Source organism: Camellia sinensis, chromosome 2, assembly GCF_055761805.1.
Source record: "Camellia sinensis isolate YWXY chromosome 2, ASM5576180v1, whole genome shotgun sequence".
In the NCBI taxonomy this organism is placed as follows: Eukaryota; Viridiplantae; Streptophyta; class Magnoliopsida; order Ericales; family Theaceae; genus Camellia; species Camellia sinensis.
In genome coordinates, this window is record NC_138962.1 from 174,957,356 (window position 1) to 175,029,444 (window position 72,089).

Here is a 72,089-nt window from a genome sequence, read left to right on the forward strand (position 1 = left end):
TCCATTTCCCAAGTGGCATACACGCCACCGTGGTTCTGCCAGTCAACTTTTACTAGCGGGATCTCTTTGTTCCTCAGTTTCTTGATTCGTCTGTTTACAATCTGTATAGGCCGTTCCTCGTAAGTGTAGTCGTCACTCAACACTACGTGGGTAGGCTCTATTACATGGAAGGGATCCCGGAGATAATCTCTTAACATAGAAATGTGGAAAACATTATGCATGTGCTCCATTTCATGAGGGAGCGCAACTTGATACGCCACCAGATTGATTTTCTCAATAATCTCATACGGTCCGACGTATCTTGGCGCTAACTTGCCTTTGACTCCAAAACGAGTCTGGCCCTTCATTGGTGTCACTTTCACGAAAACGTGATCACCCACTTCATACTCTCTGTCCCGTCTTCTGACATCTGCATAACTTTTCTGTCTACTCTGTGCAGTTTTCAGTCTTTGCTGTATCTGTTTCACTTTCTCAGTGGTTTCATAAACAATCTTGGGCCCAAGCAAAGGCCCATCTCCAACTTCTGCCCAGCAAATCGGAGATCTACATTTTCTGCCATACAATGCCTCGAAAGGCGCCATACCAATACTCGAATGGTAACTGTTGTTGTAGGCAAATTCAACTAATGGCAGATGACTTTCCCAATCTCCCTGAAAATCAAGGACACACATTCTCAGTAAATCCTCCAGAGTTTGGATGGTCCTTTCTGACTGGCCATCTGTCTGAGGATGATAGGCACTACTCAGTCTCAGTTCAGTACCCAATGCAGTCTGTAGGCTTTGCCAAAACCTCGATGTAAACTTTGAATCCCTGTCAGAAACAATAGACACAGGCACTCCATGCAGTCTTACAATCTCATCAATATAGATAACAGCCAATTTGTCCGCATTATAGATTGTTTTGACAGGTAAGAAGTGAGCAGATTTGGTTAGTCTATCAACAATAACCCAAATTGAATCCATACCTTTTCTGGAGCGAGGCAATCCCACAATGAAATCCATGGTGATATGCTCCCATTTCCACTCTGGTATGGGTAGGGGTTGCAATAATCCAACAGGTCGTTGATGTTCAGCCTTGACTTGTTGGCAATGAAGACATTTGGACACAAAGTCGGCAATTTCTTTCTTCATTTCCGGCCACTAGAAATTCTGTTTCAGATCTTGGTACATTTTCGTATTCCCCGGGTGGATGGAAAATCTTGAGTTGTGGCCCTCTTGCAGAACTCTTCTTTTCAGTTCAGTATCATTTGGTACACACAGTCTTTCTTAAAATTTCAGTACATTATGCTCAAACTTGAATCTCGGTCTCGGTTTAGATTCCCTCTCTTCGATGATCTTCCTCAAGAAGTCATCCAGTTGCTGTTTCTCTTTAATTTCTTCAATCAGTGCCGGTTGAGCAGAAATAGCAGCTAAGGTTCCACCTTGTTCTCGTAAGACAATTTCAATTTCTGATTTTTCAAGGTCACAAAGCAACTCTTTCTGTCCGGTAAGCAAACAGGCTAAGTTTCCAATTGACTTTCGGCTCAATGCATCGGCAACAGTATTGGCTTTTCCCGGATGGTACAATATCTGTAGGTCATAATCTTTAATCAATTCTAGCCATCTCCGCTGTCTCATGTTCAGTTCTTTCTGTGTAAAGAAATATTTTAAACTCTTGTGGTCGGTATATACTTCACATGTCACCCCGTACAGATAGTGACGCCAGATTTTCAGTGCAAATACTACTGCAGCAAGTTCCAGGTCATGGGTCGGGTAGTTCTTTTCATGTGGTCTCAACTGTCGGGAAGCATAAGCAATAACTTTCCCATTCTGCATTAACACACTCCCCAAACCCTTATGAGAAGCATCACTAAATACAGTATAACCATCCGTACCTGAAGGTAAAGTCAAAACCGGTGCAGTCACAAGTCGAGTTTTCAACTCTTGGAATGCTGATTCCCTTTGGTCAGTCCAGTCAAATGATGTCCCCTTCTGAGTTAACTGAGTCAGTGGTAGGGCAATTTTGGAGAAATCTTTGACAAATCTTCTGTAATATCCAGCCAATCCCAAAAAGCTTCGGACTTCAGTCACATTTGTTGGTCTAGGCCAGTTCACTACAGCTTCAATTTTCTGCGGATCAACAGAAATCCCATCTTTGCTAACAACATGCCCCAAAAACATAACATGGTCAAGCCAAAATTCACATTTAGACAGTTTAGCATACAGTTTCTGTTCTCTTAAAGTTTGTAGGGCAAGTCTCAGGTGATGTTCATGTTCTTCTATACTCTTGGAGTAAATCAATATGTCATCAATAAATACAACAATAAAATTGTCAAGGTATGGTTTAAAAATTCGGTTCATAAGGTCCATAAATGCAGCAGGGGCATTTGTGACTCCGAATGGCATAACTAAAAATTCATAATGGCCATACCTCGTTCTGAAAGCAGTTTTATCAATGTCTTCCGGTTTAACCTTTAGTTGATGATACCCCGATCTGAGATCAATCTTGGAAAACACTTGAGCACCCTGTAACTGATCAAATAAGTCATCAATGCGTGGTAATGGGTATTTATTTTTCACAATTACCTTGTTTAATTCACGATAGTCTATACACAATCTCAATAAGCCATCTTTCTTCTTTACAAACAAAACAGGAGCGCCCCATGGCGAAGTGCTAGGCCTGATAAACTTCTAATCCAGCAGTTCCTGCAGTTGCACTTTCAGTTCTTTCAGTTCAGTTGGGGCCATTCTGTAAGGAGCTTTCGATATCGGCTGTGTACCCGGAATCACATCAACCGCAAATTCAATCTCCCTGTCAATCAAATCCCCTGGCAGATCATCTGGAAATACATCTGGAAATTCCTTGACTATAGGAATACAATTCACATCAACTTTAACACTATCATTAGTAGACACAGTCAGCACAGAACACAGATATCCTTTACACCCCTTTCTGATTAATTTAACAGCTTTCACTGACGAAATCAAATACGGAGGAGGTATTACTCCATTCCCATTAAACACAAATTCAGGCAAACTAGGTGGACGGAAAATAACTTGCTTGGTCACACAATCAATAGTGGCATGATATTTTTGTAACCAATCCATCCCCAGTATTACATCAAAATGATCAATATTCAATGGTAGTAAATCAATAAACAGATGCATATCCCCAACAATGATTTCACATGCGGGGTACATATAAGCACATGTCATGGATCCTCCTACGGGTGATGATACGGCTAGCAGATAGTTCATAGGTTCTAAGGGTCTATTCAATTTCCGTGAGAAAGCATGCGATACATAAGAATGTGTAGACCCCGAATCAATAAATACATATGCATTTTGTGTACAAATAGAGAGGATACCTGACACGACGGTTTCAGTATTTTGCACGTCTCCCGGTACTAGGGCGAACACTCGGCCCTGCCTCATGGGCTCTTTCCCGGTAGCTTTGGGGTTAGGCTTTGGTGCTACAGTTGATGCTGCCACGCTTGGTGCAACTTTACTACTGGCTTGTGGAGCAGAGGGGCAGTTTTTGACCATGTGGCCCACCTTGCCACACCTGTAACAGGCTCCAGATATTTTGTAGCAGACCCCTTTGTGCTTCTTGCCACACTCAGAACAGGGTGGTGTGAACCCACTCCCTTGGCTGGGGCTAGTCGTCGACCCCGTATTCTGTTTCTTGTTCGCTGGGTTATGCTTGCCCTTCTTAAATTTGAAACCCTGCCTTTTACCATGCCATTCAGTTGTTGGTGTTTCAGATTGTTTCACTACTGCAATGTTCGACTCGGCCATCAATGCCCGGTCGAGAACACCCACAAAAGTCGGTAGTTTCAAAACATTTATTCGGTCAAGGATTGCAACATTAAGGCCACCCTCAAATTTCCTGGCCTTCTTATAGTCAGTGTCCACCATGTGTGGTGCATATCTGGCAAGTTCAGTAAATTTTGTTTCATATTCCGCGACGGACATTGTGCCCTGTCTCAGTTGTTCGAATTCAGTCACTTTCCTATCCCTGACACACTGCGGGAAGTACTTTTCAAAGAAGGACTCCTTGAACTGAGCCCAAGTCATAACAGTATTTGCATCGCGGATCAACATCCACCACCTTCTAGCTTCTTCCTGTAGAGTAAAGGTAGCTAATAATACTTTATTCGCTTCTGAGCACGGAAACACCTCAAATAGTTTTTCTGTTTCAAGCACCCAAGCTTCAGCCTTTAACGGTTCCAGTCCTCCCTGAAAGGATGGTGGTTTCATCTTGCTGAATTTATGGGTGAGAGCAATAATATCCCCATCATTCACATTCACATTAGGTTCCGGTAGTACCGGAGGAGGAGGAGGTAGGGGCGGTTGGTTCTGTTGTTGTTCAAGTCTAGCAGTTATCAGTTCCATCATTCTTTCTATTCTTTCCATTCTTGCCTCAGTAGATGAGGATTCAGGTTCATTTGCATTGTCCATTTCACTATAAGCAGTTATAACAGTTATAGCAATTGTAACATAAACAGTTGCATATTTAGACAGTTATCACATCAACATGTATTCAGTCATAACATAGCCACACACTTTCCAAGTTCATGAAATGCCCTAATCACTTTTCTAGGACACTCTATAGCTCATTTGGACACGTGTGTGCGGTATGACTCGTGGTTAAGTATCGCTCTGATACCACTCTGTCACGACCCAAACCCGGCCCTATGGGTTTAGCACCGTAACCGGCCAGTAATCCAAGATTACCGAAGGCCTGCTTAACAGTAGTACAGTAAAACAGAGTACAGGGCCTGGCGGAAGCCAATACAGTAAATGAATAATGTCCATTGAGCTGTGACATTTTGCATGCCAAAAAGATTTTTCATGCATTCACATATACAAACAGTACAGTCTATACAAAATTTACAGTCACACAGTACAGGGACCTAATCCCTTGATAACAGTACGGTTAGCAGCTAACAGTCTATACAGTAATCCAAACAGTATGGAGACAGACGGGGGGGAAAACAAGACACCCCAAAGCCATAGCATGGCAACTCGGAACCTCGCAGTGAGGCACAAAGGCTGGCTTGACAAAACTGGAGTCTAACCCATGCTCCTAGCTCCGATCTGGTGGCTGAGCACCTACATATAAATATAAACAGTGAGCTAAAGCCCAGTGAATAACATAATGCGTAAAGGGGTTATGAATGAAATGTCCTTACAGTAATGAAATCAGTTCATTAAACAATACTTCAGTCTTTTAGTCAGAACAGTTATTCAGTCATATGTGGTACATCCATTAGCATAGCAGTAAACAGTAGGTCTTAAAGACCGAACAGTAATGATGGCCATCAGTCAGTAAACAGTAGTGGTTCCACGAGGGAACCGACAGAGATCTCTGTAACAGTAACAGTAAACAGTAGGTGCTAAGGATGCCACAATACAGTTCAGAAGATAGGACATACATTCATTCAGTAAACAATATCAGTTCAGGAAACAGTTCAGTTCAGTATTCAGAAGATAATCATTTGAACATATCTTTACACAATTGTTACTTACAGAGTTTGGGCTACAGTATGCTAGAGCGTGCCTCCCCAGTCGCCAACCCTACACAGTTCACAGGTTGAACACACACTAAGCTACACAGTTGGGAAGGATAACAACTTAATCCCTAATGCCTCGGTGTGTTCTACATCTATATCCTCAACAAGATGTCTTAAACTAGGCCTAAGAATGCCTAGAATGGGATGAGGATGCAAAGATGTACATTTAAAAGCATTTTCAGAAAAATAGAGTTCCGCTCGAGCGCAAGTTTCCCCGCTCGAGCGGTCATGCAACAAAGGTACACGCTCGAGCGTAAACTTTCCCGCTCGAGCGTACTGTAAAAGTACTGGATGGGTGAAATCTCCGCTCGACGCCCGCTCGAGCTTGAGACATGACTCCGCTCGAGCTCCCAGTTCTCCGCTCGAGCGGACTATAAAACAGTGCAGAAAGATGCTGGATGCTCGGATTCCACGCTCGAGCGGCATTTCCCCCGCTCGAGCGGAAGTGCAGAATCTGGAAATTCCAGATTGCACCTCCAAGCTCAAAACCAAGTTGTTAACAAGTCAAAACCGATCCTCTTGGGCTCATTTTCTGGAAAACTCTTATAAACACATGGAATAATATGATTCAAAGCTCAATTTTGAGAAATCAAGGCCCAAGGGTGGTTAATTCAAACCCAATTTCATGAACAATATGAACATGCAAACATGCATGTATTCAAATCATTTTGAAGTTCCAATTTGATGCTCTAAGGAGCCAATTGATCCAAAAACAAGTTGAAAACATGGACCATTACAAAATTATGAACATGCATGCACCATTTCACCATGAATTCAACTCAAAACTCATTAATTCAAACATGCATGCATGAAATGAAGCTATAATTTCACATTCTTGAACCAAATCATGACTTAGTTCTACAATGAAGTATGAATCATGCAAGAACTAGCTCAATAACCACAAGAAGAAGATGAGTTTCCTACCTTAGTCTTGTATTCAAGGTTTAGGAGTCTAAAGTAGCAATCTACTCTTCAAGTTCTTCAATTAGCAAGCAAAACTCAAGATGGAAGACAAGTTCTCTCACTCTCTCCCTCTCTTGGTCGGCTAGAGCAAGAAAAGACTGAGGAAAATGTGTTATGTGGTCAAGTGTAAGGCTCAAATATGTTATATTGAGTGGGCCACTAAGGGTGGCAATTCGGTAATTAAGCCTAACTCTTTAATTAGCTTATTTAATCTAATTCAAGCATACCTAATCAGTTTTCAGATAAAAATACCATAAAATCACATTAATTATGAGGATCATAAAACATTAATCCATTCCCAGTTCGGCCGCCGATAAGGCCTTCAATTAGCAGTTTAAACACTAAAATACGAACAAATCAAATAATTAATCGAACAGATAGAATGCAATTCAAACAGATGTATTCATTCAATTCAGTTTCAATTTTGGTCAGGCAGTTTAGTACTTTTAATCAGTCCAATTATCAGTCATAATCAATTTAGTTTAACGGTAATCGATGTTTATCGTAATTAATCAGTCATTAATCGGCAAACAGTATGAGGGTTGTTACATATACCAAGATTGATCCTAAGGCGTCGGTTTAACTCTATAATCCCTATTATGATTTGGAAAAAATTTACATTAGGTTGAGAAGGGATTGGACCCCAATGGCGAAGGACGGCCCTAAGAAATGGGTGAAGAGGAAAACAGGCTCCGCCCTCAGCAATTGATAGGAGAGGAAAGATGATTGTACTTTCATCCGTCCTCTCCATATCAAGGGTGCTGTCTGTTACAAGTGACAGATGTACATCGTCAGGGACGGAAAAATGGTGTCGAAAACCAGAAATTCGATCCGTAGAAAGGAGGTCTTTCAAATGTTTTGCCATCCTAACCAGTCTAAGGAGTATGCTAAACTAAAAACAAACAAGGAAATGGGATTTGAAATGAGGAAGAAAAGAACTTACAGGAAGCAGAGGAGACAATGAGAAATGAAAGGAGGTTGCAGAGGTCGCGAAATGGAAGAGGTATACCGAACGGCAAACCAGGAGCTTTGAGTATTCAAAAAACATGCATTCGTAGGGACAACAAAATTTTAAATCACAATAAATGAAAGAAGCGTACGAAGGGGCGGAAAATTGTAATGATGACCAAAAAGCGTGTGCGTTCTGACACTCGTGTTGGAATGAGGTTAACTGTCGAATTTCTGTTTTGACTTTTCAAGTTTGAAACCAAACACACCGACTAACTGGTGTTAGTGGGATGTTTTGGGGGACAATTGTGAGAGCTAAATAACAGGGGATGCAAAGAGGCCGAATACATACTTGGAAAGTCAGGATATATATTATATTCGGCCCTGTCTTATACGATCCAAAAGCCGAACATCCTAATCGGCCATAGAACTAGCTGAGCGAGGAGCCGAGTGGGAATTGATTTAGGACAGAAGGAGCCGGGTGAACAATCATATGGTGGATTAAAAGTGGGCCCGACCTTGAGGCCCAAAGGCAAATATAAATAGAGGAACATCAGCCAAAGAAAGGTATGTGAGAGATAACCTCAAGAAACTTGAGACATAAGCAAATGTGAGACATATACTGACTTGTCCGTCGGAGTGCTAATTCCGGCACCCCTGACCGGAGTGTTAATCCCTTTTCAAGTGGTAATCAGAGGATCAGGAACGTCCTTCAGGATCCAAGAGTATTTCCAAACCACATTACCACAATATCTAATTTAATATTTTTAAAAAATAGATAAAAAGTTTATATGTAAGCTAAATCTTTTTTAGACAATAATTGATAGATTTCGGAGTTCAAATTTAAAGTTTAAGAAGAATATTTCGTATAAATATTCTATGACATAAAAATATTCTATGACATAAATGAAATTTTCATAAGAAAAACATTCTAGAAAGAATCTATACATGATAATATACCTTTCCTTGATTAAATTTTAGTTATTTAAATTTGAATCTTTAAAAAGAATGTTCAAAATAAAATTTTAATAATTTATGTTGACCGCATTTGATATCGTGTTTTAGATAACACTATTCATATATATCATGTGGAGCCTATCAAATGATAAAATTAGTGCCATCTAAAATGTCACATCATGTAATATCAAAATACGATAATTCTAATATTACTCAAATTTAAAAATATATAAAGATAACACTATTCATATATATCATGTGGAGCCTATCAAATGATAAAATTAGTGCCATCTAAAATGTCACATCATGTAATATCAAAATACGATAATTCTAATATTACTCAAATTTAAAAATATATAAAGATATAGATGATCCAAATTCAATTTTTACATACAAATATAAGTAAGGGAGTTTAGGGGTTTAGCAAAATGGTGGGGACAAGGCAAGGCAACTGACAAATAAAAATGGGCATTGATTTAGACCCCCTTAAAACACCCACCCCCACAACCCCCTCACACACATGGAGGTTGGGGATTGGGTGAGAAGAAAAAAAAAAGAAAAAAAAGAAAAAGTTGACCAATCAAAATTAAAGGGGGTCAAGGGGGTGACCCCCAGAGAGGGTCTCAACCTTTATTCAATAAAAATTAAGATGTCCAATAGGAGAAAGGTTGAATGATTGGGGCTGTGAAAGTCACAAGGTGAGTGAGAGGGGAGAACAAGGAAAGGGTCCAATGTGAGTTGCTAAAACTAGTGAGTGTGAGAGAACATAAAAATTGTACTTAGAAGGCAAATACTAATTTTGAGGAAGGACAAAATGATAGGAGTCACTGGTAGTCCATTGATTGTCATTTTCGTTTTGTTATTCAATTTTTTTGATTTAAACAAATTTTACTAGATTGAGTTTCACAAAAAAAAGAAAAAGAAAAAAAGAAGAAGTAATTATTATATATATACACATAGTTTACTATTAGGCGAATTACACTAACGGTCCCTGTAGTTTATAGCTTGAATCACTTTGGTTCGTGACCTTTTAGTTGTGATATATTTGACTATGAATTTTGAATCTCGTTCCAAATAAGGACAATTAAAGACATTGTTACTCCATTTTAAGGGCAAAGTCATCAATTTGATAAAATAAAAAGGGAAATTTAGCTATAAACCCCCTTTACTTTCCTTTCATTGTTAAAAGGACTAAGAAAAAAATTATATTTTCTAAACCCCCTCATAATTATAAAATTTTGCATAAAGAACAAAATTTATTATTTAAATATTTTATTAGACTATTATACCCTCAACTAAATTTCCTCACATTCTCCACTTTTTTTTCCTTCTCTCTTCCATTCCTAGGGTTTGGATTGGATTCGTTCGAAGCTCTCGTGATTTCAACCAAAACTGTGAATATACCTAAATCACTCTCAGTTGTAAAGAATTTTCTTTGAATGGCGCATAGGTTTCGCAATGGAAGAGATCGTCGGAGATGATCAGAGAAAGCTTCGACGACGTCGACGTATCGCCTTCCCATTCTCATGAAGTTTATGTTCTTGTCGTTGATGATAGCCTCGTCGATCAAAAATTCGAATTGTGAAAGAGTATAGAGACGAATCGCGCGACTATTCAAAATTTTCATATTTGAACACAGTTCTTCAGATTTTTCATATATATATGTGTGTGTTTGTGTGTGTGTGTGTGTGAGGGAGAGATTTTTCATTTGGATAGTGTTGTTAAGTTCTTAAATTGATCTATTGATGAGTTGTTACTATGTTCTCTCAACTTTTTGTTGTAAAATTGTTTTTAATTTTGATAAATTTTTGTATCGTGAGTGAGCAATATGGATTGTGTATATGTAATAGATAACAGAGAAGCCAAAGAGGTGATACGAAAGAGGCAAGTAACTGTGAAGAAACAGAAGAACAGTGGCTGTGAATGATCTAATTTCATTTGATAGAACCAGAGTAAAATTTTACTCTGGTTCTATTGCTCTGTTTTTTTCATTTGACAGAATCAGAGTAAAATTTTACTTTTATACAGAGTAAAATTTTACTTAGCTTCAGAGTCTCATAGTTTACTTGTTTTTCATAGTAAAATTTTACTTTTAGTTTCAGAGTGTAAAATTTTACTCTTATTCAGAGTAAAATTTTACTTTCATACAGAGTAAAATTTTACTTTAGTTTCAGAGTATAAAATTTTACTTTTATATAGAGTAAAATTTTACTTTCATACAGAGTAAAATTTTACTTTTAGTTTCAGAGTATAAAATTTTACTCTTATTCAGAGTAAAATTTTACTTTCATACAGAGTAAAATTTTACTTTCATACAGAGTAAAATTTTACTTTAGTTTCAGAGTATAAAATTTTACTTTCATAAAGAGTAAAATTTTACTTTCATACAAAGTAAAATTTTACTTTAGTTTCAGAGTATAAAATTTTACTTTTATACAGAGTAAAATTTTACTTTTATACAGAGTAAAATTTTACTCTGAAATACATAGTGAAGATGGCTTAATAAGAGGGCTGATTGATATGAGGGTAATATAGTAAAAGAAACAAGTTTTAAAATATCAGGGGTTTTTGAAAGTACTTATATAATTCTTGTCCTTTTGAAAGACAAATTAGATAGTGAGGGGGCTATCACCAAATCCCCCAAATAAAAATAGTTTGACAAAAATAAATATCAAAAAATTATTTTTAAATTCTTAAAAATTATTTTTGAATTTTTTAAAATTATTTATACCCACTGAAAATAAAATTATATAAAAATGATAAACTTTTTTACTTTTTACTTTAATTTTTTTACCAAATTAATTTTTAGTATGTGTTTGAATGATGACCATGTAATGAGTGGTTGTTTTTGTTGATATTTTTGAATGATTATCATATAATAAATGATGGTATTTGTTATTAATTGATATTTTTGGATGGTTATCATATAATAAATAGTTATTAGGCTTTTAATGTATAATTGAAATGTTTAATATATGAAATATTTTTAGTTTTGAATTTTTTGATTTAATGAATTGGTTTAATAATGACATTAAAGTTGTCGCCATATTTGAATTTTGAAACAATAGAAACTAATTTAACGAAAATAAATATATAAAAAAAATATTTTAACAAATTATTTATACACTCCCAAAATATAAAATTATATAAAATGAAACGTTTTTAATTTTTTTCACCAATCTAATTTTTAGTTTCTTAGGAAAAAAAATTCAAAATAGATTATGAAAATCAAACCAAACAGAACTTTATAACAAAGAAAGGTCCAACATTATTCATTAAAAAAAGACTATTACATTTCAAACAACATACAAGTTAACAAATACAAAATAACTTGTATGATGACTTTACCCTTGAAATGGACCATTTGCAAATGAAAGATCTTTGATTGTCCTTGTTTGGAATAAAATTTAAAATTCATAATTAAATATATAACAATTGAAAAGTCAGATATTAGAATGACATAAGTTTCAAATTATCGGGATTACGAGTATAACTCACCCTTTACTATATTATCCCATGAATCTAATATATGGTAAACTAAAACTATGAAACCCTTTGAAAAATAATAATATATTTATATTTTATCATAGGTGTAGTTTTCGTTCCCAAAAATTAAAACAAAAAGTACGATTTTATAATTTATCATATTTTTTATTTAATTTTTACTAATTACACATGTATTTGTTATTTAGAACTTAAATCATAGCAAAAAAAAAATCATAAGTGAGACTGTGATAAAAAATAGTTAAAATTTAATTAATTTTTTTTATTATTCAATTTTAAAATTAATTGTTAATTATTTATTGGCCACGGATATTACAATAGTATAATATAAGCAAAAACATTATGAGGTATTTGTTGTTGAAAACCTCAATCTATTTTTCTTAAATTTTTGAATTTTTATAATGTAAAAATTTATGTGTCATTATTGCCAATAATATATTAATATTATTTTCTTAAATTTTGTGATAATCACAAAATATGTAATGTTGCAATTACTATTTTTGGTTTCAATAGTTATGGTATGAAAGTTATATATATATATTTATACTTATCTATACTATTATATAAAAATATTATTTTTAAAATTTTAATACTTTAAAATACACATGTCATTTTGTGATTAATGCAAATCTAGTTTATATAAATTAAATTAGGAAAATGAGTGGGAGCATTAATTAGTGTCACCACTAATGATGTGGGTCACCCACTGCCACAATGTTATTGTTTCTATTTTTTTTTTTAAAAGTAGGTGCCACATCATTAGTGATTGCTTTATAATACCACTTTTAGTGGTCTCTAGCATTATCCATTAAATTAATTTTTAAATGCCCTTAATCATTACCAATAATATATTAGTATTATTTTCTTAAATGTGATTTCAAAACATGCAATGTTGTAATTACTATTTTTACTTTCAATAGTTATGGTATGAAATCTATATCTATATCTATAATTCTATCTATACTATTATATTATTAGGTTAACAAATTTAAAACTTCTAATCCAATTTTTTAATATTTATGAATTAATAAAATACAAAAATACATGTATCATAAATTCATTGGTCATTTCATTTTAATAATAATTATTGCCCTTTTAATTATTATGGTGATATATTCAAATTTCATAACTATCACCTTTCAAATTGTTAAATGTATAATTTTTTTTATGATATTGATATGAAAAATAAATAAAATTTTTAAACTATAATAATGATGGACCACTACTTCATCAGATTTAATTTGTTTATAATATAATGTAAACAAGTAAACACAGAATATGCAGCGGATAGAATAATCAAATCATACCTTCTTGATGATAGGACCTTCTTGGATAAATCACGTGCTTCTAGGGAACTTCTTGATGAACCAACCCAGCAGTTGAGTGATATCACAGATTGAATATCACCCATACCAACCACAGTGTCAAAGACTTGATCGTTGTGTTTTTGGGAGAGAGTCAGAATATGGGTAGAAACAGACTCAACGTTGTTTCTCACTTGGATTACCCATAACCATATAACAGATATATATTATATTATAATATCTATCCATATCAGTTTAAAACTGATAACATCTGTTTCTTGAGTGGTTATCCTAAATAGGTTTGATTTCAAATTCAAAACCTATTTGGATAAGGATTCAAATTCAAATTTAATGGTCATGCCACATGGGCGCCCATTACTAACATCTCCCACTCGCACATGAGTTGGCATGACACTGCCACATCTCTATCTCAATCTCCCCAAAAAGAACAATCTCATACTAGCCAATGCACCGTGCAACCGCTGAGAACACCTGCAAGTGGGAGCTCTATACTAGAAACTCAATATGAGTCAGCATAGAGACATCAACCCAAAAAGAACAGAAATAGTGTCTCATGTACCCAGACTCATCTAGCTACATCAGTCCAAAAAACATCTCTAATCCCCTCAAAGAGCATGTTTGACTCTCCTAGGTCCCGCATTATATTCACACCCAATCAGCATCCTATAAAGAGCGATGTGAGTTGTCGACAGTGAATATAGAGCAAAGATGTAGAACTAGATGATCTTCCCTTCACCCTCATATCATTCAATTTGAAATTGACCGCTTTCCCAGTAATGTCCCTTAAAGCCGAATCATACATGACCGCAGGCAACATACCAAAGTAGCTGAACATCAACTCCTCATCTTATGACATAGTCAAAGGTCACAAAAGGCACAAAGTGAAGTCATTTAGGGAAAAAATGACTTTTAGGACTCACACGGTGAAGAAGCAGGGATCCATTCTTTCACCTCGCTAACGGGTCGATAAGCACATGCAGTATGAATGCATGTTATAGTGGAGTTACTCTTCCAAAGAGTGATGTTAAACTCACACACCATACAGATCTTAGTCTAGTCGCTCTTAAGCGCACGAGTCGCTTCCTAGCGTCTAACTCGAATTCTCTATTTGCTCGCCTCTCAGGCATCAAATGAGATCTCGCATCTGGCTATCCATAACAGACATATCATGGAAAAGTGGGTACTCTCATATCCATGGTCGGTCTCTAACAAGACCTCATCTTGGCTCCAACCAAGGCGACATAGCTAGTGGATAATTTTAGCTTCTAATCTCATCCTTACTCGCTACCCAGTGCTAAGGGCGATTGCTCGTGTGAGTGAGCCAATCTTGCCTGCTAACATCAATTTAATTGTTTTGTGTATGCTAATTCACAAACCATTACTAAAAGTAGTAAACATAAATGTGTGATAGAAACAAGTATGAATACTAATGGCATAAATATCCCCAAAAAATGAGTTCAACTGAATACACATAAAAAATATCACCACCTACGTAGTCCTAAAGCCCTAACATGAGTAAGATAAACATCTCTAGCAATGGGCTTAGTCAAAGGGTCCGCAACCATGCGACTCGTAGGGATGTGCTCCAGGATCACTTCTTTCTGCGCCAAAATATCTCTGATAAAATTGAACTTCACATCAATGTGTTTGGTTCTGCCATGGTATTTAGGATCCTTAGCGTAAGCGAGTGCAGCCATGCTGTCACAATGGATAGTCACAGGGTCTGAAGTGTGTGTGACAACATCCAAATGCTGAAGGAATCTCCTCAACCACACGGCTTCCTGAACGGCAGATGAACAAGCCACAAACTCAGCCTCCATGGTCGATAAGGCGATGCAGGATTGCTTCTTACTGCTCTAAGAAATAGCACCATCGCTAAGCATGAAAGCATATCCTGAAGTAGACTTACGCTCATCTAGGTCTCCTCCCCAGTCAGCATCACAATAGCCAACTAGATGTAGATCTGAACTCTGGTAGCAAAGTGTGTAATCTGCAGTTCCTCTAAGATATCGTAATATCCTCTTAACTGCTTTCCAATGAGCTGGTCCTGGGTTGGATTGGTAACGACTCACCAATCCGACTGCATAAAAAATGTCAGGACGTGTACACATCATAGCATACATCAAGCTTCCAACAACATTTGCATAGGGAACACGGGCCATCTTTTCATTTTCTTCTTGAGTCTTAGGACCCATATCAAGGCTTAGGCTCTCGCCTTTTGCAACAGGAGTGTCAATGGGTTTGCAGCTCTGCATCTGGAACCGCTCTAGAATAGTCTTAATGTAAGTCTCTTGAGACAAACCAAGAAGTCTCCTAGAGCGATCCCTAAGGATCTTAACACCGAGCACATAGCTCGCCTCACCCATGTCCTTCATTTCAAATGTAGAGAACAACCACATTTTAGTGGCGATAATCATCTCCTTGTCATTTCCAGCCAATAATATGTCATCTACATATAATGACAATATCAGAAAAATGTCCTTGGACCGCTTAACGTACACACAGTGATCTTCATCAATCATCGTAAACCCATTTGAAATAATGGCTCGATGAAATCTCAGATTCCACTGTCTAGATGATTGCTTTAAGCCATAAATAGATCGTTGAAGCTTGCAAACTTTGCGCTCCTGACCTACTGCCACAAAGCCTTCTGGTTGATCCATATAGATCTCTTCATCCAGTTCTCCATTGAGAAATGCAGTTTTAACGTCCATCTGATATAGCTCTAAGTCCAACTGAGCTACTATGGCCAGGATTAGGCAAATAGAGGCAAACCTTACAACTGGTGAAAACGTTTCCTCATAGTCCACACCCTCTCGTTGGGTGTAACCTTTCGCCACTAGGCGAGCCTTATACCTTTCTATGGAACCATCCGTCTTGCGCTTGATTTTGAGAACCCATTTGTTCCCAATAGTCTTGCGCCCTAGCGGCAAATCAACCAAGTCCCAGACATGATTTTTCTTCATAGACTCAATTTCTTCTTCCATTGCAGTACTCCATTCTTTACTAGCAGGGGATGAGAGAGCCTCTTTGAGATTCTTAGGCTCCATCTCATCACTCGGAGCAATCATGAATGCTTCCCCTTCAATCTCAAAACGACGACGGGGTATAGCTCCACGTTTGCTTCTACGTAGTTGAGAATCCTGAGAATCCTCATCCATTGGATCTAATCCATGGGTAGGTAGATCGCTCCCACTGTCCCTAGGAGCTTGAGGAATTATTTCCTCATTCTCTACTAAGCTACTAGGTGCGCCTTCAAGTAGATCCTCCATCTCGTAGAATTCTACTTCTCTAGTTACCTCACCTCTGCTAGGGAAATCCTCCTCTAGGAAATCCACATCTCGCGACTCAATTTCAGTCACACTTCCATCTGGATGCTCCCCAACAAACACATAGCCCTTAGAATGCTCACTATAGCGAATGAAGATACACTTCTTTCCTCTAGGGCCCAACTTCCCAAACTTATGAGAAGCGTTGTGTATGTAAGCTGCCGAACCCCAAGGCCGCAAATTGCCCAAATCAGGCTTTTTGCCAGTCCACATCTCATATGGGGTGGAAGGAACTGATTTGGAGGGTACACGGTTAAGGACGTAGGCAGCAGTCAACAAAGCATCTCCCCAATAAGAAATTGGAAGATTAGCTTGCACCATCATTGATCTAACCATGTCAAGCAATGTGCGATTCCTTCTCTCCGCTACACCATTTTGTTGCGGAGTCCTAGGAATTGTCAATTGCCTGATAACTCCTTTTTCCTCACAGAGCACTTTAAATTGCTCAGATAGATACTCACGTCCTCGGTCAGTCCTTAGAGCTTTAATGCTCTTGTCTAATTGATTCTCAACCTCATTAACATACCGTCTAAAGCAATCCAATGCTTCTGACTTGTGAGAAATCAGATAGACATGACCAAAACGTGTGCAATCATCTATAAATGTGATGAAATAAGGGGCTCCATGCCTTGCCCTCACATTCATTGGTCCACATATATCAGAATGAATAAGTTGCAATGGGATAGATGCCCTTATGGCTTTCCCAAATGGTTTTCTTGTTGCCTTTCCAGCAAGACAGTGCTCACAAGTAGGCAAAGTGACTCTAGCGAGTGGGCCTAAAAGACCTTCTCTAGCCAATCTAGTCATCCTGTCTTGCCCTATGTGGCCTAATCTAGCATGCCATCTCATAGAATCATTATCACAAAAAGATGCAATATTAGAAATAGAGCCATTGGCATTTTTATTAATACTAGAATCATCCACATCCAAAACTAAAAAACCATCTGAAAGATAACCAAAACCATAAAAAATTGTTCCCAAATAAATGCTAACACCATTATTCTCAAAACAAAAGCTAAAACCAAGGCTCATCATGCTAATAACTGAAACTAAGTTTCGCCGAATATCCGGAGCATAAAGAACATCATGAAGATACAAGGTGCGCCCTCGTCGCATTTCCAGCTTGAATGTGCCAATGCCAAGCACCTCCACACTGGACTCGTTCCCCATGTAAACTTTTCTGCTCCCAGCAGGTACTCGACGATACTCAACGAACCCTACTCTGTCCCTCGCGATGTGGTCTGTTGCTCCGGAGTCTACAACCCAAAAATGAGGAGAATGAGCAATTAATGCTTGACTAGACACAAAGCATTGAATGCAAGAAATTAAGTAAGGGAGTACCTTCTTCTGCTCAGGGCAATCCCGAGCGAAGTGTCCTTCTTTGTTACAGTTAAAGCATGTCAATTTAGCCTTTGCCTTCTTACCACCTCTCTTGCCCCTACGCTTGAAATTTCTAGCGCCATTGGGCTTAAGCGCAGCCGCTGCTTGCTTCTTAGGGGCACCTTTTGCTTTTCCACGTTTGAACTGAGAAGTCCTACGTGAGCTTGACTCAACCACCATAGCAGAACCATCAGACTTAGCCGCCTCAAGGCGCTCAGCCTCTAGCTCCAAATGACGCGATATGTCTTCGAATGTTTTCACACTCTCATTATGCATCATGTTCTGCTTTATCTGCTCCCAAGAATTTGGCAGAGAGCGTATCACAGCCTGTACTTGCTGCTCTTGAGTCAAATTATGCCCAGCAGCCGCAAGCTCACGTATCATGGTTGACATGACTCTCAAATGCTGCTTCATCGAGTGATGCGCCCTTTTCTGATATGAGTCAAACTTCATAGTCAGCCCACGTAGCTTTGCCAAAGAGGTAACACCAAACTTTTGCTTGAGAGCTTCCCACATCTCAAATGCAGTCGGGCAATGCTCAAACTCACTAATCAAGTCGTTGTGCATGCTGCTCAACATAGTAAAGCGCGCACACCGATCTTTGTTACGCCAAGTCTGAAAGGCTTCAAGATCACGACGATGTTGAGCGGTATTGCCCTGCTCTGGCTCAACCATCACTTGTTCAAGTGTGGTCAACACTTCTTGCTCATTGAGGAGGTATTGGATCTTACGGCGCCATATGTCATAATTGTCGCCATCCAATTTCTCTCCCTTAGTTAAGTCTGCCACCACTGTCTTAGCAGCCATTTCTACATACAGAGTAAATAAATGCGCAGGGGATATTAATGATAGCAACACAAAACAAAATATTTTGCAGCAAAAAAAGAATCTAAATTAAATAATGATAATTTTACACATGTCTCAAGATCGAAAATTTGCTATGCTCGTAATCATCTCTTGCGCCTCTAGTGATAATTATCAAAATTTAATTTCATTCCATGCGCAAAAAACAATCAAACAATCTCCCACTATTTATGGCATATACAAAGCATGATAAATTCCATACAATAGCATCTCAATATAAAATTACAAACAACTCATGCTATACTTATTTAATGATGGAATTCAAATAAATAATTAATCATGCTTCTTTAATTGCAACATATTAAAAAATCAAGAATTGTATTTAATATGCAGATTATGCCATAATTAAAGTGTATATCATTTTTGAAATTTTCTGGAATTTTCTGAAATTTTCTGGAATTTTAAATAACTAATTAAACACACATAAAATTAGAAATAAAAAAATCCAGAAACTAGTAAACAGAAACAATATTCAGATTATGCCATAATTAAAATGTACATTGTTCTGAAATATTCTGAAATTTTTCTGAAATATTCTGGAATTTTAAATGACTAATAAATACACATAAAATTAGAAATAAAAAATTCAGAAACTGATAAAATGAGACAATATTACCAGTAAATAATAAAACCTTTCAGAAGTCTACAATAAATATTTCAGCCCCAGAAAATTATTTATGCAATACCAGAATCATTTTAAAGCATAAAAAATGAATTATTAACACAGGAAAAATAATTTATATTTTCTGAAAATTTTCAAAATTTTACAGAATGTAGAAAAATTAATTCTGAGTCTAACAGTATAAGCCACGCATAAAAAAAATATGTAATGAATTAATTATGACCATTTAACGCAATACAGAATTAAAAACAAAACAAACAGTGCCTAATCGCCAGCAGCCAAGCCAGCCGAGGAAAACGGCGCGGCTCAGCACGTGGCCCAGATCGCGGCTCGGCTCGAGGTCGGCGCGCGGCTCGGCGCGAGGCTCGGCTCGCGGCTCAGAGCACGGCGCGCGCGTGGCTGCGCCGCTGACGCGCGCGTGCAAGCGGGTCGGCTGAGCAGCTGGCGCGTGGAGGCGCGTGGCTGCGCGTGGTGGCGCGTGGAAACTGCACACGGCGTCAGGTGGCGCGTGCAGACCACGCGCCGCCTTCCAGGGTGTTTTCTGGTCCGATTTTTGTACTGCCGGACTCCTTTTTTCAAAATAAAACTATTTATTGTATGAAAAAAGACATTAATGAACATAAAAAAATATTTTTATGCTCCTAATCTGAAAAAAAAAAAAATTTTCTACAAATATTCATGTGTATAATATATACATATACATATAAAAGTATACACATGAGGAAAACACGAAAATATCCATTAAAAGGCTCTGATACCATTGTAAACAAGTAAACACAGAATATGCAGCGGATAGAATAATCAAATCATACCTTCTTGATGATAGAACCTTCTTGGATAAATCACGTGCTTCCAGGGAACTTCTTGATGAACCAACCCAGCAGTTGAGTGATATCACAGATTGAATATCACCCACACCAACCACAGTGTCAAAGACTTGATCGTTGTGTTTTTGGGAGAGAGTCAGAATATGGGTAGAAACAGACTCAACGTTGTTTCTCACTTGGATTACCCATAACCATATAACAGATATATATTATATTATAATATCTATCCATATCAGTTTAAAACTGATAACATCTGTTTCTTGAGTGATTATCCTAAATAGGTTTGATTTCAAATTCAAAACCTATTTGGATAAGGATTCAAATTCAAATTTAATGGTCATGCCACATGGGCGCCCATTACTAACATATAATAATAAATATAAATCCATGGAATACATATTAATCACGACCTATTAATGTTAATTTCTAAATTTTATTAGGCAGAGTTCTATTTTTTTGGATAAAAAATTTATATTTAATTTTTTATAAAAAAATCTTACAATTTTTTTTTTAATTTTTAAAAACTAAAAAATATATTTGACATAAAACTATGGGGAACTTATTTTTCAGTGTAAGTTAAATAAAAATATTATATATTAGTGAAAAAATTTATAATATTTTTCATTTTTGTGTAAATATTTTTGAGTGATATAGTGTGAGCGTAATTCCCCTTTAAACTATTGGCGCATATAGCTATATATTTAATTTGAAAATCTTTTAAATGAAAAGTCCAAAACAAAATTTTATTCATAATTAAATCACATCGCACTTGAAATTTAAAAATTTGAAAGAATAAAATTATATGCACTAATTAGTATATTAACAGATGATGTGACATAATTTTTTAGACTTTAAATTTTTATAATTTGTATAATATGTGGGGTCTATAGTTTAAGAATAATGCTATATGCACTAATTGATACAACAATGATAGAGATCACTAATTTTGGAGCTCTAAAAAGATGACACTCAATAAAAAAAGAAAAAAAATACAACACTAAGGTCAAAACATCAAATCATTCATGGTGGGATCCACTACTACATCATTAGTAGTAGCACTAATTAGTGCTCTCATTCATTTTCCCTAATTGATATACTAACTAGTGTACCAATTGATGATGTAGCATAATTTAAAAGGTTTTTGATATTTGTAATGTTATTAATGAGTGGGTTAAATAATAAGGTCATAACTAATATTGATATACTAGTTAATACACTAATTAGTATAGATAGCACCACCGATAATTTAAAGTAACAATATCCTAACATATATTAATATACTAATTAATATATCAATTAATACATGCAACATATTTCAAATTGCACCAAACAGCCCCACTATCTTCGGTGGTTCTACATGCACCAATTAATGTACTAACTAGTATATTAATACTAATTATGACATTATTATTGATCTCACTCATTAATCACATTACAAATATTAAAAATCTCTTAAATTATGCCACATCATCAATTAATTGATACAAATGACATTATTCCACTATATTTATTTCCATTCCTAGTTGTCAGAAAGTCAAAAACCTCATCCATTAGGATGCTTTTAATATAATTAAATATCACTGACACCTCATCCAATTTTGTATGATAATTATGAAAGAATTGACATTTTCTTTCTATCATTTATGATGACAATAATGATATATGGTTCGGAAAATTATGATTAAAATGACTCGAAACACTTAAAACGATGTCATTTTAAGTATAAAATGACGTCGTTTTGACACATTCAAACTATTTAAATTATAAAAATTTGAACTACCAAATATTTTTCTATGAATGCCCTCATGCAGACCGTCCACAAGACCCATATCATCCAAGAAGCCGGTGGAAACATTTTCTTTTTCCACTTGTAACATAGCAAATTGAAAATTTAATTATGAATTCAAAAAAAAAATTGGAAGTGCTTTGATTTCAAAACTTTTTGTTTTTCTATGAACAAACAATTCCTAACATTCTCAGAAATTGATGGAATAAGAAAAAGAAATAAATAAATAAAAAAAAGGAACGAAGCTTAGAGTCTTGAAAAGCTAGTTCATTCTTCAGGACAAGTATATCTGAATTTTCGACCTGCCCGGGGCTCATGAAACCAAATACTGCTGCAAATGTTTGATTCTCCTTTTGTTCTTCAACTTTCGGAATGCACACAACTCAATTTGCCGGATTCTCTCTCTGCTCACGCCCATTAACTCCCCAATCTCTTGCAATGTCTTCATCCTTCCATCTTCGAGCCCAAAACGCCACCTTACTACTTGTTTCTCCCTCAGGCCGAGTGTGTCGAGCACCTTCTCGAGGTCCTTCTTCATAAATTGCTTAATCAACAATTCTTCTGATGTTTCCGCTTCAGGATCTGCAATCACGTCCTGCGATACAACACATGATGGGATAAGTAAAACTGATAAAATGTGTAATGTAAGTGGTGAAAATTGGGACGGAATGGAAAAAAATGCCGCCCATGGATAGAGCTATAAATGAGCGAGTAACAGATTGTTCAAGCTTGGTCTGATAACTTAATGAACTTCAAAAACGTATTCAACTTTGGCTTGCTTATATTTTAAACGGATCTCAAATAGGTAGTTCAAGCTTGACTCGTGAGCCAATCTCGAATGAGCTTTTAACGAGTTGAACAGAAGTCGAGCTCAAGTAAGTTGGTGCGTTCTACAATCATACCCATGGAGTTCATTGGAATAGAAATTTAGAAAACATACGTACCAAAAGTTTGAGATCCTGGTTGATTCCAATCTTTTGGTCAAGAGATCTTGGAGCTTTAGGGGTTGCGAGTACTGCATGAAGCCTCTTCATTGAGAGCCCTGCTTTTTCGGCAACTTCTTCATTATCAGGTTGTCTTCCGTTTTCAGTATATAACTGCTTTCTGGCCTCCTTCACTCTATAAGTCGCCTCAACCATGTTAAACTGTGAAGTCAACAGGCCAAATCCAAGGGTAAAAAATATGTTTGTAAAAAATCGCACTTTTTATTTTTATTTTTCTTTTCATCGTCGCCATTGAAAAGAACCATGTATCCTAGTCAGAGAGCAAATATCTTGAAATACTGATGAAAAACTTACTGGTAAGCGAATTGTCCTGGACTGATCAGAAAGCGACTTCCGAACTGCCTGTTTAATCCACCAATGAGCGTAAGTTGAGAACTTGAACCCCTTCGAAGCATCAAACTTTTCTGCACCTCGTATAAGGCCTCGACAACCTTCCTGAGAGTCAATTAGTATAATTAAGTTATTACAAGCATCAAAATCAGCAGGATTTACTTAACATTATTGCATTCCTGATGGCTTTTATAGGCTATGTTTGAATGGCAGTAATCTCCAAGGGGAATGGGACTGTGATTCCGAGTTTCATGATTCCACCGTTTGGATGCAGTTTGAATGGGAATGTGATTCTTGATTTACCATTCCAGGCAGAATAAGTTTCCTAACTACGGAGGAATATGATCCCCCTACTTGCCCCCAGTAATCTCACATTTCTATGTCTGAAAATGTCAAAATAAACACTTTCAATGAGAGAAATTAATTTTCCTATATAAGATTCCTCAATTATTGAAACACTTAAATGATAGGAATGAGATTCCTCGTAATGAGATACCCATTCCTGATCTTTGAATCCTGCCATTCAAACATAGCCTTGAGAAAACCTCCAATCATGTGACTGCATACCTGAACAAGATCTTGGAGATTCATCCCAACTCCCTGATAATTTTTTGCAATTGAAATAACAAGACGTATGTTGCTTTTAATCATTTTGTCTTTGCAAAGGATACCATAATTTAAACGCTTTCTCAGGGTCTTCCGGTCAACACCTACTGCTGAAGCCCAGTGTGCAAAGGTGGGCTGACCACCACAAGATTCAGCAAGTTCCACTTGGAGTTTTTCCAATTTCAGGAGGTCCTGCATTATAGAACATATTATCAATCATACAACATAAATTTAAAAATAAAAAAAGAAAAAGAAAATGAGTACCTATATCTCCAAAACACACTAAAAAATAGGAGAACGAAAAGAAAAGAAAAAGGTTCCCTTTCCCAACAAAAAATTGAAGAAAATTCTACAAGCAAGCTTCGTGGGTTACTTTTGTCAATGTTACAATTCCACCATGCCAAATGATGCCAAGTCAAAACCATTCACTCCAGAAAGTAGTATGATGCCAAATAATTTGGAAGCTGTGCAGAAATTATATTTAAAGCTTCCTGCACAAAAGCCCAAGAGCCGAAGCAAACAAATGCAAATTGCTTCTTTGAAGTAATGCTAGAATAAATAACAGAGACGTCTTCGAAGGTTTTCAAGACATGCTATTTGCACAATATTTTATAAAGTTTAGAATTTCAGACTTTGGAAACATCAAGTTGGGGAGTTGTATCCAAGCCTGACCTCAATATTCTTTATCCAAATTTCTTCATTTAAATTAGCTAGACATGTTTTTGCAGGGTATTCTAATAGTTTGTAGATTTCAGACTTCGGACACCTCATGTTGCGGAGTTGTATCAGAGCCTGCCCTCAACATTGTTTATCCAAATATTTTCATTTCCAGTACAAGTAATTCCTTTATTGTTGCTAATTTCTGCCAAAAATTGATACCCATGTAGAACTATATTTATTATATATCATTTGCTTTAAGAATCTCCACCAACACACCATCATCCACCAATCAGGGCAGATGCTGATTACAATGAGAATAAATTGATTCTACATAACTGGATTAGTGATCCCAAAAAGACATTTCTCTTGGAGCATTTCCAATCCTTCATTAATTTTTTTCATCAAATTCAAAATGTGCTCCAACCATTTCATCAAATCTGTATCAAATCAAAGGAGAGGCAATTTTTTCACCAAACAAAGATAAACCAAATCCTTCATCAAATTCCTAACAATCATATTTTTACTCAAATTTGATGAAAATTTAAAAAGAGTAAGGATTGGAGATGGTTTTTCTTTCATAAAAAATGATTAAAACAGTTTTTTAGGATAAGTTTAAAATTTTTCAAAAAGATTTGTTGGAGAAAATGAGTAAGGATTGAACTGTTCTACATCAGATCAAGCTTTTAATCAAATTCTCACTCAAATTTGATGGGGACAAAAAAGGGAAAATAACAAATCAGTTGAAGATTGGGAAAAAAAAATTCACATTAATTTATAAACTCAATTATTTTTGAAAAGCTGATCTGATGTGTAATTTTCCCAACAAAAGAGAGAGAGAGAGAGAGAGCAAGGATTGGAGATGCTCTTAAAGCATCAATTGTACTAAAATACGAACCATACCTGAATTCCTTCCGACAATTCCTGTTCTTCAGTAGCCGCGAGAAGCTTTGAGCTACTTGTAGTTCCCCTCAAGTAATGTAATGGATCAGAGTAGTCTACATCTTGTAAAGAACTATGCTTTTTTCGGCTTGCAGAACTTGATTTCACAGATACAATGTTGGCCACAGCCTTCTCTGCTGCTCTCGCTCTTCTGGCTTTTCGTTCTGTTTGACGCCTTGATCTCACAGCTATATCATTTGAGATTTGTGCCTGAAGAAGTTCAAGTTCCTCACTCATTGGCTCCAAATCATCTTCCTTAATAGGGTATTGCAATGAAAAGTTCTCCTCCAAATCAGCTACACCAACTTGTCTTATTTCTTTAAGCTGTGCTCTATCAAATAGGAGGGTATCAGCATCCAATTTTGTTGAGCTGTTATGGCTAACCATCTTTGCTGCGTCCTTTGCAACATTGACAGCTGCTTTTGCTAGAGCAACTGCTTTGGCAGCTGCAGCAGCTATAATAGCCTCTTCACTTGTAAGAAGAGTTTCCGTAGCCAAACTTGCTCCAAAGTTTGACTGCAAGGTGAATATCCGTCCAATAAATGGTAAGCATGAGGGACTATCTTAAAATCAAGTTGTTGTTTCATATTACATGGACTCTTCAAAGTAAATCAAATCCCCATGTTGGACACCTGATACTTAGATAAGAGTGGAATATGTGTCCAATACTTTTCATCGAATACTTCTAATATATTTGTATTTAAGTTAACACCATCATTATATATATATATATATTGTTGTATAATTGTTATAAAATGAGTAAAATGCCTTTTAGACACTGTATGTTGTTACATATATATAAAACCATTTTATCTCACATAATATGTTAATTAAACATAATAAATATAACATAATGACCCTTTTTTGCCGAGTCTATGCACCCTTAAATTTAAGGTTAGATGGGTTCGACCTCTAGATACGCATTTATACCCGACACCTATGCCCATGTCCACGTAACATATGCTTCATGAACTGGACATATGATATTTTTTTTTTTATAAAAAATTTAAAGAAGAGGACATGACTTTATAATAATTTTAGGATTAAATGAGTGAGAGTGCAATAATACAGCCTCTTGTGAACACCCAACTGTAATAATTTCAAGCTGACATGAGAACCTAACTAGCAACTATAAATGAGCTTAACTGATCGTACACTAGAACACCTTACTAGCTGCTTATTACTTAAAATCATTCAAATTTAAGTGCATCTGAAGTCAATCAATCATAAAATTCATAAAAAAACATTCCCCCTTTTTCTTAGAACTTTGAAAGATGAAAAAGAAAACCTCAACTTGGTTCAAACAAAACACTAGTAAACTAAAAAGCACAGATATTAAAATTATGTTCACAAGCCTAATGGCCTAACCTTTGGTGTAACCTTTTTTAATTCCCCCCACCCCCAAAGCACCACCAAAAATAAATAAATAAATAAGAAGAAGAAGAAGAAGAAGAAGAAGAAGAAGAGAAGGAAAATGAAATTAGAAAAAAATAAATAAATAACTACAAAAAATAAAGAAAGCTCCAGCTTTGTCTAAAAGCATTACAATTTTATTGTTCTTGACTTCAATAGATCAATTCTAACCTCTGTGGGTGAACCAATTGTGCCTATATATGTCCATGGTCTGTCTGCAGTAACTGGATTTGAATGAGCTTCTAAAGACAGTAATCGCAACTTTTCCATCTCAAGCACCGTAGTTGTTGCGGTTGATGTTGGTGGTGATGCAGTAGATAAAAGGCATTGTGTCTGAAAATAGATAGGCTCTCTACTTTTTGCTGTAAATTTCATTGAATAGTTTATGATAAAATCCATCATTCCATATGCAACAGAAAATAACAAAAACCAAAAATACTCGCACCAAGTCCGCTCAAATATTTTCACCAAATCTAGTTAAAGATCTATGATTATATGTGTCAGAGTTTCTCAATCAAAATAAAATCCATGGCATTACATGTGACAAAAAACAACAAAAATCAATACAACTTCCAATAGATAAATTATGCTGTTTGGCTACGAGTACTAACAACATCAATTAATTGCGTTTAAGCAGCAGGTCCTTAAGCACCTTAAAGGGAGATCAACTAAAAATATGCTTCCATGAGAATGACAACCAAATTAAGAAAACAAATAAATCAAGAATTGGTTCACAGAAAAGCTAATGATGAGTTGCCTAGACATGATATAAATAATTGGTTTTGTTATGTGCTTCAACCTGCTAACCAACACAAATTTTGGCCACTTTGCTTACTTGTACCAGCAATACTATTAGTGCGATAATTTCATTTCTATTTTTGAGAAGTAATTAAGTGTTACATACAGCTTTCCAAAATATTAAAAATAATTGTGGTATATTGGATTTTATTAAGCTTCTTTAAGGTGACCAATATAAAACTAACTAATGTTAGGTAATGAAGTATACTGCTCTACTTAGAAACCTAGGACATAAGTAATATAGATATTTCTTACTTTTTGAACATTAACATTCAAATATATAAAAGGTATGTGGAACACATTACTGCGAATTTACACCACAATCATATGAAAAATGTAGCTGAAGTCAAATTCAAGTCCATATACTTATAGAATTCTCATTGTACACTTTTCCCTAAAATAGACACAATGGTATTGTATGATTGCAAATCAAATCACTAGGGAAGGTAGAAGTTAGTATTTCAAATTTTGGGTTACTGGGAACCCCAAATAACAAACCCTCTACTCAACTAAAAGCATAATGTGCCAATTTAGCTCATTCAACATTCTTATCTTGAATCTTCACAACAACCAAACAGTGGGAAAGAAAGATTATTCAATTTCATTGATAATAGACCCCACATTATAGAATGCTTTCATTCATAAATCTGACAAAATGGGTGTCAATTTATAAATGATTTATAACTTGAAAAAAATTACAATGCCTAAATGAAAGCAAACAGCACGTAATAATGGTATTAACAGGTCTGGACCTGGAGATAGGCCACCAAGGCACCCAGATTTTGAACAAAAATAGGGCCCCGAAATTGTAAGTGTTAGAAAAATAAATAAGGCCAAAAGAATTTGGGGGTTCAAATTAAAATTATATACAATTTTGGGTCTCACTTGCACAAAAAAAAAGTTCTTACTTAAGTGAGCATTGACAGAACAGAGCCAGCTATATTTCTTTCCTACCTATGCTCTATGCAGTGGCAATGCTACGAACAGCAATCAAGCATCGTGAGTGAGAAGCCAACGTTTGGCATCCAGTGAGTCCTCTCCTCTCTCTCTTAGTTTCTTTAAAGCATTTAATGGAAGGATCTTTTGCCCCAATTGCTGTAATTTCTATATCAATTGGTTTTTTGTTTCATCGCAATTCAATGCTTTTTCTTTTTCTTTTTTTTGCGCTATTTGACTAATAGTTTCAATCATTTTTATTTGCAACAAAAAACGAGGACTACAATTTTTCTTTAGATGAAAAAAGTGTCTACTAATCATTTTGCAACTTTTCAATTCAACAGTAAATCAATAATAAATAGTCCACTAAGTTGTGATTAGATCTTACGATCCTACGACGTTACTATCCAATTGGACACAATGGATCCAAATCATGTAGAAAATCTGTTGTAGTGTAGGTAGGATCTTTCGATACTGATGGTTACATCTTATAGAATCACAGAATCCCAGATCGGATCCTACCCAACTCAATTTGTAAGTCTTGTTTTGTATTGTATGAACTATCTTATTGTAAATTTTACATTTGTTTCCTAAATACCAATTTTACACGGTCCACAAGAATACAAATAAAATATATTGAATCAAATAGATTAAGAAAAACAAACTAGGAAAATAGATATTTAAATATTGTAATAATTTAAGAAAATTAATTAGCTAAAATAAAAAACTTAGTCTTAACGAGGTCTAGAGAGGGCAAGATGTACAAACTTTACCCCCATTTCTAAATAGGTTGTTTTTATGACTCGGACATGTGCCACCCAAGATGCTAATAGCTAGTCTTACTGTTGGGCCATGCCACTCAAGTGTTCAATCTATTTTCAAATCCAACTTTGTTAATATATTTTCTTTTCTTTTTATGCATTGTTGTAAAGTGCAAAGTACTCTATTATATAACTCTTTTTCAACACCTTTTTTGATGAAATCCAAAACATTTTCTATGTATAATATTATATTAACATTTTATTATATGAAGCACTGTATTTTTGACAATATTTCCACTTCATTTAGTTTGAGTTAGGTTTATTTGTGTATACTTTTTAAGAAATATTTTAAAAAAATTAAATTATTAAGTAATTTTACAATCTGATCCTATAATCCCCAAAAATTAAATTATGTGTTTGGTGGAGATTATTTTAAAGCTAAAAGTTGATAATTAGAAAGCAGAAACTAAAAGCATCCCTTTCTCAACTTCTGAAAAATCAGTATTTTTCAGCTTATTTAAGCTATTTCTACCTAATAAACTATAAACAAAAGTGCACCAAAATTTATCAAAAAAAAAACCTGCACCAAACAGCCTGACATAAACTTAGAAATTAAAATAAGTTATAAACTGCTTGTATAATCCCCACCAAACACCTAGATTTTGACAACCTTGGTTGTGATCAAGGTGTAAACATATTTGAGTTAACAATTCTAAGTTCTAATCTATTCTTCTTGAGAATTATAGTTCATCAAATTCAACACAAACACATTTGTTCATTAGGCTAAAACTTCCAGGTTGATGGCTGTGACACAGGAAAGCAGACTACAGAGGACCAGTTGAGAGGGTTCTTTTGCCATTATATCTTTATTGTGTTTTCCTGAAAGTAAACTGTGTGGTTACTAGCAAATTTCTTTTTCTTTTTCTTCTTTTTTTTTAACAAAATATATATATATATATATATATATTGTGGGTGCTTAACATTTCACTCTCAAACCTTTTTTTCTATTCATAAATATGTAAGAGGGCCCAATCTTAAACTTAGGGCCGGCCCTAGGTATAAAACAAATAAACAAATGCCAATAACAAAATCGGACTATAGAGAATCATCTTAACAGAATTCTCTCAACACAAAATACCAATGGAAAGAACTCAACATCAGTTCCAAAACCCACAAAACACCAACTTTACAATCCTAATTCTAATTGCAATCCAAATGAACGATAGAGGTAGCCATGTATGAATTCATACACACATACAGAGAGAGGAAGTAACTATAGAGAATCATCTTAATCAATTAACAGAATTCTCTCAACAAATGGGATTGACCGGTTTAATCGATAACACAAATAGCAATGCGGAGTGTCATAACTCGGCATCAGTTCCAAAACTCACAAAAACCCACACTTGAACATCCCAATTCTAATTGCAATTCAAATGAATTATAGAAGTAGATATGTACGAATTCAAACACAAAAACAAAGAGAGAAAGTAACTATAGAGTAGCACCTTCATCAATTAATAATTAATCGACAACACAAATAGCAATGCGGAGTGTCAAAACTCAGCATCAGTTCCAAAAACCCACAAAAACCCACACTTGAACATCCCAGTTGTAATTGCGATTCAAATGAATTATAGAGGTAGATATGTATGAATTCAAACACACATACAGAGAAAGAAAGTAACTATATAGAAGAATTCTCTCAACACATGGGTTTGACCCATTCAACCAATAACACAGTAAGCAATACAGAGTGTCATAACTCAGCATCAGTTCCAAAAACCCACAAAAACCCAGACTTGACAATCCCAATTCTAATTGCAAATCAAATGAATAATTGAGGTAGGCATGTAAGAATTCATAACTCACACACACACACACACAGTAACTTACGGAGTTGGGTAGTGGGCTGGAGGTGGGATTTGAAATGGAAGGAGAAAGTGTCCGGAAGGCACTTGAATTGCGGCAACAGACACGACATTTTTCAATATCTATTCGCATTCATACACATAATATTTGTATATATATACAGTACATGTGTATATATGTATGTATCAGTATACAAAAGTGCTTGTAGATGAATAGTTTAGGAATGAACTTTTTGAAAGTGTGTCAAAGGTTTAGAAAGTTACATGAGGGAGAGATAGGACAACTAATTGGATAAGGATACAGAGAAGAAGGGGAGAGAGAGAGAGAGAGAGAAAAGGAGCAGGTGAGCAATGGGACGGCCCAGCATTTTTTCATTTGACCCAGCCCACCTTAAATCCCAGTCTGTTTAAGCCCAATCAAATCAATATCAATATCCAAAATTTTGGGGGATTCTATTTGGGGTTTGTTTTACTAGCCGGTCCTATTTTTTTATAGTTATTCTCCTCTTAATTTTGAAGATTGCTTTTATGCACCAATAGGTCTTGGAGTTTTATTTTTTGTACCGTTTTACCCTTGTTTTGTTTTTCTTTATTTTGACGTGTATTCTGTTTGATTTTTGCCATCAAAATACTATGATGTGAGTTTGGGTTTGGATTTGTGATTGTGAGTTTGGCCTTGTGATTTGGATTTCTGTGAAACTTCACGATTTGTTAATGCATTTTTGTGGAGCTCTGTGATTTGTGATTTCACGCTTGGTATATATTTGGATTTTGCAATTTGCGATCTTGTGGAGGGAGCTCAATTTGTGATTTGCTTTTGTAAATTTGTGAGTCTTCGTGATTTGCTATTTCGCGCTTGGTGTATATTTAGATTTTGTGATTTGCGATTTTGTGAAAGGAGCTCGACTGGTATGTTTGATTTTGATTTCAATTTCGATGTTTTTGTATTTTTTGTTTGAGTTGGTGATTTTGATTTTGTTTGTGATATTATTGTTATGATGTTGTTTCTGCGATTGAATTTGTCTTTTGATCATGATATTGAAAGTTTTGAGATATGTATATGTAATGAATATTAGATTTATTTATTTTTTTGGTTACAAAATTGTTTTGGTTGAACACAGTTGCTAGTTTGTTATTTTCTACAGTGATAAATTTATCACTGAGTATTTTGGAGGTGTTGTTGGAATAATTTTTTTCAACAGTGATAAATTTATCAGTGAGTGTGGGAATATGAGATAAAAAAGTTGCATAGTGTAATGGTAAGATTTAAATCGAGTTACCATGCCTAATAAGTGTAAGCCTTATTTACTGTTCCATTCTCTTGGTCTTTTGGTAGTGTTAACTATTAAATTTATCACTGTTGTTTTTAGGATGTGTTTGAGTTGATTGATAATTTTATCATTGTATTAGATTTTATTTTAGTTTGTTTAAGATGTTTACTGAAATATAATTGTTGTTTGTGGCAGAATTTATAGTGATGGAGAATTCTTTGTTTCTTATGTGCAAGTTTAGAGGTGTGACATTGGTTATCAAGTATAATGATGGATTTAATTTCAAGAATTTAGTATATAAATTGTGTGCAAAGTGGAGTGAGTTAGTTGACAGTTCTTTGAATATATCATATTCAATGCTTGGACATTCTTGTTGTGGTCTAGAAAGTGAAGAGGATTTGGAGGTTATGATTGGACTCGCACTTTCTTGTGATATTCATCGTATTGATGTTTTTGTTAAGTGTTGTTCTTTGGGTAAATTTTATATGATTTGTGATGGTGAAGTTAGTAGTAGTAGTAGTGTTGTTTGTGAAACTGATTTTTTGCCTTCATTTTATTCAAATCAATGAAAACTTTTGCTTTTCGATGGTTGGGTTAATTGTATGAAAGAAATGCAACAAAAGTTTGCTCAAGGAGTTGTTGAATTTCGAGATGTGTTGTCAAAGTATTCTATTCATTCCGATTTTGATTTTGATTTTGTTAACAATGATAAGGATTGTGTCACTGTTCATTGTAAGACAAGGACTGATTTGGAATGTTTATGGAGCATGCATGCTAAAGTGAAAAATTCTAGTAAAGCTTTTGTTATTAAACAATTTGTTGATGTTCATACGTGTGAATTTTCTTTTTGTACAGTTAAACATGCTACGATGACTTCAAGTATGATTGGTGGACTAATTTCAAGTGAGGTTTGTAATAAGCCTTTGACATCGGTTAGTGAGGTGGTTTGTGATTTCAAGACCTATTATGGAACATAATTTTTTATTGGCGAGCTTGGATAGGTGTTGAAAAAGCAAGGGGTGTTGTTTTTGGTGACTATTCATCGTCATTTGACAATCTTCGTTGGTATGTTGATGCCGCTAATGATGTTAATCCGGGGAGTGTTTTTGATATGGAATTTGATGTTGATAGTAAAGGAAGACATTGCAAATGCTTGTTTTTCTCTTTTAAAGTATGTATTTATGGTTTCAAGTATTGTTAGCCTGTGTTGATGCTTGATGGAACTTTCTTGAAAGGAAGATACAAAGGTTGTTTATTAGCTGCTACGATAAAAGACGGTAACCAAGATATATTATGTGTCTATTTGTTAGTATTATTAAAACAGTGATAATTTTATCATTGTTATTACTAGAGAGTGTTCATTATTGAGTATGTGTAGACACCCCATTTTTGACCGTCCTCAAGACTTGGACGTCACCGCTTGAACACCCAGTGATCATCCTTGTTTGTGTTTGTTTTGAGTTCCCAGAGGTCTCGGCTACGCGCCTTGCCTCAGGACCTCTCGACTCGATTATTTTGTGTTTGGTTTTGCACCAAACACTTGTGTTTTGCCTTGGAGGGGCAGAGAATGGCTTGTGAGCCATCCCCATACATCACCGGCCATGGCTTGAGGCCACCGGCTGTGTTTTGCTTCCACCGGCCAAATGTTTGGCCGACCGGCACTATAGATGGTCGACCGGCCATCTATTTTGGTCGAATTGCATCTTTGGCTAGCCGATCACTGTTCATCTGCTTTTGCAGATATTTCTTGTGCCAGCTGTGCTAGCTGGCATACACTTTGCTCCCCTTCATACACGTGTATGGAGGGATTTCCCTCTTGGATGGCTTACTTGAGAAGCTTTACAAGAGGGAAGTTCTATAAAGAGGGGCCTCTTCTCCCTCTTTTAGGTTAGACAATATTTTCAGAGGGTTCTAGTTTTAGGGTTTGAGTTGTGTATCTATCCTATATCTATATCTCCCTCTCTTTTGTGTTTTGTGTGTGTTTTGTCTTAGTTTTGTGTATAAACACCCACCATCACATCTTCTTTTAACTACTGAGGTATTAAGAGGTTTTTCTTGAAGTTTTTGGCTGGTTTTGAGCTTAGAGAAGCTGCTAGACCATTGTTTGTGAAGAGGGTCATCAAGGGTAAGAACTTCACCCTTTATCCCCCATTCTTGCATAGTATTTTTACCTATCTTGCAACTATTTTTGAGCTTAACATATAGCATAGAAAAGTCTTGTTTTTATCTGCTCTAAATAGTTTGTTGAGGGTGTTTTAAGCTTTGGGGTTGTTTGACCCCTCTTAAGGCTTGTTTGGCCTTTGTTTTATGCCATTTTGATTGAGCTCCGGGACCATTGTGTTTGGGCCTCCTCAGCACTGAAATCTTGAGGGATTTCAGAGGTGAAAATGGTGCCTTGAGGTCCTACGAAGGAAGGAAAGGGCCACCCCCTCTCTTTGTTGTCCTTGAAAAGGGCTATTTTTTCCTCTTGAGGGAGTATCTAGTTTAAGTGTGTGTTGACCATGCCTTGACTGATATTTATGCTTATTTTTCCATGAAATAGCATTGTGTTGAGTTGGTTTGGATACACCTTGCATGCTTTGCATACATGTCTTGTAATGCCATCATTTAGCCTTAACATGCATCTAGGCTTTGACCCTTGTTCAAGCATGTTTTAGGCCCTGCTTTGTGAAGCTTTTATACTTGTTTTTCCATGCTTAAGGTCTGCCTTTAGTTATTTTGGTCGACCATGGCATGCATTGCATAGCCCCTTTACATTGTTTAGGTTGTGGGCTTTGAATGTGTGAAGTGTTGAGCATGCATTGCTTGATTTATTTCAGTGGTTTGACACCACTTATAGCATCATTTCAGTCCTCATGACATGCTTGCATACTTGCCTTTGATGCCTCTTTGATGCCTTATGAGGTTGTGCCTTATGCTCTATGTTTGGTCATTGTGCATGCCCTTGAATTTAAGTCATTTAGATGCCATCTAAGTGGTCTTTAGGTTTTGTTTTAATATGCTAAGACTCTATTTTTGGTCATTTAATTCATGCCATGTTTGGTTTTGCTAAGGGTAGTTCAATACCTCCTTAGCTTGCCTTGAGTTTTGGACCTCTAATTGCATGCTTATGCTTGTCTTGTTGGCTTGGTTTGGCACCATTTTAACATGATTTTCAGAGCTTATGTTGCATGTCATTAGTCCATGTTTTTGTGCTTACAAGTTGTCTTCATATGCTTAAGTGTTGGACCATATTTGCATGCATGCGTGTGTGTGTGTTAGACCTCACTTTCATAGTATTGGCCACTGATTTTAGCAAGCTTGCAAGCTACCCATGTTAGTTTAAGCCCACCCCTTTGCATGTTGTTGTATGCCCACCTTGTATGTTGTTGCATGATTGGAGTTGCATGATTGAATGAAGTCACATGCTTGCTTGCATGCTCGAACACCCACATTGTGTCTTGCATACTTGTTAGTTGCATTGTCTCATGCCCTACGTCTTGCATGACCATTGTATGCCTTGTATGCTTCTTAGTATTGTCCATGTTGCATACTAGTCGACATGCATAGGATCGCATTGCATTGGCATGCATGCTTCGCCTCTTGAATTACTTGTGATAGAGGTTGAGTTCAACTTGCTTGATTATGTGCATTGCATTCCATATCAACATGCACACTTGATTCTTTGGGCCATCATGCATGAAAATGCGTGATTGGTGGCCCGAGAATCGAGGCCCATCCTCTTTTGAGTCATAAATATGATAAGGAGTGTGGTTGGTGCATACATTGCTTGAAATGCATTGCCATGCCAAGTTCTGTCCTCTGCTGCTGTCAAACCAGTTTTTGCAGGAAGATTTGGCCGGCCGGCCATCTTAAGTGCCGACCGGCCATCCATTGTTGGCCGATGGATTATTTTGTGGCCGGTGACCATCATACATGGCCGGTGACCAATCCCCACGGCCGGTGGTGCTCCGCAACACTCAAAGAAGCAACCCTGGGACTTGTGCAGTCTTCAGAGAAGCAGAACAGTCAAAGTAGAGGCAGCTTGTGCATGGCAGTGACATCTGAGCGGAATCGAGCACGCATCGCATTGGACCCTCTTCCCGAGGCTGTTTATTGCTTAAATTAGATTAATTAATTTGCTTAATTAATTAGGTGGTCTGTAATATTTAATTAGCTTGTTAGTTAGTTAAATTGTATTATTCTTTCGGTCCCTCCGAGTGAGGGCTAACTTGTAATAAGTGTGGGTGCATGTGTGCATGTCTTCCAACCCCCACTTCTTTCTCCCTTTTACTTATCTGCTTTTGATGGTTAGTATTAGGTCATATTTGATTTAGCATACCTTATGCTATGCATGCGTGCATCATTCATCAGTATTGCATGCACTAGGATCGGCGCATTATACTAACTGCATAAGTATTTCAAATCTAACTTGAATACATGCTACTTGTGCATTTTCACATGTCATTTATAGACTAGCCGAGCCTACTCTAGTGACATTCCGTATGCGTTGCATTAGGAATTTAAACATGGACTTGGATCATGCATGATTGCTAACATGTTCTTGTTTTGGCACGGAGTACTAGGTGAGCTCTTTATGCTTTAGCATCTCACATGAGTGTGAACGTTAACATGATAGCATGATTACCATGAGGCTAGATGCTTATTTGATGAACTGCTTGAATGCCTGTGGGTGAGGGTTGGATTGTTTGAGTTGGGATAACTCGTTGAAATCCGTATTTTAGCCTACTTGTGAGTAGCAAATTCCAAAGCGTTTTCCAAACAAACGGATATGCAATGTTTTGTTCCAAATTTGGCGATCTAGTCTATACTTGTTTGTTGTGCGCATAACATAGTAATTCTAGGCTAATAACCGGAATAAGAACACATAATGTTTTCAAAAACGGATATCACGGTTAGTAGAGGCCGATCTTCGGATCGGGCGAGAGGGGGTGCTCATAGCTGACCTTCCCCAATCGTACCCAAGCTCCCGAGCCGAGGCAACTTTGGTGATGACGGACACGTGGCCTTTGGCACTGAGTCAGGGTTTCCTAAATTCCCCCATAAAAAATATTTAGGTGGCGACTCTGTATCTGGCAAAGCAGTCCATGTTTGGCACTTCTTTTCTACAAATCTGTTTTCCAAAACGATTTGCCGGATTTGGACTCTTTGGTTCAGATTAAGAACCGTGACAATTTGAGAGTCCTGAACTGTAGCGAGCCCAAAACGAACAGAACGGGACTCGTCCTCCCGGGGTGTTCGGGGACGTCTACAGTATGGTCAATTCATTAGTGATAAATTTATTATTGGTTGGGTGAGTATACTGTATACTTTTGTTAATTTTCATATTTATACACTAATAAATTTATTATTCATTGATTCTATATGTTGTATGCTGCTATCGAATTTTTGTAGTTATACAATGATAAATTTATCTATGGTTAGTGCTATATGCTATATACTTTGTGTTTTGCTTTTGTTTTGTAATCTTTTTTATTTGTTACTGATAAAGTGTGTATATTTTGTTTGTAGGTTTATATCTGTTATGTTTTGCCATTGTTGATAGTGAAAGTTATGACAGTTGGCATTAGTTCTCATCAAAGTTATTTGTTATTTTGACTCCGAGGAGTGATATCGCGTTTGTGATCAATCGGCATGGAGGTTTGTTGAAAGCTTTAGCTGAGGTGTTTCTGTTTCCTTCTCATTCTTTTTGTCTAATGCATTTAAAGACAAACTTAAATACTTATTTGTCAGTGAAGAGTCGTGAATCTAAAGAGTATTTGCTTACTCTTTGTAGTAGACGCGCATATGCTCCTATTATTGAGTTGTTTAATGAGCTATTTGAAGAATTTAAGGTCGTTGTGGTCGTAGTGTTCAGAAGTTTCTTGAGGATTTGTCTAATGAGTGTTGGTGTAATGCTTATTTTCAAGGCAAGAGGTATGGTGAAATGTGCACAAATGTTGTGAAATCTTTTAATTCATGGATTAGGATGAGCGCCATTTGTTTTCAAAACTAAGAGAAGTTGAGAATAAGTGGAATCATGTTATTTGTCTTTTTGTAGAGAAAAAGTTAGAAGAAGTTTTTAATGATACAAAGGTATGGATAGTCAAAAAATGTAGCGATGACATTTATGAAATCCAATTAGATCATTTAGTTATAGTTAATATTGGGAAACGTTCTTGTTCTTGTCGATTGTGAGAAATCGATTCTTTTCCTTACAAAAATGGTTTTTGTGCTATAAAGAGGAGTGAGAAGGATCTGAATTATTTTCTTGATGATTACTACCGTGTTCGTAGTTATTATGATTCTTATTCACATTCTATCTATCCAGTTCTTAGTATGTGGAAGCCAAATGTAGTTGTTGATGATGACGTTGTTTTTCCTCTTCTTTGTAAGAGACCAGCTAAACGTCTAAGAATGGAGAGAATACCTTCTAAGGGGGAAATTAAGAGAATTAGGTACAGTAGATGTGGAAAGATGTGAACTCATAATCGGAAGACATGTGAAGAAGCTTTGCCTTAGTTGTATTGATTTTAATTGAATTACTTTGTTGAGAGTTGAGAGGTGTTACTTGCATTGAATGATTGAGTATGTTTTGAAAAATATATCATTTCGGTAGTTGTATTGGATGATTGAGAAATTTTTTGAACATAAATTATATTTTTGGTGATATTTTTACAGGATTAAGTTTCATAGATTTATATTTCTTTGATTTTGGTTAAATGTAGTTGCTGGTTTTTGGTATTTTATACAGTGGTAAATTTATCACTAGTTGGTTAGGATGATTTTTTTTAAAGAGTGATAAAATTACCACTGTCTGAAGGAAGCAATCAAGTATTAATAGGATTGCTGAATTTTGTTATTTTCAAGAATAATAAATTTATCACTGACTGTATGGGAAGAGTTTGTGGTTTATTACATTTATGTTAGTGGTTGATAAATTTATCATTGTCATATCTAACCAAATGTTCTTTTCTACAGTTAGGGATGGCAATGGATAACCTATCCTGTGGGTATCCATGGAGACCCAACCCAAATACATGGATTTTTCCCTCTTTTTCTTTAAATATCCACAGGGGATGGGTTGGGGATAGGTATCCACTAATTTCCCCATATGTTTTTTTTTTTTTTTTTTTTTTTTTTTTTTTTTTTAAGATTCACAACCAAAACTAAATATACATTTAATCTTTTTTCTTTTTCTTATTTATTTATTTTTTCAGGTTCACAACTTTTTTTTTTTTTTTTTAAGATCCACAACCAAAGCTAAATATACCTCCAATCTTTTTTTATTTTTATTTTTAAGGTTCACAACCATTTTTTTTTTAATTTTTAATATTCACAACCAAAACTAAATATACATTCAATCTTTTTTCTTTTGTTTTTTTTTTAGTTTTTTTTTTAAGGTTCACAACAAATTTTTTTATATTTGGTGGTGGTGGTGATGGAACGAAGGTGAAAATAGAGATTGTTACATAGTGGTCGGGTGATGGCGACAGTGATGATGGTAGTGGCTATGGTGATGGTAGTGTGACAGTGAAAGTGAGAATAGTGGTGATGGTGTTGTGAAATTAGTAAAAATTTAATTGAAAAAATATTTTTTGTTTTTTAAAAGTAACAAACAACAAAATTTGTGGGGGACTAAAGGAAGAAGATGGAGGATGGATTGGGTGTGGTAATGCATAGATATCTTAAAATGAGTGGTTCAGATTTGTTAAAGGTATAATTAGATTTTGGATAAATTAAAATGAATGATTCAAATTTGCTAAGAGAAAGATGGTTTAATGTCTAAAATGTTCGTGGCTAAGAGATCAACAAACAATTCCTTGTTTATGCCCTAATGCAATTTAATATGAGTCTTATAACACTTTCTTCAAACAGGTTCTTTCACATTTTATTTTTTCAAACATGCTCTTATAACATGTAGGGGAGAGAGTGAGAGTGAGAGTGAGAGTGAGAGTGAGAGATGGTTGTAATTTTTTTTTAATCTTCCACGTTCTTCCACATTTTTTTTTCCAATTACTAAAACTTATTTGATTGTCTCAAAATTATATATTTGATTACTACAAAACAAGCTTTTTAATTAATTAATTAATGTGTATTTGATTTTGTTGTTGAACCAAATAAAATAAAATAAGATTGAATGTATATTTAGCTTTTGTTGTGAACCCTTAAAAAATAAAAAATAAATAAAAAAATAAGTTGTTAGCATTAAATATATTAAAAAAGAAAGAAAAAATATTAAAGGTATATTTAGCTAAAACCCTTATTAAAAAAAATAAGAATGTTGTTAACATTAAATATATTAAAAAAGAAAGAAAAAAGATTGAAGGTATATTTAACTTTTGTTGTGAACCTTAAAAAAAAAAAAAAAAAAGTGTTAAACATTAAATATATTAAAAAAGAAAGAAAAAAGATTGAAGGTATATTTAGTTTTTGTTGTGAACCTTAAAAAAAAATGGTTGTTAACATTAAATATAAAAAATAAAAATGGGGATTAAAGTGGGTTGGAGAAAATCCATACCCATTAAAAAATGGGGAGGGTGGTACCCATGAGGAATGGGGAATGGGGAAGATTTATTATAAGGGAATGGGGATGAAGAATTAATATCCACCCCATTGCCCCCCATTGCCATTCCTATCTACAGTGATAAATTTATCACTGGCTTAAACCCAACAAAAATCAATAGTAGGCAGCTTGGGACTAAGTTTCCCAATTTGTCCTATATCACTGTCACTATGCGATTAACTATCAATGGGATCCTTGAAGTAAGATATTTCAAGTTTGCAATTTATTTTCGGTTTAAATTGTTCAACATTTCAGCCTAGGAAATGCTTCTGCGTTCTCATGTTTAGATGCAACAGTTTATCATCAAGTCTTGAATAAGATCATATTTCTTCATAAATAACTGGTTCTCGGAGTTAAATGTTAAAATGTATGTAGGGTTTGTTTTTTTGAATTTGCTGTAAGAACTTTATCTCAACTCCATATACCCAGAATGACATATTTCTTACATTTATTCCCAAACTTGAAAATATTTACAAACTGTAACAGTGTTTTAATTTTCAATTTGGACAATATAATAGTGTTTGTGTTTTAATATTCAATTTAGGTAAATTTTTTATTTTATTTTATAGTGTTTTGTTTACTTGAATTGGGAAAAACAGAGAGAGAAAGAGAGAGAGTTGTTGGTTTTTGTTAGTTTGAACAATGATAAATTTATCAGTGTAAAAAAAAATGTCATGTTAATAATCAAGGAATTCAAACCTGTTATTAACCTTTAAATTTGACCCAAATAATCAGATTATAATCAATATTTTAAATGAAATTTGCATAAAACAACACTGATATCACAAGCCAAATCTGGAAACAATATAGCTAAAAAAGACTGTGAATGTTTTATTTAGCGTATTATCTGTAAATTTGACATTTTAACAACTAAACATTGTAATATTCATTGAAGCAAAGTAAAAACTAAAATGACCAAAATATAGATGACACTGTAACAACCAAACAAGTAAAACATATGAACTATTCACATTGTAACAACTAAATTAATCAATGTTTTCATTTGTTTTCTTCTCTTCCAGATCTGTTGATTATTGCGGAGGTAAGTCATTAATGTTTTCATCAACTATTTGTTGTTGAGCAGTTTGTTGGTCAGTTAAGAAGATAGTTAATATATCGGCTCTCATTTGATTGCATTCTTCCTTGGCAAAAAAGTAGGCATTATGTTATTGTTGGAAATATATTGCCTCATGATATAACAAACAATGATTCCACAATCATGCCTGCAAAAACATTTTATGAGCAAAATATTAGAATTTGGTTTCGTTGTATTTTTTTTTTATGAGAGTATTTTGTTATTGATAAACTTACTATAGCGATCCCGGTATTCCTTGTTGTTGTTTAACTGTAATCCGGACTCGGTTCCGTAGATTCGTTGTGGTCTTATCCTCTTTTCCGTCCCTTACTCTTTATCTTAGAGTTTTGGGTTGTGTTGGTCTTGTTGGGAGTAAGTCGGTTGTGTTCTAAAACCTAGAATCTTTGCCCAGTTTTTGACCTCTCCGCTCGAGCGGGGGTTTCGGCGCTCGAGCGGGAAAATCATCTTCCCAGTATTTCCTCTGTAGTGTTGGACGCTCGAGCGTGAGGTTTGACGCTCGAGCGGGAGTTTGTGTGAGACACTCGAGCGGGGAGTTGAATGCTCGAGCAGGGGCCTGTTCTGCAAAACTTCTGGATGGTTGTATCGGCCGCTCGAGCGGGGTTTTTGGCACTCGAGCGGGAGTCTGTGAGTAAGGCTCGAGCGGGGGTTTCCACGCTCGAGCGGGGCGACCTGTATAACACACCGAGATTCAGCTTTTTGAATCACTTTTTGATTTCCTTTCTCTCTCTTACTTTTCCGAAAAAGCCATTGGAGAGCACCTCACTCTAAAACCTAACTTCTCTCTTAGGATTGATCTAGCTAGAGTGTTTTCCTCACCTTGGACCTTTGCAAGAAATGTGTTGATCGTCGAGGGCTTCGTTGTGATCCAAGAAATTTGGGATTTGGAGCACTTTGATTTCGGGTCATCTTCTCCATTTGAGTTCTCCATTTGAGGTAGGGATTCTCCTTGTTCTTTTTCAATACTTCGTCTATAGATAGACATGTGGTAGTTTTGTATTGCATGAAAATCATACCTATGTTGGGTTTGTTTGAAAATCATGAGGGAACCTAGAGTTGGTTGATTAAAAATGGATTTATTGTCTTTGGGTGTTCATTGGACTATTTGTGGCATGAAATAGCATGTTGTTGTTGAAATATAGAAAAGCCCTAATTTATATGTGTCATGATGAATTAAAAGAGGGAGAAAAACCCTAACTTAATGATTATGATTTAATTTGCATAATTAGTTTGGAAGGTTATGGAAGGAATGGAATTGATTTTGGAAAAATGAGAAAAGTGTTTTTGGAATAAGTGGTGGGACATATTGATTTGGAAAATTATGAAAGTTGATTTTGAAAGTGAAGAATGAAACTTTAACTCTATGTGAGTCATAGAAAATAAATATGGGAATTGGATTGTTGAATCATGCGTGTCGAGTGTACACATTTGGGGAAATAAATTGTAACTACCATGCTTGGGTTGTTGTTGGGTTTGTGATTCATGATATTTGAGTCTGTTAATAGATGTACAATATATTTGCATCTAGAGGTTTTGTCCTTGGTCAACGGTGGAGGATGACATGGTTGTGTCGAATTGTCGTGTATGCATTATACCATTGTTAATGGAACATCGTATGTGATGAATTATTGAGATACATTATATATGTATGCTTGCTTGGGAAGAGGTAGTTATGTGTTCATATACTTTAACACATTGTTTGTATCTGGATGGTTTATGTATATGTGTTATACATGTTGGTTATGCCTTGATGTGCTGTGATTGTTGGTGTTATACCCTGCGCTAATAATCAAAGGTACCGTTACCTTCCAGCTAGCGCTTGGAGAACTGTCTGCGCTAATAATCGAAGGTACCATACCCCTCCAGCTAGCGCCTGGTAAACTGGCTTGCTGCGCTAATAATCGAAGGTACCATACCCCTCCAGCTAGCGCCTGGTAAACTGGCTTGTTGTTGTAAAAGGTGTATTGTTGGCTTACTACGCACATAGCTAGTAGAGCGAAGTTGGTTGTAGTTGTTTCGTTGTAACTGAAAATATCATGGATTTTGATTGGTTTCAGTTCGGAGGACCAAGTTACTCCATTGGTTGATTGTATACATGTTGGTGGGTTGTAAATTTATATTTTTACAAAGATGTGCATGTATAGTTATGATAGTAATGGAAACGAACCAAAATGTCTTTTTTGTCTTTTGGAAAGTGTGGAGGAGAACGTATGTTTTAAAGATAAACATGTTTGAAAAGGGTACATTTGAGTATGTATAGGAAATGGAAGAGAGTAGCGGGCTTAGTGTGATTACTTCCTAAGTATTTATTAATGTTATGACAGATTGGGAACGGGGGTTAATGAAAGGAAAAAGGAAAGACAAACCACTTGTAGCGTTGAATGAAACGGTTGTTTTTGAGAAAAGTTCATACATATATATTTTGTATAAACTGTCACATTACTATTCTAGTATGAGAATGAGTGTTCATGATCATAGCTATCTGTAAGTTGTTATTGTTGAGGATCATGTTGAGACCCCTACTGGACTATATGTTCATCCCACGTTGTTGAATCTTTTTCAGGTATTAAGCAGATTGAGCTGCAAGATTGGGATCTACTTGTTTACTGGCCACGGGGCCTCAGTTATGTTGGCGGAATGCCATTGTTGTAAAAGGGTTACACCATTCTTCTTGTACCTTAAGTGATGTAAGCCTAAGGGCAATTTATTAAGTATGTTCATGTAATATTTACTTTGCATACGAATGAGAGTATCGTTAATCACTTCTATGGATTGAATATATGAGTTTATTTCCGCATGTTATCCTTGTAATTGAATTAAGCTAATGAATTTGGTAATGACTTCGAGTAATAAAAAGTGGGGCGTGACACTTACGAAGTGTTTTCTTGTTGTAGGCTATTGATGACTCTCTTTGTCTCTTGTTAAAATTTATCAGGGGCGATGAGAGTTGGCTTTTCATCCTTTATGTACTTGTCAATAATCTTTCTTTATAACATATGGATTTGTATAATTGTTTTATTAGAAAGTCATTTGAAACAATTAATGATAATTTTACCAATGTCAAGCCTTTTTATGTCCAATTGAGAAACCAGGAAGTAAAGAATGATAAATATATTACTGTATAAACTTTTGATATATAATTGAGCATGCATCAGGATTGATGTATTTGATTAATGGTAAGTTTGATAGTGAAAGCATTTTTACCACTTCATTTGCGGCATTGAAATGTGGATCTTTACATGTTGCTCCCATTGGTTTCATGGAATTTTAGAATTTCCATGAACCTTCTTCAATGTCAAGGACAAGTATTGTCCAATGAAAATTTTGGTGGATTGGGAAGAGAACGTATCTTTCTTTCATGGCTCCATGCATTAATTTGCTCAGCATTCTCTTTGTTGCTTCCTCATCTTTTGTTGTCAATAAGTGCTAGCAAGTATATATATATATATATATAAATAATGCTAATTTAAGTTTAAACTTTTTTAAATTAAATAGGTGGCGATTATGAAACTTTTTGGTAAGTGTTAATACAGTTTATAGTGATAAATTGAAGCTTTTGTATTATAATATCAATTATAATACTTTATTTATAACTCAATCAAGCAAATAAAGTATTATAAAATCACAACAATGAACTCAACCACACAACATAAGCAGAAAGACTTAAATAATTTGCTATCACAAATATGACAACATGAAGATTAAGAAGAATTTATCACTCAATTAGGCAAATTAAGTAAATTTATCCCTGTGATCAAAATTTTATCACTTCATATCAAAATTAAGTAAATTTATCACTGTGATCAAAATGATATCATTTCAAATCAAAATTTATCACTGCATTGCAAAATTCATTAGTCAATTAAGCAAACAAAGGTTATACACTAATAAAACTTATTTCTTGAATAATTTCCTAGCATAGATGAGATGCCGTGAAGATTGCGAAGAATTTTTTTTCATTAAACAATACACAAATATCTGAAAAAATTGACAAATACAATGTATTACTTTCATGACAACTTGAAAGGAATATGAATAATATTATTCCTTATTTTTGTACAAGCAAGTGTTCTGCATATGCGTCTATTGCCTATGTTGAAAACAAAAAACAAAAAAAGGAATTAATATAAATCAAACATTAAAATGTTATTTCAATGAATTACAAATCGAACTTACAATGTTTGCCAAATCTTCACCCTTCAGTAATTTGTCAATGTCATGTAAATAGACATAGGTTGCATGGTTAGCTCCTTGCCACATTGCCTCGTCACTGAAAAAAGAGTTATTAGTGTTGGAATAACAAATTTATTAATATTTTTGGAATATTTGATACTTATAAATTCAATATGAGCTAATGATAAATAGTTGCCAAAAGTGAACTACAAGAGTCAAGAGAGAAGATTGTTACTTTTTCTTTGTATTCGCCTAACGTGCAATGAGATTTTGCCTTGATTTTTTTGGTAGGATGTTGAAAACTTTGTATGAAGTTTTCAATTTCTTCATTGCAAGTTGTTCTTCTATGTGTTGTTCTTCTGAGTACTTGTTTGCCTCAGCCAAGATTGCAATTCTCTCAATGAGTATCTTCATTTCTTCATCTTTCTTTGTATTTGATTTTTTGTTGTTTTCTGCTGATCTTGCATATCTTTTTTTAGCTTCTTGATTTGGTCCTGCAAGTCATCATTTGTAGTTTGAATGTTGGCCTTTTCAATTTCTAACTTTTCCATTTTGAGCATATCATCTTCTGTCTTCTCAAAACAATTATATCTACTAGATTTTTATGCACTTTGGGCTCATTGTCAACTTTCCTTCTTTCATTCTTTTGTGATTTGAAGGGTACTGATTTCCTCTTCTTTTTAGGCCATGTTTCATGTGGATGTAGTTGCCATGTTTCATATTTGGATTTCTCTTCAATTAATGTTTCTTCGTCTTTTTCAGAATTTTTAGCATGATTTTGTTACTAAAAATTAGTATCTTTATCTTCATTTTTATCCTCAATTTCTGCTAGCAACATTCGGTATATTTTTTTCCTCTTCATCTATCTAGTTCAAATTGTTCTCCTACATGGATGAAAATTATAAAAATGAATGATATGATACAAATTTCAGTGATAAATTTATCATTGGTTGGTTTAATATGTTGGATGGAGCTAAAAATGTCTAACTCAATTCAATTTTAGGGATAAATTTATCAATATAAAAACCCAATCAATTCTAGTCTAATATAAAGTAACACAAATAAAGTAAATATGAAACAAAACTCATGCACAGTAAACAAATAGAAAAACATTCAAACAAAAGGTTTGGAAGCTTTTTTGAATTAAATGTTGCATGTCACAATATTTTTTAGATCCTCCACAATATTTGTTCCGTGATAAATTTTCCACTCATAATTTATCTCTCAATTAAGCAAACAAAGTATTATGAAATCACAACAATGAACTCAACCACACAATGTAAAGAGAAATGCCTAAACAATTTCCTACCACAAATATGACACTATGAAGATTAAGAAGAATTTATCACTCAATTAGGTAAACTACGGGAAATTTATCATTGAATTAGGTAAATTAAGTAAATTTACTAGTGTAAACAAAAATTTATCATTACATAACAAAATTTATCAGTCAATTAAGCAAAACAAAGGTTATCAGTGCATACCACAATATTTTCTAAATCGCGCAAGGATGAATTTTCCAATTGTTGTCCTAGATGTGTAATGTTCCATTTTGCAAATCTTAGGATTGCGTTCTTGTCATTTGGTTTGACGATGCTTGTATGCTCACATATCAAATACTGTTGAGGACATAAAAATTGTCATAACTAAGTATTTAGGAAACTTAAATATTATATCTTATAACTTGTAAATGAAGTATTTACTTACCAATAAAACCATCACACATTCGGAGATTTTATCGATTTGATTCATGTTCCTTGATATTGAGTTTGTGGCCTGTTCTTTGGCTGCGTTACACCAATCATAAAGTTTCATTCTGTCAATATCCTTAATATATTTCAAGAATCCCCAACTGATTGTAGTCCTAGTGCCAGGATATAACAAAACTAAACGGATCAAGAGGCAGACAAGTCTAACATCTTCTTCTCTATTATTGTTCTTGTTGCTTCTCAAAAGTTTGGTTATCAACTTTTGGATTGATGCACATGTCATTCAACTCTCTATTATTTTTCTCACTTTCACCATTTTAACCTCACTTTTTCTTCCATATGAGAGGTTCATCTTTTCCTGTCTGTATGCTATCCCAAAAATCAACTTGAAATCATTTCTCTTCAAGTTCACATTTTCCCAACCAATTTCAAATGTGTTTCCATTCATTTGGTAAGTTTGTAAAATCTTTGCAATGACATCATCATATTTCATTGAATCTTTATTTTGCACTCTTTGACAAAATGTCAACTAGAAGGAAGAAGGGAGTCTTTTTCAATAGTTGCAAATACTGCTTTCCAAGTTTTGTTGCATTGAAGAATTTGATGAGAGATTGCATGTTGGAGCGGTAGACATACTTCGCTTTATTGTCATGAATTTGTTCGGTTCTTGTTTTTCTTCTCTCATGGTTTGTGTTGCTTTGCCTCTTGTTTCTTTTGTTGGTGTTTGCTTCTTCTTTCTCTTGTTTTTGGTTGTTTCTCTTGTTGGTGTTTGTTTATTCTTTCTTGTATTTCTCCTTGTTTTTCAGTTTCATTTGCAGGTTGATCCTTTTACTGTTTCAGTCTTTTCTTGTTTTGTTGCTGTTTACTTGTTGTTTCTCTTGTTGTTGTTTGCTTTTTGTTCTCTTGTTGCTTTTTTGTGTCTTTGTTGTCTTCCTTTTTGTTCCTTATATATTGTTCTGGCAGTAATAAGTTTAACCTTTTGATTCTTTATCTTTTTGAAGTTAAAGATCTGGTTTCTAGCCTACATAATGTCTTATGAGAACTCGTAACATCTATATGAAACAGGGATATTAATGAATTAGGCAAACCATGCAAAATTTATGAATATATGACAAAATTTATCAATTAATTAAGCAAAGAAAGGTTACATATTGATAAAACTTGAATATATCTATAATTCCTTGGATTCACTTTGTTAGCTACCAAACAGAATAATTCAACAAATCAAAGAAGAAAAAGAAGAATTATGAAAATTAAGCAAATTTATCACTGCATAGAAAAAGTTATGGATGTATGACAAAATTTATCACCTAATTAAGCAAACAAAGCTTATACACTGATAAAACTTGAATATCTATTCAAATTTATCACTATATAAATTTTGTATTGAATAGCAATAGCAATAACAGACCAATCCAACAAAATACCATAAAAATGAACTTATGTCTAAAGCAAAGATAATAATTTTTAGGAAATTGAATCAATTGCAAATGCGTAGTCAGGAAATCATCTATTTAAATGTAAAGTTTAGGAAGCAAGTTAAAGTATTTGATTTTGATTGCATTCTTGTTGATCCTTTTATGTGCATTCAAAACCCCAAAAGCAAAACAACATCATATTGAAGTTTCCTTTCTTTGAATTCATTTTCTTACCAACCAAATAGAATAATTTAATCAATCCAAGAAGAAGAAGAAGAATTATGAAAATTTTGCAAATGTATCATTACATAGAAAAACCTTTACTATGGAAATGAATGTGTAATTGATAAACTTATCAGTTGGTTTGGTGTGTACGAGACCATATATTAATTGTAGAGGTACATTTAACTATATCTATATGTATATGTATCTATGGTTAGTATTATGTATGTGAATAACTCACTTTAGTCTTTTGAAATCTACTATCTCCTTTTGTTAAGTGGATTTTTTATATCAAAAATGAAAAAAAAAATTATATAGTGAAATGTACAAGATTTAAACCTATTCTTGAACTTGAAAAATAACACCCTTATCACTTGATGAACAAACACTACATATATTTCTCTATACATCTATTATATAAAGCAAAGTCTAAAGTTATGTACTTGTGGATGTCACAACTTTTATTTTCTGAAAATGCCCTAATATAGTTGAAATTTGCAAGTGGTAATTGAACCATATCTACATATTTACAAACTCAAGGACTATATATTTACCTTTCTAACATTAAAAATGAATATCAACATCTAGCGGTTTCGAAAATGTGTTTGACTAGGGAGAGAAGTTAGGGTTTCAGTTCCTTACGTTTTACAGGCATGTTTGGTCAGAAATTTAGTTTGAATCGCCTGAGTTATTCGGTTCGTTGTTTAAATTGCCTGAGAATGGAAGGGTTTCAGCCGACGGTGAAGAATGACCGCTAAGATTTCTTCAGAATGTCGTTTTAAACCGGTGGAGATTTAATCGGAATATCGCCTGAGAATGTAAGGATTTGAAATCAATAGGTAGTGTGGGAGTGGTTCGGTTCAATCAATGGTAGTGGGAGTCGAAGTCAGAGTGGAAGGGTGTGAATCACGTGAGACTCACGCTTTTGTTTCCCACGTGTGGCAAATATTTTGCTGAAATAATAATTTTTTTTGTATTAGTGATGATTTTGTCAGTGATTATTATCAGTTAATTTTTATTCAATAATAAATTTATCAGTCTTTTTTATTATTTTAAATTAGTGGATGGCAGACGCGATGCATGTGCAATTTAGATAAATAAGTATAAGAACAAATAATAAAGAAATTAATATCATAATACATATGCTGTCTAAATTATAAGAGCGTTCTTAATGAAACCTAAAATCTTGGGTTCAAATTTTTCTCATGCCTTTGAATAATAACATTGATAAATTTATTAGTCAAAATTTTTAAGTAAATAAGTTTAGGTAAATAAGATAAAATGTGATATCTTACCAATATATATATATATATATATGCCTCAAACCTAAACATGTTGGAAACAAAGAGGGGGAGAGAAACATATGGGTTTAATAAGGCAATGAAACCGTAAATTTCTCAATTAGAAAAAAATTATAACTCCATTATGCTTAATAGTCATATATTTATCAGTGAAAAATAACAAAAAGTAAAACGGCTCTCTTAAGAATCAAGGGATTTTAAGTAAAACATTCAAATGTTTCATTCAAGCATCCAACCTATAATCAATCATGAATATATCATTCAAGAACTAAAAACTATGAAACCATGAAATACTATTAACATCTGTTAATGTATTTGCAATCATCTACTTCAAAAAGGAGTTCATAATTCACAAAAGAATTGACAACTATCAGATCATTATAATTGCATTTTGTTCCAACAGTGATAAATGTATCCCAAAAACAATGAAATGCTATATTGTTATTTGTTTCTACTTCTAACCATATATACTTGAAAAGGAGTTGGTGTTTACTAAAGTATTGTCAACTGTCAAATTATTCTACTTCATTGTTATCATTATGTGTTGTGTCCCAAAATTTTTTGTCTTCAAATACTGCTTCTATTGTCTCATCAATAATTTGTTATGTCTCTGTCGGTTGGTCAGTCAACAGAGCATTTATGATATTTGCTCTGATTTGGTGGCACTGCTCTTTTGTTAGATTATGGAAGACGTCTTTGTTATAGACATATTCTCTCATGAGGTAACAAACTACGACGCCACAATCAAGTCTGCAATAACATCGAAAAAACAAAGTTAGTATTCATCAATGATAATTTTATCACTGTAATCTTTTTTGGTTTTAGAAACTTACGAAAGATCAACTTGTTGGGAACAATTCATTGCAATTTTTGTTTCTTGATGAAACTTGTTACCTTCAATGAGTTTGGGATTATGATGTTGAAGGTATTTCTCAATAATCTCTCTGCAAAAAAAAAAAAAAATACATAATTAATTGGTGTTTGACAAATTTGATTAAAATAATAAAATTTGTTAGTTAAAAATTTCTTACCACTTTGTTTGCCTCATATAAGTGGTCATCTGTTTCTATGCTTGGTCTCATTGAATTGTAATACTTCCATGAGCCATTTTCAGTATCCAGTACCAACAACGTCCAATAATTTTCGTTCAAAATTGAAAAAAGAAGATATCTTTCCTTGACAGTTTCTAACATCATTTTGTTCAACAGTTGATTTGTTTTTGTCTCATCCTTTGTGGTGAATAACTACTGTTTTTTGCACATTTATCAATTTTGATTACAATGCAATTCATTAATGATAATTTTATCACTATAACACTGGATGAATGAGAATTTATGCACTTGATATAGAGAAGATGAATGGATAATATTGTAATGAAATACATATATATATATATATATATTACTTACATGGCAAGATGGAGTAAATATATATGTTATTCATGCCTGCGAGCTGAGACTAAACTTTGGTTTTGCTTGGTTTTCTCTCATTAAGATTTCCTTGCAGGCATTTATTGTCTGTTTTAAAAAGCAATAGCAAAAAAGGTTAATAAGAAAATTATTATTAGGTATTACAATTGATATATGTACAAATAGGGATTTGATTTTACATTTCCAAAAAGTTCTTCACATTTGACTATTTTGTCAATATCAGTCAAGTACAAATAGCTGCCTATTTCCTTTCCTTGTAAGATTGGATCATTGCAAATGTCAAAACAAAATTTATCATTGTATAGCAAAATTTATTGCTCAATCAATCAAAGAAAGGTTAGAGGAAGAAATTAAGCATCAAATTATTCTACTTCATGTATCAAATCCCAATAATGAACTCAAGTACACAACATAAGCAGAAGTGCCTAAATAATTTCATACCATGATGAGACACCATGAAGATTAGTAAAATTTATCACTCAACTAAACAAATTAAGTAAAATTTATCACTATGTAGCAAATTTTATCACTATATAGCAAAATTTATCAATGAATTAAGTAAACAAAGGTTATACATTGATAAATGCATGACTATATACCCAAATTTAGATTCCAAATTTGAAAATTTTAGGACCAAATCATGTTCTTACCTATTGGTTTTTGTTGTCCAAAAATTAGTGAGTTTCATCATTGATCTCTTTGGCAATTTGTGAAACAGTGGATAGGAAGTGTCCATTTCTTTTGTTAGATGTTGTTGGTGTGTCTCCTCTTCTTTTGTGGTCTTTGCCCTTTCTTCAACCATTAGTTGTACTTCATCAACTTTCTTGTTTTGGTTGGGTTATTTTTTCTTTATGTACCAAAAATATGGATCCTTGTGCTCTCTTATTGTTTCTTTATTTTTCATCATTTTTATTATTGAGCTCACAAGAAGCGATATTTTGGGAGTAGTGGCTTTAACTTCAACTTCAATTTGTTGTTCTTGACTGTCAAGGTAGACACTTGATTCAACCAACATTGGAATTCTTTCAGTAAGTAGCACTATTTCCACATCCTTCACTTACATATGTGTCTTTGCTTTGTTCCTCTCTTCTTCAATTTGTTTATTGAGGTTCATGAGTTGGTCCTTAAGGTCATCATTTTCTGCTTAAATTCTTGCCTTCTCTATTTCTAGCCTTTGGATTATCAACATATTTTCTTCTAGTTTCTCAAAGGCATGTTCATTAATTTTGACATGGTAAAGATTTGTTTCATAGGCAAGTTTCCTTTTTGCTTTCCTTTTTTTCAGCCGATGTTTGATACTTGAATCCCAGTGAAGTTTTTGGACCAACTTTTTGTTTGATCATTGTTTCTTCTTTATCATTTTCTAGCTTCTCAAAAGAATGCTCATTTCTTTGCACATGAACTAGACTTTCTTCAGTTTCATGCTCAAATTTGGCTATCCTTGTTGCATTCTTTTCTGATTGCAATGTTGTTGATTTCCTCTTTTTTGTTTGAGCACCTGTTTCATGCTTGGGTTTCGGTGAATTTCTTCCTGGACTAAGATTGAATATCTTTTTGATAATTGGTTCTTCTTCCTTTTTAGATATTTCAATATGCTCTTGTTCCTCAAAGTTAGCTTCTTCATCTTTATCCTCCTCTTCAGTTTATGGTAGCAATTGTTGATATATCTTTTTAATCATTGTTTTTTTCTTCATTTTCAAATATTTTAATCTACACTTGTTCTTCAAAGTTAGCTTCTTCATATTCATCCTCGTCTTCTGTTTGTGGTACCAATTATTTGTATATTTTTTGTTCTTCATTTGTGCATTTCAAATTGCTCTTCTACATGAATGGAAATTATTAAAAAGAATGATATGATACAAATTTCAGTAATAAATTTATCATTTGGTGATTCAAATCTTTATAACAAAAGGAGGGTGTTTTGCATTGGGATGGGGCATTTGTCTATGTGTCAAAATGTGGACCATCAGATTGATTCAATCTAAGGGTTAGAAATATAAATTGAATCAAAGGCTACGATTACCCTAGATCTAATGGCCCTTCTCACCATCCACCCTCATGTAGATGTTGTGTTTCAAATTTTGAAATAGCATCGTCATCTCCAAATTCTTTTACGAAATAACATCGTCCTCTCCAATCGTACATTCTCTCAATCAGTTGTCTGCTCCTTCTTTACCTCGGCACCTGTTTTTGAACCCTAATCTGAGCCTCAACCCTCTCTCATTGTAGAGGTTCAAGTTCCGACTTCGTCTTCTTCTGGTATAGCAAACAATCCCAAAATGTCTCTTTTTTCTATGCTTATTTATATGTTTAATTTTGTAAGTTATTGTTTTAATCAAATTTGGTTAAGAGCTCAATATGATATATGTGACAATCCTCACCTCTGATTAGTGCTAATCTGTGATTAAGCATGATAAGTAACTGATTAGAATGAAGCCCTGAATTGATTGTAGGAGTGTATTGTTTTAAATGAATTTCTATCTGTTTGATTTCTGAATGAATCTGTTCATGTTTTAATTTTGAACTGCAAATTGAAGGCCTTATCGGCGGCCGAATCAGAAACTGATTGGTGTTATGTGTTAATTAGAATTTATGTGATTTTATGATAGGTTAAATTAAAATTTGATTCAGAAGGATTAAATTAGATTAAATATAGTTAAATCACATTAGTTTGAGGTTGTTACCAAATTGCCATTGAGTGGCCATTTCCTACAAACTTTGTTTGGACTTAATTGTTGCATTTCATATCATCTCCTCAGCCTTTTCTAAACCCAAACTGTATGAGAGAGGAGGAGTAGAAGAAAAGGGTTGAATTTACCTAGATTTTGCTTGAACTTAGAAGATTTGAAGGTTAATTGCAAAATTGAGCTAGCACTTTTGGAATTCAAGACTTAAGGTAAAGAATTCACCTTCTTGGTTGTGAATTTAAGTTGTTCTTGCATGATTCATGGGAAAATTAGTGATCTAAGTCAAGATTTGATTTAAAGAGTTGATTTGAGTAGCTAATCCATGTATGCATGCACATACTCTAGCATTTTGAGGTTGTTTTCATAAGAATTTCCACATGCATTTCTACATTTGGGTTGTAGTCTATGAATTCATCATGTTTTGGAGTTCAAACTTGCATTTGGTTATGTTTGGAACATTTTGCATGTGATGTTCTTGCATTGTTCTTCAAGTTTCCTTTGAATTTGTGTTCAATTGACTTACATATAGGCTTTGATTTTACAAATTGATCTTTGAAACATGTTGTATTATGGGTTTTCAAGTGTTTTCCAAAAAATTAGCCCAAAAGAATCGAATTTAAAGCTTTAAAAGTTGAATTTTGTGCTTGAGGATCAATTTGGAAATTCCAGATTTTGGATCCACGCTCGAGCGGGGGACTTCACGCTCGAGCGTACACTCTGAGTACATGCACTTCCGCTCGAGCATAGGAAGTCATGCTCGAGCGAGGATCTGAGTCTCACGCTCGAGCGGAGGTCAAGCGTCCGTCAAGCGTGAAAATCGTGCATCCAGTAATTTTTCATGAGTTTACAGTCCACTCGAGCGAGGGAAGTCATGCTCGAGTGGAGCTCCTTTGTCTGCATGTCTGCTCGAGCATAGAAAGCCACGCTCGAGCGAGACCCCTGTTTTAGCAAAAATTTGAAAAGTGTTTTAAAGTGCATTTTTGCATCCTCATTCCATCCTAGACATTCCTAGGCCAAGTTTAAGGCATCTTAATGAGGATAATGTTATAGAACCACACCTGTATAGTTAGGGGCTAAGTTATTAATCCCGAGTGTGTGTTCGTTCTGCAACTGTAGGGTTGACATCCGAGGACACTCGTTAGCTTGTCTCTAGCCCAGTGCTCTGTGAGTAACAATGTTGTAAAGATATGTTCAATTATGATTATTTTTTTGAATGATCAACTGTTCTGCTTACTGAAACGTTATTGTTTAATGAATGAATGTTTGTCCTGTTTGTAAACTGTATTCGTGGCATCCATAACAATTTACTGTTACTGCTACTGACATAGAGATCTCTGTCGGTTCCCATGTTTAGAACCACTACTATTACTGTTATGATGGCCATCGACTGACTGTTCGGTCTGTTAAGACCTACTGTACTGTTTTGCTATGGGATGCACCACATATGACTGTTATGGTTTCTAAGTGACTGATATGACTGTTTAATTACTGAAAGGACATTCATTCTTAACCTCTTTACATAACTGTTATTTACTGGGCTTTAACTCACTGTTTATATATATATATATATATATGTAGGTGTCTAGGCACCGGACCGGAGCTAGGAGCGTCGGATTAGCTCTTGTTTTGTCAAGCCAACCACCGTGCCTCACCTCGAGGTTCCAAGTCCTTTCAAGCTACGGTTGTTTTGGGGTGTTCGGATTCACCCTTCTATCTCTGTTTTGTAATAGATGTTATAGACTCCTTCTGTACAGTTATGGCATAGGGATTGAATCTCTAACTTGTATGTATGTATATCCGATATGTAAATGTGTTTTGGTTACGATTGTGACTTGTTCATAAAAGTCTTTTTGCATTCAAACTGTCACAGCTCATTGGACACCTTTTATTTACTGTTTTGGCTTCCGCCAGCCCCTTTACTCTGTATTACTGTCATTACTGTTAAGCAAGCCTTCGGTAATCACGGATTACTGGCCGGTTACAGTGCTAAACCCATAGGGGCGGGTTTGGGTCGTGACAATATAAAACACTAACATCACTGTTTGTTAGTTCTTTGTTATAGCCAGTGGTTATTCATGGGTTGTGTGTGTGCATTTTTGACCAGGATTTGAGCTTAGTTTATATTTTATTATTTTATTAATTATTTTTTTCCCAGACATTGATTAGCATAAGGACTCAAAGTGGTTATTCAAAGCTTTTTTTTCCCTTGGTATGCTTATTATGATGGTAAATTACTTTAGTGTTTGTTATTTCGGTGGTCAAAGGCTGTTAAGGCTTAAGTAAATCTTATAGACACTTGATTCTCTCTTGGATTATGGTATTATTTATGCTCTTTCACTATGTTTCATATCAAATAATGTGTGGTTTATTAGGCTACTTCACAGTTATATTCCCTTGATTCTCTCCTGGATTGTGGTATTATTGATGCAATTTAATTGGAATCATATGGTTCTTTCATTATAGTTGCTTATGTACACAATTTGCTCTATGTTCAATATCAAATAATGTATGGTTTGTTTGGTTATTTGACAATATTATTCTTAATTCCCTGGTTTGTGAATTATTTTCTGGATATTGTTCTTATGAAGAACGCAGACTAAGAGAACGGCATATAATGACTGCATGATACTGTAGACACCCCATTTTTGACCATCCTCAAGACTTGGATGTCACCATTTGAACACTCGGTGATCATCCCTGTTTGTGTTCGTCTTGAGTTCCCAGAGGTCTCGGCCACGCGCCCTGCCTCAGGATCTCTCGACTCGACTGTTTTGTGTTTGGTTTTGCACCAAACACTTGTGTTTTGCCTTTGAGGGGCAGGGAATGGCTTGTTGGCCATTCCCACACATCACCGGCCATGGCTTGAGGCCACCGGCAGGGTTTTGTTGCCATCGGCCAAATGTTTGGCCGACCGGCACTCTAGATGGTTGACCGGCCATCTATTTTAGTCAAATTGCATTTTTGGCTGGCCGACCACTGTTCATCTACTTTTGTAGATATTTTTATGCCAGCTGTGCTAACTGGCATACACTTTGCTCCCCTCCATACACGTGTATGGAGGGATCTCCCTCTTGACTAGCTTACTTGAGAAGCTTTGCAAGAGTGATCTCTATAAGAGGGAGCCTCTTCTCCCTCCATTAGGGTTACAAAAATTTTTTAGAGCTCTGATATTAGGGTTAGGGTTTGCATATCTCCCATCTCTATATCTCTCTCTCTTTTGTGTATAAGTGTGTGTTTGGTCTTATTATTGCACACAAACACCCACCATTACACCTTACCTTGACTACTGAGGTGCCAGAGAGCTGTTCTTGGTGTTCTTGAGTGGATTCAAACTTGAAGAACCAACTGGAACATTGTTTGTGACGAGGGTCTACAAGGGTAAGAATCTTACCCCTTTATCCCCATTTTTGCATAGCTTTTTCACCTATCTTGAAACTATTTTTAGACTTTGTGTATAACATATAAAAGTCTTTTTTTTGCCTGCTCTAAATAGTTGTTTAAGAGTTTTTTGAGCTTCGGGGTTGTTTGACCCCTCTTAGGGCTTGTTTGGCCCTATTTTGTGCCATTTTGGTTGAGCTCTGGGACCACCTTGTTTGGGCCTCCTCACCACTAAAATCTTGAGGGATTTTAGTGGTGAGGATGGTGCCTTGAGGTCCTACGAAGGAGAGGGCCACCCCCTCTCCTTGTTGTCCTTGACAAGGGCCATTTTAGCCTCTTGAGTGAGCATCTTATTTAGGTTCATGTTGGCCATATCTTAGCTGCTATTTAGTGTTATTTTGCCATGCTATAGCACTGTTTTATGTTGGTTTAGGCACACCATGCTTGTTTAGCATACATGTCTTGTAATGCCATCATTTGCCTTAACATGTACTTAGCATGTAGATTACCATACTTGCTTGTTTTGGCCAAGCTTTGTGAAGCTTTTAGGCTTGTTTTTCCATGCTTAAGGTCTAATGTAGGTTGTTGTAGCCATGCTTGCCATGCTTTGTTTAGCCTCTTTGCATTTTTGGCTTGTAAGCCTCAAGTGTATGAACCATGAGCATGCATTACTTGCATTATTCCAGTGGTTTGGAACCATTTAACATGTCATTTCAGTCCTCATGACATGCTTGCATGCTTGCATTTGATGCCCCTTTAATGTGTTAAAAGGTTGTTGTCTTATGCCCCTTGTTTAGGCCCTTGTGCATGCTTGCATGTTTAAGCCATTTAGATGCCATCTAGATGTGTTATTGGCTTTGTCTTAATATGCCAAAACTCTAATTTTGGTTGCTTAATTCATGCCATGTCGGATTTTTCTAAGTGTAGTTCAATACACTTTTGGCTTGCCTTGAATTTTGGCTTTGCTTGCATGCCTTGTTTGTCTTGTCTAGTTGGTTTGGCACCTTTCATGACTTGATTTTCAGAGCTTATAATGCATGCCATTTGTCCATGTTTTCATCCTCTTAAGTGTGCTTGAGAGTTACTCTTCAATGCCTAAGTGTTGGTCCTTGTGTTGCATGTTATTTAGTCCTCATTCTCTTAGAAATTGGCCACTGTTTTGGGCTTAGTATAGAGCTGTCCAAATTAGTTTAAGTCCATTATTCGCATGTTGTTGCATGCTCACCTTGTGTGTTGTTGCATACTTGTGTGTTGTTACATGTTTAGGTTGTTTAACATGTTTGCTCCATGTGTTGCTACATGCTTGAACATCCACATTGCATCTTGCACACTTGTTGGTTTGCATTGCCTCATGCCTTGCATGCTTGCTTGCATAGGTTGTATGTCTAGTATGCATTGTGCATTGCATGCCCATGTTGCATACTTAGTTAACATGCCTAGGTTACATTGCATTGGCATGCATGCTTTGCCTCTTGAATTGAGTATGATAGAGGTTGAGCCTCACTTGTTTGTTTGATGTGCATCTCATTTGAAATCAAAGTGCATACTTGGTTTCTTGGGCCATCACGCATTGAAATGCGCGGTTGGTGATCCAAGAATCGAGAACCATGTCCCTTTAAGTCACAAACATGATAAGGAATGTGTTGGTACACACATTTGCTTGAAATGCATTGACATGCCTTGTTTTGCCCTCTGCTGCTGTCAAAACAGGTTCTGCAGGAAGTTTTGGCCGATCGGCTACATACAGTGCCGACCGACTAACAATTTGTGGCCGATATTTCCACAGGTGGTCGATGACCATTCCCCATGGCCGGGGACCATTCGTCATGGCCGGTGGTGTTCCACAGAACTCAGAGAAGCAACCTTGGAGTTTGTGCAATTTTCAGAGGTGCCAAACAGTAAAAACAGAGGCAACTTGTGCATGGTAGTGGACTTCCGAATGGAACCGAGCATGCATTACATTGGGCTCTCTTCCCGAGGCTGTTTACTGTTTTATTAGATTAGTTAATTTGCTTAACTAGTTTAATTTGTTTGTAATAATTAATTAGCTTGTAGGTTAATTAATTGTATTATTCTTTTGGTCCCTCCGAACTAGGGCGGATTTGTAATAAGTGTGGGTGCGTGTATGCATGTTTTCCAACCCCCACTTCTTTCTCCTTTTTACTTACCTGCTTTGATGGTTAGTATTAGGGCATATTTAATTTAGCATACCTTATGCTATGCATGCGTGCATCATTTATCAGCATTGCATGCACCGGGCTCGGCGCATCATGCTAACTGCATAAGTATTTCAAATCTAACTTGAATATGTGCATCAAATGGTTGCATTTCACATGCCATCCTAGGATTAGCCGAGCCTATCCTAATTGCATTCTGTATGCGTTGCATTAGGCACTTAACATGGACTCGGATCATACATTGATTGCTAACGAGTTCTTTGTTTTGGCTTGGAGTACACTGTAAGTATTTTGTACTTTAGCATCTCACACGAGTGTGAATGTTAACATGACAGCATGCTTACCATGTGGCTAGATGCTTATGTGATATGAACTGCCTGAATGCCTGTGGGTGAAGGTTGGATTGCTTGAGTTGGAACAACTCATCAAAATCCGTGTTTTAGCCTACTCGCGAGTAGCAAATTTCAAAACATTTTCCAAACAAACGGATATGCGATACTTTGTTCCAAATTAGGCGATCTAGTCTATACTTGTTTTGTTGTGCGCATCACATAGTAATTCTAGTTAATTAATCGGAATAAGAACACATAACGTTTTCAAAATTGGATATCATGGTTAGTAGAGGCCGATCTTCGGATCGGGCGAGAGAGGGTGCTCATAGCTGACCTTCCCCAATCGTACCCAAGTTCCTGAGCCGAGACAACTTTGGTAATGACGGACACGTGGCCTTAGGCAAACGAGTCAGGGTTTCCTAAATTCCCCCATTAAAAAATATTTAGGTGGTGACTCTGTATCTGGCAAAGCAGTCTATGTTTGGCACTTCTTTTCTAAAAATCTGTTTTCTCAAAACGATTTGCCAGATTTGGACTCTTTGGTTCAGACTAAGAACCGTGATACAAAAGGGAGTCCGAACTGTGGTGGCATAAAGCCCGAGGGCGCGTCCACACATACAAATCCAAGTCACAATGATTAATAAAATTTGATTTGTTTTCCATCCTCAACCTCATATTTAGATATTAATCCATCAATTGGAGGGTCAACACAGTCAACCATGATAAAGGTTACACAAACTCAGGTGGTGAATGAAACTTCCTTGAGAGTCAAAGATGGTAAGACATAGGTTAGAAAATTTTGATTTTTTACAACCATTTTCTTCTGATCAAGTAATTTTCATCACAATTTTTACATGGCAATGCTTTATCGTTCTTAAGGTTAAAGGCCACTTTATATGAGCCTTTGTTGTCTTAGCCTTTCTATTTATAGATTACCCAACAACTGAGAAAAAATATTTGTGGGTGAACTGTTTACATTTATGTTACATACATTCTTCAGAATAAATCAAATACCCATGTTGGACATCCGACAATTGGACAAGGGTGTGTAGGATATGTATTAGACACTTTCCATCAAACACTCCATATATATTTATATTTAACACTAATGTTATATGTATATTATGTTTTATGATTACTATGAAATGAGTGAAAATACCTTTTTAATACTATGTGTTACAGCTTACATGTAATACCATTTTATCTCTCATGATATATTAAAAATATAAAAATTAATCTAAAAATATTACACCTTTCTGATGAGTTTGCATACCTTTAAATTTGAGGTTTGATGGGTCCGACCTCTAGATATACACCTGCACCCGACAAAATTTACCCGAGTCTATGTATCATAGGTTGACATAGCTTGTTTGTAATAAGACTAGTGATTTGGTCCATGATAACAATATTTTATTACTGAATTAGCGAAATTAAGCAAAATTACTCGATTAAGCAAACTAAGCAAATTTATAACTGTAAGCAAAAATTTATCACTCTATATCAAAATTTATCGCTGTATAGCAAAATTCATCACTCAATTAAGGAAATAAAGGTTATACACTGATAAAACTTGTTTCTCGAATAATTTCCTAGCACAGATGAAATGCCTAAATAATTTTCTACCAGAAATGTGACACCATGAAGATTAGGAAGAATTTATCACTCAATTAGGTAAACTACGGGAAATTTATCACTAAGTTAGGCAAATTAAGTAAATTTATAAGTGTGAGCAAAAATTTATCACTGCATAACAAAATCTATCATTCATTTAAGTAAAACAAAGGTTATCAATGCATACCACAATATTTTTCAGATCATGCAAGGATGAATTTGTTAATTGTTGTCCCAGATATGTGATGTTCCATTTTACAAATCTTGGGATTGCGTTCTTGTCATTTGGTTTGATGATGCTTGTATGCTCGCATATCCAATACTGTTGAGGAAAAAAAAATGTTATAACTAAGTATTTACTAAATGTAAATATTACATCTTATAACTTGTAAGTGAGATATTTACTTACTAATAAGACCATCACACATCCAAAGACTTTATCGATTTGGTTCATGTTGCTTGCTATTGATCTTGTAAGCTGTTGTTCCGCTACGCCACACCAATCATAAAAATTTATTCTATCAATATCCTCGATATATTTCATGAATCCCCAACCGATTATAGTCCCAGTGCTCGGATATAGCAAAAGCAAACAGATCAAGAGGCACACAAGCCTGACAACATCTTCTATATCCTCGTTGTTGTTACTTTCTAAAAGTTGAGTGATCAATTTTGTGATTGATGTTCTTGTCATTCTACTCTTTGTTATTTCCTTCTTTTCACCAAATCTATCTCGTTTTTTTTTTCCATATGAGAGATTCATCTTCTTGCGTTCGCATGCAATCCCAAAAATCAATTTAAAGTTATTACTTTTCAACTTTAACTTCTTACCACCTATTTTGAAAGTTTCTCCATCAATTTGGTAAGTGTTGCAACCACGTCATCATATTTCATAGAATCTCTTATTTTCACCTTGTTTTTACTCAATTTATCAACTAGAAGTGAAAAAGGAGTCTTTCTCAATAGTGCCAAATGCTCCTCTCTCAGTTTTGTTGTCTTGAAAAACTTGATAAGAGCTTGAATGTTAGAATGGTAGACATGATTTGCTTTATTATCATGTATCTGTTCAGTCCTAGTTTTTCTTTTATCAACCTTTTCCTTCCCTCTTGCTTTGTGCAGTTGTGTAGCTTGTTTCAGTTGCTATTGTTTGGTCTCCCCATGGTCAATGTTAGATTCACATTCAACTTCTACTTGATTTTCACTCTTATTTGTTGTTGGCTCTATAACACACTCAACTATGTCAATCTTTTTCTTCTTTGAGAAACTTGTTTCTTGATGACGTAATCTTCTATGATGACTAGGAACATCTGTAAAAAAACATCGAGTATAAATATTGAAGATTAAGAAGAATTTATCACTGAACAAGGCAAACTAAGAAGAATTTATCACTCAATTATGCAAATTAAGCAAATATATAACTGTAGAGAAAAGTTTAGATTCCAAATTGCAAAAGAACATGAAGATATCATGATGAAGAAGAAAACGATTGATAATTTATCATTTAATGAGGCAAAGTCAACAAATTTTATCACTGAATTAGGCAAAGTAAGCAAATCCATCATTATAACAAATTTTATCACTGAATTAGGCAAATTAAGCAAATCTATCATTGTTATAACGAATTTCATCACTGAAGTAGGCAAAGTAAGCAAATTCGTCATTGAATAGCAAATTTTATCACTCAATTAGGAAAATTAAGCAAATCTATCATTGTTATAGCAAATTTTATCACTGAATTAGGCAAAGTAAGCAAATCTTTCATTGTATAGAAAATTTTATTACTAAATTAGCAAAAGTAAGCAAATCCATCATTGTATAGCAAATGAACATGAAGATATGATTATGAAGTTGAATATCACTGATAAATTAATATTGTATAACACACATTGAAAATAGCTTGAAGTCAAATTTTATCACTTAAGTATGGCTATGAAAGAAGAAAGGGAACATGAGTATGACTCACGTTTGATTGGCATGTTTGTTGAAGATGAACTAAACAAGAGAGTAGGGGTTCGAATCGGAATATAGATTGAAACGGTGAGAGATTTGCTAGAGATCTATTCAGAATTGGTATGAAAACAGTTGGCAATTTCTTTGGAAACGGTGGGAGATTGGCCGAAAATCTCTTCGTTTGTTCCAATTTCCAAATCTTCACACGTTTGTGTGCAATAAAACCCTTAAAAAGGCACGTGCGCGCGCAAGGGAGAACTCATGATCACCTTCTTTGCTTCACGCGTATGGTGTGATATTGAAGGGTAAAATTGGAAACGAAAATAGGACAAGAGTTTACCGAAATTAAGTTACTTCCATGGGACCGGCCCGTAAGTCCCCTTTCTATTTGCACCCAAAAAATTATTAAATACGTCCAATTTCTTGATACACACTAATATTATAGGACCGATTCGTATTTAAAAAAACAAAATAGAAAAAAATGGTCTATCATCCCCCTCTAACTTTTAGTAATGGGAAAAGTCCACATTAATTTTTTTGTAATCTAAGGTCCCTCACCCACACCCATAGATAACACTCTCTCGCTCATTCTCTCTTCTCAATCTTCTCGCACCAAACAACCCCTCTTCTCTCTCTCTCTCAATCCAGAGTTTGATACAGAAACAGAGCAATCCACATTTTCTTCATGATCTCTCACACCACAAAGCATCTAACTTTCATCATTTTCCTCAATCGCATGATCATCTTGGCATCAATCTATTACAAAATCCAATCCACTTCGATCTAAATTATCACTTTCTTCAATTTGATCATCATCATCATCATTATCATCATTCAAATTTGCGACAGCGTTGGATCATCTGTCAGATTTTGACCTGTTGGAGCTCTTCTTTGTATCAAACTAGAACTATTACTATCCTCCTCATGTTTTGTGTTGTTCAAGAATATTCCTGCAAAGATTCCCATCTCATTCATAGCCCCGCCGCTACCTGTTCTAGAGTCAAACAACTGGGCGATTTCTTGTGGGCTTTTCTACAGCATTGGGTTATTGAATCCTCCTCCTCCATCATTGATCCCTACTAGATTTGACTGATCATTTTGTGTTTGAAAGTGTTCATATGAGTTGTTAGGGGTGTGCACGGTGCGGGTCGGTGCGGTTTAAAAGAAAAATATAAACCGTATGACGAGTGGCAGATTGATAAAAGTGTCATTAGAATTCACCATTTTTCTTACCAAAAATCGGCGATTCGGTTAGCAAATAATGGCGGATTTGCCTTGACAGTTCGGGCGGATTGGTGGTTTATAAAAAATATAATTCAAATTACAAAACTTGAATCAAAGAGTAAAAAGATCTATTTTATAAATTAACTGAAATAGTCAAAATTAAAATATTCATCTAATATGACATTAAATATTAAACAAACTAGTAAACTAAAATCCAACAATCTAAACAAATTATACAATAACAATTTAACAAGGCAATAATACTAAAAAACATAATATCATCCAACATCCAACATCCAACATCCAACATAGTTCTAAAAAAAGTTCTCAAAAGTTAATCTAATCATCAAAGTCCACAAATAATCCAAAAGTTCAAAAAGTTAATCTACTCATCAAACTCCACAATAACTTCAATCATTCACAATTGCTTCAACCAAACTCCAAAACTTCATTAATCTATAGACATAAGCAAAGAAAACATAAATAAATAACAAAAAACTATCGTCAAAATCATTATAAAAAAAAAAACCAATACAACAAAATAATATTTAAGAGTAAGAATTAAGTCTAACCTCAAGAACTTTAAAACTAAACTAACTTTGAGACAAATTAGTCCTCAATAATAGTTGCTTCTTGTGTAGTAGATGATGCAAAAAATTCTAAAAAATAAAAAATATTTTTAATGTGATTCAAAATTACATAAAAGCTAAAATCAATATTGAATAATTAATTTAAAATAAACACAAATAAAAAAAGTTACCTAACTCAATTTCTTTATATTGTTCAACATCATCCATACATTCTCTAAGATTGATTGGAATTGATGAAGATCGTAACCAATTTTGTGCACAAATTAGAGCCTCCACCATCTTTAGCGTCAAAGAACTCCTAAATGGATCAAGCACATGTCCACTGGTACTAAAAGCTGACTCATAAGCCACTATAGAAATTGGATAGCCAACACATCTCTTACTATTAGAGAAAGAACCTTATACTTATTGCCATTAACCTTCCACCAATTCAAAATATCAAAGTTTGGAATTCTTGGGTCTACACAATCATTAACCAAATATTTTTCCAACTCTGACTCATTCTCCACACTTTTTTTCGACTCTAAATGGTTAATATATTCAGAGGAAAAGAGTGTCATGGGATCTTCCTCTTCCTCTTCCTCTTCATCAACTTCCAACACTTGAGGAGCTTTACTTGCATTTGAAGGTGTAACATTAGCAACATTGTTCTTTTAAACATAATGATCAAACAAGCGCTCTAATGTTGTCTTTACCTCGCCACTAAAATTTCTACCTTGTCATTTTCATACACTATTGAATGAAAACTTAAGCTATGTCAATTTGTAGCGAGGGTCTAACACAATGGAAACATATAACAAGAAATTGATATTATCAAGATTTTCCCAATATTTATCGTATTTCAATTTCATTTTATCAACCATGTTACTTAATACTACATCTCCACTTTTACTCAATTGAAATAATTTGGATTGCACCGATACAAGTTGATGAAAAACAAAAAAAACATTAGATGTCACATGAAAACACCTTGAAAGTTGCAAAGTCACATGATAAAAAGTCTTAAAAATTTGACAAAGACTCTAGCTACCTCCCAATCTTCTTTTTTAAGATATGAAATGAATCTTTTTCCTTTCCCTTTGCCTCTTCCACCATCATTCTCATTTGCATTCTCATTTTCATAATTATTCTCCATGAAAAATAACTTGAATCGTGGGTCATCCTCTTCTAAACACTTAAAAGCTTTTTGGAATTTCTCGACTACCTCCAACATCAAATAGGTGGAATTCCACCTTGTTGGAACATCAAGGCATAGCAAACTTTTACAAATAATCTTTTTATGTTCCACACAATTTTTAAAAGTTTGTAGCCTAGCTGGAGATGACTTTACATATTTCACAGCTTTTCGAATCTTGGCGATTGAGTGATTTTGTTCTTTTAAACCATCACAAACAATTAAATTCACTATGTGTGCACAACATCTCATATGCAAAAACTTATTTGCTAAAATAGTGGAATGCCAATCTTTGGTTCTTCTCTTTAAAAATGTAATAGCACTATCATTAAAGCTTGCATTATCAACTGTAATAGTGAAAATTTTATCAATCCCCCAGTCTTGCAAGCATTTGTCTAATTGTTTGCCAATTGTCTCACCCTTATGATTAGAAACTATACAAAAACTAAGAATTCTTTTGTGCAAATTCCAATCATTATCAATCCAATGGGCGGTGACACACATATAATTTAGATTTTGAATTGACGTCCAAGTGTCAGTGGTTAGGCATACTCGTTGCTTCCTTAGAACTTTCTTCAATTTTTGCTTTTCATCAGTAAATAAGTTCAGACAATCACAAGCAACAGTAGTGCGAGAAGGGATAGAAAACTTAGGTTGCATAACTAAACAAAAATTTCTAAACCCTTCCTTCTCCACATGCCTAAAAGGTAATTCATCAATTATAATCATCTCTGCTAGTGTTTCCCTACAAAGTTATTCATCATATCCTACTACTTTGAGAGATCCAATCCTTCGACCATTATATTCCTTCTCCTCTCCTTATTTTTTAACAAAAGAGAGTTTTTTGTTTTTTTGTCCACTTCGCTAATAGGAAACTTCATACATTCATATTATTAGTCTCATCTTGTTTTCTATGAGCACCATAATCCTTACCACAATAATTACAAGCAGCCTAGGTTTATCAGGCTCACAATCATCAAATAAGGTGAAGTGTTTCCAAACATCAGATTTCTTTTTATCTAAATTAATACTAGGGCATGGACGAGTTTTACCAAAAAATTTTGCAGGCATTGTGGTAGTGATAGAACTAGCAACAGTAGTTGATTCTGCAATTGGTGCAGGAGTGTTTCCACTAGCAAAGCAACAATCATTTGTATTTCCCTTATCATCAATTCTCTATTACAAAATAAAAAAATTACATGAATGATTAGTAAATAAATAAAATATCAATATGACTTTACGTATAGATAAAAATTATCAATGATGATAAGTATGTATAAATAAAAATTATCAGTGAGTTATATATATATGTATATATATAGAACGGAGGGAGTATATGTATATAGAGCAGCGGGAAAAAAGAACAAAGAGAGAGCAGTGAGAGAAAAGAAAAAAGCAGAGAGAGGGAGACATTAGCGAGAGAAAAGAAAAAAAACACAGAGAGAGAGAGAAATCAACGAGAAAAAAAGAACACAGAGAGAGTAGCGAGAAAGAGCAGAGAGAGAGCAACGAGAGAAAACAGAGAGAGAGAGAGAGAGAGGGGAAAAAAAAGCCACGTACCAACGCGACGACGACGAGTAGGCAGCGCCGATCGGCGAGAGAAGAAGACAGCAGTAGCAACAGTGAAGAGAGGCTAACAGCGGTGGTGAGGAGAGGCTAACAGTGGCGGTCACAACTGATCGGCAAGGTAATGAAGAGGAATGAGACGAGATGTTGTGCATAGTGGTGATGAATCGATGATGAATGAAATGAAATATGGGTGTCAATTAGGTTTAATTGGGAAATTATTGTGTGTGTATGAGTATATGTATGATAGATGTGTGTGTGTAATCTATGGCTGGAATTTCACTTGTTGTGTGTGTGTATAACAAGGGATTATTATTTGAAACAATAAGCGGGTAGGGTCAGGTGGGGTCGGGTTGTACTGCGGGTTGGAAAATTCCACCCGCCACCAGCACCCATCCGCCAGACCTAGGACCCCAACCCGCCCAACCTGCCCGCCAGAGTTGAAAAATTATGCGGTTCGAAGTGATTCAGTGCGGTTTTGGCGGTATTATGCACAACCCTATGAGTTGTTATGCTTCTGAATTGCACCATATGATGATGAAGGTCTCATGCCATGTTGATCCGAACCTACTATGCTGCTAGCAAAGCTCTTCTACATCATTGGTGAGTTGATGCTATTACTTGGGTAGTAAGGATCGATCTCTAGTGTAGTTTCTGATTTAGTGCAAGTACTACTAAGTCTAAAGATGCAAATTAGGGAAAGTTTCTCTGGTTTGGTTAAAACAATTTTCTCTGGTTTAAAATTGTAAACAAACACAAAAAATATTTTCTAAAATATCTCTGGTTTTGTTAAAACATTTTTCTCTGGTTTAAAATCATTGTGCTAAAATTTATTTGGTTTTAGTTAAAACAAAGCCAGAGAAATTTAAATTCTCTGTGAACAAAGCCAGAGAAATTTTTGAACAAAACCAGAGAAATATCAATTTTCTCTGGATTTCTCTGGTTTGAACTTAGAGAAATTTCAAATTTTCTAGATCGATTTGTGTATTGCACATCGTGATTGGAAAGGCAGAGAAATTTTCTGATTTGAAGCCAGAGAAACTCTTATGAAAACTAGAGAAATTCTTTGGAAATCTAGAGAAAATCTCTACACTGGAATCCATAGAAATTCTTTGGGAAGTCCATAAAAATTCTCAAGATCGAATTTTCTCTGAATCGATGCTAATGAATCTTAAACAATACGAAAATATTGAATGTCCTTTATGCTATAAAATCTTAATACCAGGGACCTTAAAAAAAATTTCCCAAAAAATATTTATGTTTCATAATTGACTAAGAATATTTGCACAATTACCGAAAAACCTATTTCATAATTGACTGAGAATGTTCATGTAATTACAAAAAAAACCTATTTAATAAATGACTAAGAATGTTCGCATAATTACGAAAAAATCTTCATTCAACATATAAGCCCCCATTTGTAAATTATTCATTATTCAAAATGAAAAGGCAAAATCAAAAAAAAAGAAAAAAGACGAATCTCAAAAAATTAAGCTATTTTATATATATATATATATATAGAGAGAGAGAGATATTAACAAGCCTTCTACAATCAAAAAGTGAATAAATAGAGAAGAGAAAATAATGAAACTCAACAAAAATTTATATAGACAACGATACAAATATGTCTCTCAATATCATCTGTACATGTATATATATACGGTGGTCCCTTTTCCTTCACTTTCTACATCCTTGTTAACACCATTGCTTTTGTCTTCCCAAACCCTTCTCCCATCATCTTCCCAAATTTGCAAGAGGTTTTCTTTATGGACAAAGTAATTTACAGTGTGGATCTTGGGATAAAGAAAATTTAAAATTGAATTTATCAACCAAGTGCTCTTAGAAGAATCACTTATATTATTTGAGGTAGTAACATCAAAAGAAAATTAAAAAATAAAAATTGTAAGCCAACCAAATTTGTTGAAAATTTGAGAAATTTATGTTTGATGGTGTTTCTAGAAAAATGAAAAACTTTAATTTGCGAAAATTTCACAAGGTTTTAATCCAACAAAGCAAAAGCAAAATAAAAATTAAAAAATCGCCAGTTCTAGAAGAGTATATCATGTTAATGAATTGAATAAATTTATGTTTAAAGAAGCTAAACACAAAAATAGGATAATTTTTTTTTTTAAAGCTAATCTGATCTGAGTCGTAGATCATCTCCAAAGTGACGTGGCCAAATCCTGGCCCTTGATCGGAGAAAGGGTTGGAGAGGTTGGCCGGAGAGGATCCGGACTCCTCCCAATGCCTTGTGAAATAAGGATCCTCACTAACCTCATTCAAGTAGGCCAACCACCATATGTTGGGAGAGGTATTGGTATAATTAGTTTAAAAATTTTGAGGTGATTTTATTTGCACTTAAATAATAATTTAATATTTAATTAAAATTTTAAAATTTTAATTGTTATTATATTTTAATATAAATTTATTAATAAGAATAATACACATTAATTTAAAATATATATATATATATATATATATTTTCATGATACACCCAAATCATTTATGAGTATCCCAACCGCTATCCATCTAAAATTTGGCGAATTGGAAAAAAACCAATCTGCATTTGTCTACTGATTTGGCGTATGTGAATTGAGAGGGCCATGTAGGTTGGCTGATGGATGCGATCGGTTTGAACGTATAGATTTTACAAATTTTAGACATTTTTTCGAATTATAATTCATTATTTTTACAATATCCAACAACTACTAATCTGAAAAAATATGTATTATTTTTCTATGATGTATTGTTTTTCATTTTCACAAACATATATATTTTATTATTTATACTCTATATTGTTACTTGTTAGCCTTTTTATTTTATTTGAACTTCATCTACGATGGATCAGGTTCATACGGATG

The 72,089-nt window shown here is 34.8% G+C and overlaps 1 protein-coding gene and 1 long non-coding RNA gene across 2 annotated transcripts; both read right to left on the minus strand.

The window, feature by feature from the left end:
* Positions 1–22,175: 22,175 nt before the first annotated feature.
* On the minus strand, positions 22,176–31,743 carry LOC114296114 (RNA polymerase sigma factor sigB). The gene is made up of 7 exons (XM_028240408.2): positions 31,403–31,743; positions 27,183–27,373; positions 25,560–26,114; positions 23,961–24,191; positions 23,358–23,498; positions 23,004–23,204; positions 22,176–22,654 (listed from the first exon to the last, which is right to left on the minus strand). The coding sequence occupies exons 1-7, from the start codon at positions 31,488–31,490 to the stop codon at positions 22,373–22,375; spliced, it is 1,689 nt and encodes a 562-aa protein (XP_028096209.2). The 5' UTR covers positions 31,491–31,743; the 3' UTR covers positions 22,176–22,372.
* A 31,056-nt stretch (positions 31,744–62,799) lies between these two features.
* On the minus strand, positions 62,800–69,363 carry LOC114296110 (uncharacterized). The gene is made up of 3 exons (XR_014360519.1): positions 69,223–69,363; positions 63,134–64,031; positions 62,800–63,046 (listed from the first exon to the last, which is right to left on the minus strand). It is a non-coding gene; the product is annotated as an uncharacterized LOC114296110 (long non-coding RNA).
* Between the last annotated feature and the right edge of the window lie 2,726 nt (positions 69,364–72,089).

What these genes read in the sequence shown, in the direction of transcription:
- LOC114296114 (XM_028240408.2), bottom strand. Translation starts at nt 31,490, where the DNA reads ATGTCGTGTCTGTTGCCGCAATTCAAGTGCCTTCCGGACACTTTCTCC. An exon ending in CAATTGGTTCACCCACAGAG is followed by an intron (nt 26,115 to 27,182) that starts GTTAGAATTGAT and finishes TTCACCTTGCAG; the next exon opens with TCAAACTTTGGAGCAAGTTT. An exon ending in ATCTCCAAGATCTTGTTCAG is followed by an intron (nt 23,499 to 23,960) that starts GTATGCAGTCAC and finishes ATTGACTCTCAG; the next exon opens with GAAGGTTGTCGAGGCCTTAT.